General features: G+C 42.4%; 3 protein-coding genes and 1 long non-coding RNA gene across 9 annotated transcripts in view; all 4 read left to right on the forward strand.

Moving 5' to 3' along the window:
* The first annotated feature begins 12,334 nt into the window (after positions 1 to 12,334).
* LOC133970456 (uncharacterized) lies at positions 12,335 to 14,192 on the forward strand. Its single transcript, XR_009924307.1, has 3 exons — positions 12,335 to 12,608; positions 13,257 to 13,332; positions 14,026 to 14,192. It is a non-coding gene; the product is annotated as an uncharacterized LOC133970456 (long non-coding RNA).
* A 10,273-nt stretch (positions 14,193 to 24,465) lies between these two features.
* scn4ab (sodium channel, voltage-gated, type IV, alpha, b) lies at positions 24,466 to 52,800 on the forward strand. 3 transcript variants are annotated; one of them, XM_062408414.1, is made up of 31 exons: positions 24,466 to 24,603; positions 32,969 to 33,157; positions 33,344 to 33,481; positions 33,614 to 33,732; positions 33,976 to 34,065; positions 34,200 to 34,328; positions 34,471 to 34,562; positions 35,315 to 35,599; positions 35,680 to 35,743; positions 35,857 to 35,998; positions 36,086 to 36,283; positions 36,426 to 36,510; positions 36,805 to 37,043; positions 37,165 to 37,236; positions 37,325 to 37,426; positions 37,511 to 37,867; positions 37,960 to 38,155; positions 38,293 to 38,501; positions 43,569 to 43,677; positions 43,768 to 43,922; positions 45,090 to 45,263; positions 45,347 to 45,469; positions 46,056 to 46,340; positions 46,534 to 46,587; positions 49,718 to 49,855; positions 49,985 to 50,089; positions 50,190 to 50,460; positions 50,761 to 51,382; positions 51,611 to 51,755; positions 51,860 to 51,937; positions 52,182 to 52,800. In XM_062408414.1, exons 2-31 carry the CDS (start codon positions 33,026 to 33,028, stop codon positions 52,521 to 52,523), a joined length of 5,250 nt encoding a protein of 1,749 aa, XP_062264398.1. In that variant the 5' UTR covers positions 24,466 to 24,603; positions 32,969 to 33,025; the 3' UTR covers positions 52,524 to 52,800. The 3 variants fall into 3 exon arrangements, with proteins under 3 accessions (XP_062264398.1, XP_062264397.1, XP_062264396.1); XM_062408412.1 differs by lacking the exons at positions 24,466 to 24,603; positions 32,969 to 33,157; positions 33,344 to 33,481; positions 33,614 to 33,732 and having other exon boundaries at positions 33,956 to 34,065; XM_062408413.1 differs by lacking the exons at positions 24,466 to 24,603; positions 32,969 to 33,157; positions 33,344 to 33,481; ... (1 more) ...; positions 51,860 to 51,937; positions 52,182 to 52,800 and having other exon boundaries at positions 33,908 to 34,065; positions 50,761 to 51,395; positions 51,611 to 51,748.
* A 4,648-nt stretch (positions 52,801 to 57,448) lies between these two features.
* On the forward strand, positions 57,449 to 59,168 carry gh1 (growth hormone 1). Its single transcript, XM_062408982.1, has 6 exons — positions 57,449 to 57,600; positions 57,859 to 57,992; positions 58,123 to 58,239; positions 58,476 to 58,619; positions 58,694 to 58,840; positions 58,916 to 59,168. Exons 1-6 carry the CDS (start codon positions 57,591 to 57,593, stop codon positions 58,976 to 58,978), a joined length of 615 nt encoding a protein of 204 aa, XP_062264966.1. The 5' UTR covers positions 57,449 to 57,590; the 3' UTR covers positions 58,979 to 59,168.
* Positions 59,169 to 61,936: 2,768 nt separating this feature from the next.
* cdc27 (cell division cycle 27) overlaps positions 61,937 to 72,089 on the forward strand; it is a 12,332-nt gene continuing 2,179 nt past the window's right edge. Inside the window, exons 1-13 of one of the 4 annotated variants that reach the window (XM_062408444.1) lie at positions 61,937 to 62,139; positions 63,791 to 63,866; positions 63,949 to 64,096; positions 64,873 to 64,998; positions 65,099 to 65,196; positions 67,286 to 67,431; positions 68,388 to 68,608; positions 68,691 to 68,790; positions 69,125 to 69,234; positions 69,670 to 69,811; positions 69,895 to 70,072; positions 71,801 to 71,973; positions 72,057 to 72,089. The exon at positions 72,057 to 72,089 is cut by the window's right edge and continues 120 nt beyond it. In XM_062408444.1, the coding sequence (XP_062264428.1) occupies positions 62,113 to 62,139; positions 63,791 to 63,866; positions 63,949 to 64,096; positions 64,873 to 64,998; positions 65,099 to 65,196; positions 67,286 to 67,431; positions 68,388 to 68,608; positions 68,691 to 68,790; positions 69,125 to 69,234; positions 69,670 to 69,811; positions 69,895 to 70,072; positions 71,801 to 71,973; positions 72,057 to 72,089 (1,578 nt within the window). In that variant the 5' untranslated portion in view covers positions 61,937 to 62,112. The remainder of the gene's footprint in view (positions 62,140 to 63,790; positions 63,867 to 63,948; positions 64,097 to 64,872; positions 64,999 to 65,098; positions 65,197 to 67,285; positions 67,432 to 68,387; positions 68,609 to 68,690; positions 68,791 to 69,124; positions 69,235 to 69,669; positions 69,812 to 69,894; positions 70,073 to 71,800; positions 71,974 to 72,056) is intronic. The other 3 variants (XM_062408446.1, XM_062408443.1, XM_062408445.1) reach the window with 3 other exon arrangements.

The raw sequence follows: 72,089 nt of genomic DNA on the forward strand, positions 1-72,089 counted from the left end.
AAGCTAAATTTGACTTACCTGATACTTACCTGACTAAGCTACGAACCCTTCCTCGGACGAGTGGAGAGAAATAATCACAAAAATGTATATTTGTAAATAGTTCGTGTGCTTGTATAACCAATTGTCAGTGTGAAATGACTGTATTATATCCGAATTTCTGGAACACTTAACTCTAATTTGAGAAGACAGTCATGACCCCCTAACTGAGGACTCTCCTTATTTCTAACCCTAACCAGGGACCCTCTATCCTAACCCTAACCACAGGGCCCCTTACCTAAACCTAACCTTGGACCCCTGAGCAAGGCAAAAAATCCTGGAAATACTTTACCCAACTACTCGAAGCAGGGATCTAAATGACGAACGGTCTAAAGTCGATGGACACAGTGTATGCAATCTAGACACAATTGAATACTCCACACCAGTTGGTTTCGTCAGTTTTAATTTGGAAGAGCATAAACAGACAGGAAGAAAGACCTCAAAAGAAGGCAAATTATTCCCTGCAATACCCCACCCAACTAGGATAAAAATGGTTACAGTAGAGGACAAGGCATCCCAAAAAAATACGTACCTGGAGCTTGTGATCTGGATTCATATAATATTGCTATTGTAGTTGGTTGAAAAATAAATTGGACCAGGTAGCACCCTGGAGTGAAGGACCGTGCACTTCCCCGCCACCTTTTTAAAGGAGGCGGGTTCATTTTCCCCTCACCTAACCCGCCAGTGCCTCCTCCAGGTTCTTGCTGCCTGGTTCCACAGTCCAGTTGATGGCAAAAAACTCAGCAATGGGGAGGAGCTAGAGTGGATATAAAAAGGTGTGCGATGCCCCATCCCTTCTCAGACAGACAAAATGATCCACCAGAGAAGGAGCATGGAAAAACCAGCTCCCACAGAGACCCACCATGGGGATAAACAGATGACTTAATTCAAACCGACTTACTTACCTGCCCTTGCCTGAAGAAGGAACAAAATATTCCGAAACGTCGCGACAGGGCCAGACGAAAGCTAAATTTGACTTACCTGATACTTACCTGACTAAGCTACGAACCCTTCCTCGGACGAGTGGAGAGAAATAATCACAAAAATGTATATTTGTAAATAGTTCGTGTGCTTGTATAACCAATTGTCAGTGTGAAATGACTGTATTATATCCGAATTTCTGGAACACTTAACTCTAATTTGAGAAGACAGTCATGACCCCCTAACTGAGGACTCTCCTTATTTCTAACCCTAACCAGGGACCCTCTATCCTAACCCTAACCACAGGGCCCCTTACCTAAACCTAACCTTGGACCCCTGAGCAAGGCAAAAAATCCTGGAAATACTTTACCCAACTACTCGAAGCAGGGATCTAAATGACGAACGGTCTAAAGTCGATGGACACAGTGTATGCAATCTAGACACAATTGAATACTCCACACCAGTTGGTTTCGTCAGTTTTAATTTGGAAGAGCATAAACAGACAGGAAGAAAGACCTCAAAAGAAGGCAAATTATTCCCTGCAATACCCCACCCAACTAGGATAAAAATGGTTACAGTAGAGGACAAGGCATCCCAAAAAAATACGTACCTGGAGCTTGTGATCTGGATTCATATAATATTGCTATTGTAGTTGGTTGAAAAATAAATTGGACCAGGTAGCACCCTGGAGTGAAGGACCGTGCACTTCCCCGCCACCTTTTTAAAGGAGGCGGGTTCATTTTCCCCTCACCTAACCCGCCAGTGCCTCCTCCAGGTTCTTGCTGCCTGGTTCCACAGTCCAGTTGATGGCAAAAAACTCAGCAATGGGGAGGAGCTAGAGTGGATATAAAAAGGTGTGCGATGCCCCATCCCTTCTCAGACAGACAAAATGATCCACCAGAGAAGGAGCATGGAAAAACCAGCTCCCACAGAGACCCACCATGGGGATAAACAGATGACTTAATTCAAACCGACTTACTTACCTGCCCTTGCCTGAAGAAGGAACAAAATATTCCGAAACGTCGCGACAGGGCCAGACGAAAGCTAAATTTGACTTACCTGATACTTACCTGACTAAGCTACGAACCCTTCCTCGGACGAGTGGAGAGAAATAATCACAAAAATGTATATTTGTAAATAGTTCGTGTGCTTGTATAACCAATTGTCAGTGTGAAATGACTGTATTATATCCGAATTTCTGGAACACTTAACTCTAATTTGAGAAGACAGTCATGACCCCCTAACTGAGGACTCTCCTTATTTCTAACCCTAACCAGGGACCCTCTATCCTAACCCTAACCACAGGGCCCCTTACCTAAACCTAACCTTGGACCCCTGAGCAAGGCAAAAAATCCTGGAAATACTTTACCCAACTACTCGAAGCAGGGATCTAAATGACGAACGGTCTAAAGTCGATGGACACAGTGTATGCAATCTAGACACAATTGAATACTCCACACCAGTTGGTTTCGTCAGTTTTAATTTGGAAGAGCATAAACAGACAGGAAGAAAGACCTCAAAAGAAGGCAAATTATTCCCTGCAATACCCCACCCAACTAGGATAAAAATGGTTACAGTAGAGGACAAGGCATCCCAAAAAAATACGTACCTGGAGCTTGTGATCTGGATTCATATAATATTGCTATTGTAGTTGGTTGAAAAATAAATTGGACCAGGTAGCACCCTGGAGTGAAGGACCGTGCACTTCCCCGCCACCTTTTTAAAGGAGGCGGGTTCATTTTCCCCTCACCTAACCCGCCAGTGCCTCCTCCAGGTTCTTGCTGCCTGGTTCCACAGTCCAGTTGATGGCAAAAAACTCAGCAATGGGGAGGAGCTAGAGTGGATATAAAAAGGTGTGCGATGCCCCATCCCTTCTCAGACAGACAAAATGATCCACCAGAGAAGGAGCATGGAAAAACCAGCTCCCACAGAGACCCACCATGGGGATAAACAGATGACTTAATTCAAACCGACTTACTTACCTGCCCTTGCCTGAAGAAGGAACAAAATATTCCGAAACGTCGCGACAGGGCCAGACGAAAGCTAAATTTGACTTACCTGATACTTACCTGACTAAGCTACGAACCCTTCCTCGGACGAGTGGAGAGAAATAATCACAAAAATGTATATTTGTAAATAGTTCGTGTGCTTGTATAACCAATTGTCAGTGTGAAATGACTGTATTATATCCGAATTTCTGGAACACTTAACTCTAATTTGAGAAGACAGTCATGACCCCCTAACTGAGGACTCTCCTTATTTCTAACCCTAACCAGGGACCCTCTATCCTAACCCTAACCACAGGGCCCCTTACCTAAACCTAACCTTGGACCCCTGAGCAAGGCAAAAAATCCTGGAAATACTTTACCCAACTACTCGAAGCAGGGATCTAAATGACGAACGGTCTAAAGTCGATGGACACAGTGTATGCAATCTAGACACAATTGAATACTCCACACCAGTTGGTTTCGTCAGTTTTAATTTGGAAGAGCATAAACAGACAGGAAGAAAGACCTCAAAAGAAGGCAAATTATTCCCTGCAATACCCCACCCAACTAGGATAAAAATGGTTACAGTAGAGGACAAGGCATCCCAAAAAAATACGTACCTGGAGCTTGTGATCTGGATTCATATAATATTGCTATTGTAGTTGGTTGAAAAATAAATTGGACCAGGTAGCACCCTGGAGTGAAGGACCGTGCACTTCCCCGCCACCTTTTTAAAGGAGGCGGGTTCATTTTCCCCTCACCTAACCCGCCAGTGCCTCCTCCAGGTTCTTGCTGCCTGGTTCCACAGTCCAGTTGATGGCAAAAAACTCAGCAATGGGGAGGAGCTAGAGTGGATATAAAAAGGTGTGCGATGCCCCATCCCTTCTCAGACAGACAAAATGATCCACCAGAGAAGGAGCATGGAAAAACCAGCTCCCACAGAGACCCACCATGGGGATAAACAGATGACTTAATTCAAACCGACTTACTTACCTGCCCTTGCCTGAAGAAGGAACAAAATATTCCGAAACGTCGCGACAGGGCCAGACGAAAGCTAAATTTGACTTACCTGATACTTACCTGACTAAGCTACGAACCCTTCCTCGGACGAGTGGAGAGAAATAATCACAAAAATGTATATTTGTAAATAGTTCGTGTGCTTGTATAACCAATTGTCAGTGTGAAATGACTGTATTATATCCGAATTTCTGGAACACTTAACTCTAATTTGAGAAGACAGTCATGACCCCCTAACTGAGGACTCTCCTTATTTCTAACCCTAACCAGGGACCCTCTATCCTAACCCTAACCACAGGGCCCCTTACCTAAACCTAACCTTGGACCCCTGAGCAAGGCAAAAAATCCTGGAAATACTTTACCCAACTACTCGAAGCAGGGATCTAAATGACGAACGGTCTAAAGTCGATGGACACAGTGTATGCAATCTAGACACAATTGAATACTCCACACCAGTTGGTTTCGTCAGTTTTAATTTGGAAGAGCATAAACAGACAGGAAGAAAGACCTCAAAAGAAGGCAAATTATTCCCTGCAATACCCCACCCAACTAGGATAAAAATGGTTACAGTAGAGGACAAGGCATCCCAAAAAAATACGTACCTGGAGCTTGTGATCTGGATTCATATAATATTGCTATTGTAGTTGGTTGAAAAATAAATTGGACCAGGTAGCACCCTGGAGTGAAGGACCGTGCACTTCCCCGCCACCTTTTTAAAGGAGGCGGGTTCATTTTCCCCTCACCTAACCCGCCAGTGCCTCCTCCAGGTTCTTGCTGCCTGGTTCCACAGTCCAGTTGATGGCAAAAAACTCAGCAATGGGGAGGAGCTAGAGTGGATATAAAAAGGTGTGCGATGCCCCATCCCTTCTCAGACAGACAAAATGATCCACCAGAGAAGGAGCATGGAAAAACCAGCTCCCACAGAGACCCACCATGGGGATAAACAGATGACTTAATTCAAACCGACTTACTTACCTGCCCTTGCCTGAAGAAGGAACAAAATATTCCGAAACGTCGCGACAGGGCCAGACGAAAGCTAAATTTGACTTACCTGATACTTACCTGACTAAGCTACGAACCCTTCCTCGGACGAGTGGAGAGAAATAATCACAAAAATGTATATTTGTAAATAGTTCGTGTGCTTGTATAACCAATTGTCAGTGTGAAATGACTGTATTATATCCGAATTTCTGGAACACTTAACTCTAATTTGAGAAGACAGTCATGACCCCCTAACTGAGGACTCTCCTTATTTCTAACCCTAACCAGGGACCCTCTATCCTAACCCTAACCACAGGGCCCCTTACCTAAACCTAACCTTGGACCCCTGAGCAAGGCAAAAAATCCTGGAAATACTTTACCCAACTACTCGAAGCAGGGATCTAAATGACGAACGGTCTAAAGTCGATGGACACAGTGTATGCAATCTAGACACAATTGAATACTCCACACCAGTTGGTTTCGTCAGTTTTAATTTGGAAGAGCATAAACAGACAGGAAGAAAGACCTCAAAAGAAGGCAAATTATTCCCTGCAATACCCCACCCAACTAGGATAAAAATGGTTACAGTAGAGGACAAGGCATCCCAAAAAAATACGTACCTGGAGCTTGTGATCTGGATTCATATAATATTGCTATTGTAGTTGGTTGAAAAATAAATTGGACCAGGTAGCACCCTGGAGTGAAGGACCGTGCACTTCCCCGCCACCTTTTTAAAGGAGGCGGGTTCATTTTCCCCTCACCTAACCCGCCAGTGCCTCCTCCAGGTTCTTGCTGCCTGGTTCCACAGTCCAGTTGATGGCAAAAAACTCAGCAATGGGGAGGAGCTAGAGTGGATATAAAACGGTGTGCGATGCCCCATCCCTTCTCAGACAGACAAAATGATCCACCAGAGAAGGAGCATGGAAAAACCAGCTCCCACAGAGACCCACCATGGGGATAAACAGATGACTTAATTCAAACCGACTTACTTACCTGCCCTTGCCTGAAGAAGGAACAAAATATTCCGAAACGTCGCGACAGGGCCAGACGAAAGCTAAATTTGACTTACCTGATACTTACCTGACTAAGCTACGAACCCTTCCTCGGACGAGTGGAGAGAAATAATCACAAAAATGTATATTTGTAAATAGTTCGTGTGCTTGTATAACCAATTGTCAGTGTGAAATGACTGTATTATATCCGAATTTCTGGAACACTTAACTCTAATTTGAGAAGACAGTCATGACCCCCTAACTGAGGACTCTCCTTATTTCTAACCCTAACCAGGGACCCTCTATCCTAACCCTAACCACAGGGCCCCTTACCTAAACCTAACCTTGGACCCCTGAGCAAGGCAAAAAATCCTGGAAATACTTTACCCAACTACTCGAAGCAGGGATCTAAATGACGAACGGTCTAAAGTCGATGGACACAGTGTATGCAATCTAGACACAATTGAATACTCCACACCAGTTGGTTTCGTCAGTTTTAATTTGGAAGAGCATAAACAGACAGGAAGAAAGACCTCAAAAGAAGGCAAATTATTCCCTGCAATACCCCACCCAACTAGGATAAAAATGGTTACAGTAGAGGACAAGGCATCCCAAAACAATACGTACCTGGAGCTTGTGATCTGGATTCATATAATATTGCTATTGTAGTTGGTTGAAAAATAAATTGGACCAGGTAGCACCCTGGAGTGAAGGACCGTGCACTTCCCCGCCACCTTTTTAAAGGAGGCGGGTTCATTTTCCCCTCACCTAACCCGCCAGTGCCTCCTCCAGGTTCTTGCTGCCTGGTTCCACAGTCCAGTTGATGGCAAAAAACTCAGCAATGGGGAGGAGCTAGAGTGGATATAAAAAGGTGTGCGATGCCCCATCCCTTCTCAGACAGACAAAATGATCCACCAGAGAAGGAGCATGGAAAAACCGGCTCCCACAGAGACCCACCATGGGGATAAACAGATGACTTAATTCAAACCGACTTACTTACCTGCCCTTGCCTGAAGAAGGAACAAAATATTCCGAAACGTCGCGACAGGGCCAGACGAAAGCTAAATTTGACTTACCTGATACTTACCTGACTAAGCTACGAACCCTTCCTCGGACGAGTGGAGAGAAATAATCACAAAAATGTATATTTGTAAATAGTTCGTGTGCTTGTATAACCAATTGTCAGTGTGAAATGACTGTATTATATCCGAATTTCTGGAACACTTAACTCTAATTTGAGAAGACAGTCATGACCCCCTAACTGAGGACTCTCCTTATTTCTAACCCTAACCAGGGACCCTCTATCCTAACCCTAACCACAGGGCCCCTTACCTAAACCTAACCTTGGACCCCTGAGCAAGGCAAAAAATCCTGGAAATACTTTACCCAACTACTCGAAGCAGGGATCTAAATGACGAACGGTCTAAAGTCGATGGACACAGTGTATGCAATCTAGACACAATTGAATACTCCACACCAGTTGGTTTCGTCAGTTTTAATTTGGAAGAGCATAAACAGACAGGAAGAAAGACCTCAAAAGAAGGCAAATTATTCCCTGCAATACCCCACCCAACTAGGATAAAAATGGTTACAGTAGAGGACAAGGCATCCCAAAAAAATACGTACCTGGAGCTTGTGATCTGGATTCATATAATATTGCTATTGTAGTTGGTTGAAAAATAAATTGGACCAGGTAGCACCCTGGAGTGAAGGACCGTGCACTTCCCCGCCACCTTTTTAAAGGAGGCGGGTTCATTTTCCCCTCACCTAACCCTAACCCTAAACCCTAACCCTAACCCTAACCCTAACCCTAACCCTAACCCTAACCCTAACCCTAACCCTGTTAAAATTGTCGTCCTCTCAATTGGTATTAATAACAAAGATCAGGACCCCAGGCAGACCTCTTGCAAACAGCTCAAAGCACTATACAAACAGGCCCAACTTGCCTTCCCCAATGCTGACATTTACTTCCCCATTATTAATTTTTCTGCCAACCTCACTAGTAAACAGCAACACAACCTTAAATATATTAACAATACCATAGCCACTTACTTTCCATTTTTAGCCGAAATACCTCACGACACTTTTTTTACAGAGCAAGATAATATACACTGGAAACCGGCCACTGCCACACGCATTTTTGAATACTGGTTGCAACAATTAAATTTACAATCACATCAAAACCCAAACCGGGCTTAAATACAGTCCCATCCAACTTACATCTTAACATAACGCCCCTTACTGACCCCGCACCTGATTTGGGGTGGAGCTCCACATCAAATATCCTCAATCTATCTACACTATTCACCCCAACCGCAGAACAAATTCAGATATTGGAAAGGGGTCTTTCATTCATTCCACGCCCTACACATTTTGACTGGGAGGAACTTCATAGGGACCTACATCAATACAATAGACGCCTCAAAATTATCAGCCACTTTTTCAATAAACCACAACACATACAGATACCCTTCACCAATAAATCCAGCTGGGAACCCACTATAGAACAGTCACACAAAAATACCATAACCCTGTTGCAAAAGAACAAACAGGCCCTGCGTCAGTACCGGCCCCCTGGGGACGTGGCAGACAACCTCTCGGGGCCGGAGCGCAGGGCCTTAGAACAACTCATCAAAAATCCAAATATAATTATAAAACCAGCTGACAAAGGATCAAAAACAGTTATAATGGACAGACAGCAATATTTACTGGAGGCAAATAGATTATTATCCAACACTACACATTACAAACTCATCCAATCTGACCAACAAAATCAAACTCAACCCCTCCTCAGAAATATTATCCAAAATCTATATGACCAAAAAATCATCACACACAAACAAAAACACTATCTATTTGGCCCCGATCACCCACGACCTAGACTTTTTTATCTACTTCCAAAAGTACATAAAGAACCCCAAACCTGGACCATACCCTATGAAGTTCCCCCCGGTAGACCAATAGTTTCCGACTGCAACAGCACATCTTACCATATATCAGAATATATAGAATACTTCCTTGGACCCCTTTCCAACAAACACCCGGCCTACATAAAAGATACATATCACTTCATAGACCTCATCCGACCCATGGTTGTTCCAAATCAGTCATTTTTATTTACAATAGATATAGACAGCTTATACACTAACATTAACACAAACATAGGCATTAAAGCGATTACATCCATCTTTAATAAATATCCCGACATTAATAGACCGGACAAACAGATAATTGAACTCCTCAACATTTGCCTCAACAATAATGATTTTACATTTAATAACAAACAATACCTCCAAATTCACGGAACAGCCATGGGTCAGAGATACGCGCCATCATATGCGAACATTTATATGAGCGAGTGGGAGCGAGAGGCATTGGCCAAATGCACCCGACAACCACTTCTTTATCTCCGTTTTTTAGACGACATATTTGGCATTTGGCACCACGACATCACTTTATTTTCTGATTTTATCAACACACTCAATAACCACCACCCATCTATAAAAGTAAAATACACCATAGACCCCTCTCATGTTAATTTCCTGGACACTACAGTTTTTTTTGATAATTCCATTAATTCGGCTCCTCACAAACTTCTCACTAAAGTCTTTTTCAAAACTACTGATACACACGCACTACTACATAAAAAAAGTTACCATCCGAAACATACATTTAAAGGCTTAATAAAATCACAAATCATCCGTTTCTATAGACTATCTTCGACACCCTCAGATCTTCACGAATCAATTGCAATTCTATTCTCCGCACTCAGACACAGGGGCTACTCTAAACGATTCCTCCGCCACATTAAAAATAATACTTTGGCCTCCCTCGCCCTCACTCGCTCCAACAACACAGATGCTCCACCCCAGCCTCCGGTCTCGGAGGGACTCCCAACCACAGGGCCCCCAACAATAAAATCCACCTATCTCCCTAGTTTAAGCCCTAACCCTAACCCTACTAACCCTACTAACCCTAACCTAGGCCCCAATCCTAATCCTAACCCAACCCAGAACCTAAACCCTAACCCTAACCTAGGCCCCAATCCTAACCCTAACCCAACCCAGTTCCTAAACCCTAACCCTAACCCTATTAACCCTACTAACCCTAACCTAGGCCCCAATCCTAAACCTAACTCAACCCAGTACCTAAACCCTAACCCTAACCCTAACCTAGGCCCTAACCCTAACCATAACCCTAACCCTCTCTCCGAGACCACAACCAATCATCCTCCCAATAACCTGGAAATCAAACCCATATTAATTCCATTCATATCTACATTCTCTCATCAAACAACCAGACTCCATAACCTCATTAAACAAAACTTCTCCCACACCCAAACAATACATCCGGCCTTCCATAACCACAACACAATTTCAGCATATAGAAAAAATCAAAGTCTCCATAGCCTCCTCATAAAATCCAAATTTACAGACAATAGACCCCCCATTCAAATACAATATATTACACATTACAAAAATAGAAAATTTATATCCAACCCCCACAGCACCACAGCATTTCCAACACTCGGCACATTCTCCCTTAACACTACTAACGTAATATACATTATCACATGCACCACTTGCCATAAACACTATATAGGAGAGACGAAACATACAATACTTACACGCCTCAAACAACATATGTATAGCATTGGGGAAGGCAAATTAACCACCCACCTGGTCAAACATTTCCAGCAACACCCCACCAATAAACTAATAATCTCAGGTTTGGAGAGCAACGACCAATGGACTGTTGGGCAGAGAAAGAGGGCAGAAAAATTATGGATCCATAAAATGAACACCATTGTGCCTACGGGCCTGAATGATGACACCATCCAGTTGCGACAGGCCCGTAGAGTATCCTGACCTGCCCCTTTCTCTGCCCCATGGTCCTGACTGTTGTGCTCTGCCTGGGGATTGAACCCTGGTCCCCGGGATGGTGGAGCTGTACTCTACCAACCTGACTATCACCACATTGTCAAATTTCCAACCGGTTTGAACGAAATAGGTCAGTAGGCCAGTGCCACAAAAATCAAACCCCTGAATCCTAAACCCCAACCCTAACCCAAACCTAACCCCGCCCGTGCCACTGACCTATGAATAACAATCCGGTTGGAACATACGTTTAATACAATAACCATATAAATAATAACACACACACTTACATCTTCACACACACACACACACACATACATATCTACACACACACACTCACACACACGCACATGTACACACACAGACTTTCCACCCAGTGATGGATAGACCTTCCAATCACAAGAGCTTCTTACCTTAAACAAAAAATCGATAACAACTATATACGGAGGGACAGCTTCCCTCACGTGTAACCCCAACAACAGCGACCCCTGTTTGATGTCCTGGGGCAGTCTTGAACTTGGATCCCCCACGCCAAAGTCCTGAGCCCATCCCTGTAAACTTCTGTTTAGGTGCCCCGGGGCGGTCCTTGAACCCGGATCCCCCACGCCAAAGTCCTGGGTCCATCCCCGTTGCCACAGTGATTGTAGAAAATAGACAATCAGTTCAAATCTTGTGAGCTTCAATCCGGCTGGAAGGTAACCTAGTGTAGAATAACATACGAAAAACACAACAAAATCCCCCCCACATCTGGTTAAACAGCCTATACAACAAAGATATTTTCACGTTGTAGAAGGAACAATGATTTCCTTCATGGGGAATTCCATAAATTTCATTCCCCCTGGGGATTCGAACCCAGGTCCTCCACGTTAAGAACCTAGACCTTAACCCTGAGGCCATAGTTATTGTTAAACAGCACACACCAGATAAAATTACCTGGATATTTTCTAGCCACCGCCCCCCAAAGCAACCAATCAGATGGGACCCTAATTTTCCCTCCAAAATTCAAACAGGATCTGCCCTTCTAGCCCAATCACAAACGACCAATTTGCAAATACAACCAACTGATAGGTGGTTTGAGCCTTGGAGGAGGGACACACTTTCCCTCCTTCAACACTTTTAAACCACCAGAGCTACCAGTCTGAACAGCCTCCTCTGAAGAAGCAACAACCACTGCGAAACGTCAGGGATTTTAAAACCACTCTACGGTACGTCACCTTAGACTCTTTTTATCTTTTATCTTTTATCTCTTGTTTTAAAGCAGCTTTTTGCTTTTTAACTATTGAGATTGTTTGTTTTTAATTATTTAAAAGTTAGAATTTTTGATCATCCTGGGGGGCTTCTGCCCGAGGCCTTGTCTTCCTCCAAAAAACAGTTTTATATCGCAAAAAGGACCTCCTCTCCTCCTTTTTTGCTTTTGAGATGGAGATTACTTGTTCCTCTCAAAAACTTTTTTGAGATCTCCTCCCCCTTTTTTTAAGAAACTGTGACAGGGGACTATATCTGGACCCATGCTTTTTGGTGCATTTTTTCTGTGGGTTAAACACTTTTAATAACATTCTGGAGACCTCCCGGACAAACTCTATCTCGCACTGGGACGAGCACACCGGAGCTCCTCTTTTTTGTATCAGTGTCCCCACCAGGCACCAGGGCACCAGAGGCCAAAGACCATCTCGCTGGAGCACAGCTGGTAAAACCTCACCGAACAATCCAGCACCCCAGCTCGGCAAAGGACGGCCAGGAGCAGATCAACCAGACCACTGTTGGACCTCCATGAGACCTTCACCGACGCTGCCAGGGTAAGAACCCCCACCAGTGATTATCAAAATATGTTTTTTAACAGAGCTAAGACCGTAGCGTCGAGTGGCCAAGGGCTCAGACCACAGCTCATGCACACAACACTACCACCACTGATGTCAATTAACACGCATTCAACACCACAAAACAAATACAACATTACACCCAGGACCACATACACAGACACAACACCCACCCACATACTCAATCATGCACCTGACCCGGAAACTCGAGCCGCTGCCAAAAAACTATTCCGTTTAATTCAGGCCATACACCATAAACATACAACCGATCACTCACTTGCAACTAACACCTTTCCACCAGGAATGATGAGGCAGGTCAACAGACTATCAGAATTCATCAAACCAGCCACACCCTCTGACACCACACGACACAAAATACAAAACAATACAACACACTGGATGAAAACAAACATGACTATATTACAAGAACACTACGCCAACACCATACATACTCTCAGCCAGACAACACATAACACTACAGCACTACAGATAGCCATTGGTTGGGCTAGAAGGAGATACGGGCAACGCTTCAGGCCAGACACAATTACAGCCACCGAACATGCATTGAACAGACACACACAACACCGCAACATGATTAACAAACAAAAACCTCTTTCCACACACAAGAGCAGGTTGGGGAGTTCCCTCTCCACCATCCCGGAATTATCCGACGAGGACGAATTTCCACCACTGCCAGCCTCCAGTAAGTTCCCACTGACATCCCAGCCACACAGGACTCGACAATATCGTGCACCCCTCCTCCCCACCCCTACCCAACCCCGGACAGTACCTGCCATGGACACTCAACAACCACAACCTTCTCGACGTACTCAATATGGCCCACACCCGACTTTCAGACACATGACTTTCCCCCTCCCCCAAACCAGGACCCCATTACACCAACACACACGACTTGCTTTACCTACATCAAGATCACAGAATAACACCCCCCCGAACGTACTACCCCACCCGCCCATACTCAAGAAGAGCCCTCTACAGACACAGAGGGCTCACCCACAACTGACTCCCCCCAGTCTCACCAGGGAGCTTAAACTAGCCCCTGAAGAATCAAACATCCCCACCCCCTCCCTATCAAAGGTAAAAACAGTCTCCTGGGGACCCAAACAGGTCCCTCAGGAGACGGGAGGAATAACATCCGATCCCCACCCTTCCCCCGTCCGACAGAAATTCACCAGACCCAACACTTCAGTGACACTACCATCCCCAAACACCCCAGACTTACCGACTACTAATATACAATCAAGGCCAAACAGACACACACAACAGATAGAGGCCCAAATCCACCAGCTACCGGACCCGCTCAACAACATCACAGAATCTGATGCGTTTTCCTTGGTTCCTGACATCATTTCTTCTCCCCCTTCCTCTCCCCTAGGTGTTGCCGGTGCCCGGACTGGCACGATTGGACAAGAAGGAGCCCCGACCGCATTAGCAGGAGGGTCATCACACATGATGAGCGGCGTAATAAAGGCTAATGTAGCCCACAACACCGTATCTGAGACCTCCTCTCAACAACTGCGCCCGGGGACTCCGCCTCCCGGTTGTGCCACTCCGGACTCCGACACACCTTCACCCCCCGACGACAGCTCCCCAGGACCCTGTGCCACCTCCTCTCCATTCAGTCCTCTGCAGTCCGACTCCAACGCAGCAGGTAAATTTAAGACCACATATCACATCTCCAGACCCAACCGCAAAATCCAGGACTGGTTCATCAAAGGCCGCAAACCAGTCCTGGTACTGGGGGATTCCAACATAAATCGAATCCCCCCTCACAACCATCCCACAATACAACTTGACAGTTACCCGGGGGCCAATATGTACCATTTTCTTAAACTGTGTGAGAAAGCCATCCCCATTCCAGATGTTAAAATTGTCGTCCTCTCAATTGGTATTAATAACAAAGATCAGGACCCCAGGCAGACCTCTTGCAAACAGCTCAAAGCACTATACAAACAGGCCCAACTTGCCTTCCCCAATGCTGACATTTACTTCCCCATTATTAATTTTTCTGCCAACCTCACTAGTAAACAGCAACACAACCTTAAATATATTAACAATACCATAGCCACTTACTTTCCATTTTTAGCCGAAATACCTCACGACACTTTTTTTACAGAGCAAGATAATATACACTGGAAACCGGCCACTGCCACACGCATTTTTGAATACTGGTTGCAACAATTAAATTTACAATCACATCAAAACCCAAACCGGGCTTAAATACAGTCCCATCCAACTTACATCTTAACATAACGCCCCTTACTGACCCCGCACCTGATTTGGGGTGGAGCTCCACATCAAATATCCTCAATCTATCTACACTATTCACCCCAACCGCAGAACAAATTCAGATATTGGAAAGGGGTCTTTCATTCATTCCACGCCCTACACATTTTGACTGGGAGGAACTTCATAGGGACCTACATCAATACAATAGACGCCTCAAAATTATCAGCCACTTTTTCAATAAACCACAACACATACAGATACCCTTCACCAATAAATCCAGCTGGGAACCCACTATAGAACAGTCACACAAAAATACCATAACCCTGTTGCAAAAGAACAAACAGGCCCTGCGTCAGTACCGGCCCCCTGGGGACGTGGCAGACAACCTCTCGGGGCCGGAGCGCAGGGCCTTAGAACAACTCATCAAAAATCCAAATATAATTATAAAACCAGCTGACAAAGGATCAAAAACAGTTATAATGGACAGACAGCAATATTTACTGGAGGCAAATAGATTATTATCCAACACTACACATTACAAACTCATCCAATCTGACCAACAAAATCAAACTCAACCCCTCCTCAGAAATATTATCCAAAATCTATATGACCAAAAAATCATCACACACAAACAAAAACACTATCTATTTGGCCCCGATCACCCACGACCTAGACTTTTTTATCTACTTCCAAAAGTACATAAAGAACCCCAAACCTGGACCATACCCTATGAAGTTCCCCCCGGTAGACCAATAGTTTCCGACTGCAACAGCACATCTTACCATATATCAGAATATATAGAATATTTCCTTGGACCCCTTTCCAACAAACACCCGGCCTACATAAAAGATACATATCACTTCATAGACCTCATCCGACCCATGGTTGTTCCAAATCAGTCATTTTTATTTACAATAGATATAGACAGCTTATACACTAACATTAACACAAACATAGGCATTAAAGCGATTACATCCATCTTTAATAAATATCCCGACATTAATAGACCGGACAAACAGATAATTGAACTCCTCAACATTTGCCTCAACAATAATGATTTTACATTTAATAACAAACAATACCTCCAAATTCACGGAACAGCCATGGGTCAGAGATACGCGCCATCATATGCGAACATTTATATGAGCGAGTGGGAGCGAGAGGCATTGGCCAAATGCACCCGACAACCACTTCTTTATCTCCGTTTTTTAGACGACATATTTGGCATTTGGCACCACGACATCACTTTATTTTCTGATTTTATCAACACACTCAATAACCACCACCCATCTATAAAAGTAAAATACACCATAGACCCCTCTCATGTTAATTTCCTGGACACTACAGTTTTTTTTGATAATTCCATTAATTCGGCTCCTCACAAACTTCTCACTAAAGTCTTTTTCAAAACTACTGATACACACGCACTACTACATAAAAAAAGTTACCATCCGAAACATACATTTAAAGGCTTAATAAAATCACAAATCATCCGTTTCTATAGACTATCTTCGACACCCTCAGATCTTCACGAATCAATTGCAATTCTATTCTCCGCACTCAGACACAGGGGCTACTCTAAACGATTCCTCCGCCACATTAAAAATAATACTTTGGCCTCCCTCGCCCTCACTCGCTCCAACAACACAGATGCTCCACCCCAGCCTCCGGTCTCGGAGGGACTCCCAACCACAGGGCCCCCAACAATAAAATCCACCTATCTCCCTAGTTTAAGCCCTAACCCTAACCCTACTAACCCTACTAACCCTAACCTAGGCCCCAATCCTAATCCTAACCCAACCCAGAACCTAAACCCTAACCCTAACCTAGGCCCCAATCCTAACCCTAACCCAACCCAGTTCCTAAACCCTAACCCTAACCCTATTAACCCTACTAACCCTAACCTAGGCCCCAATCCTAAACCTAACTCAACCCAGTACCTAAACCCTAACCCTAACCCTAACCTAGGCCCTAACCCTAACCATAACCCTAACCCTCTCTCCGAGACCACAACCAATCATCCTCCCAATAACCTGGAAATCAAACCCATATTAATTCCATTCATATCTACATTCTCTCATCAAACAACCAGACTCCATAACCTCATTAAACAAAACTTCTCCCACACCCAAACAATACATCCGGCCTTCCATAACCACAACACAATTTCAGCATATAGAAAAAATCAAAGTCTCCATAGCCTCCTCATAAAATCCAAATTTACAGACAATAGACCCCCCATTCAAATACAATATATTACACATTACAAAAATAGAAAATTTATATCCAACCCCCACAGCACCACAGCATTTCCAACACTCGGCACATTCTCCCTTAACACTACTAACGTAATATACATTATCACATGCACCACTTGCCATAAACACTATATAGGAGAGACGAAACATACAATACTTACACGCCTCAAACAACATATGTATAGCATTGGGGAAGGCAAATTAACCACCCACCTGGTCAAACATTTCCAGCAACACCCCACCAATAAACTAATAATCTCAGGTTTGGAGAGCAACGACCAATGGACTGTTGGGCAGAGAAAGAGGGCAGAAAAATTATGGATCCATAAAATGAACACCATTGTGCCTACGGGCCTGAATGATGACACCATCCAGTTGCGACAGGCCCGTAGAGTATCCTGACCTGCCCCTTTCTCTGCCCCATGGTCCTGACTGTTGTGCTCTGCCTGGGGATTGAACCCTGGTCCCCGGGATGGTGGAGCTGTACTCTACCAACCTGACTATCACCACATTGTCAAATTTCCAACCGGTTTGAACGAAATAGGTCAGTAGGCCAGTGCCACAAAAATCAAACCCCTGAATCCTAAACCCCAACCCTAACCCAAACCTAACCCTAACCCTAACCCTAACCCTAACCCTAACCCTAACCCTAACCCTAACCCTAACCCTAACCTTTAAGGATGTTAACTCCTGAGTCTCTACCAGGACTGGAGCTCAAGGCCAGAGCACGGTGAGTTTCACAAAGCTGAGTTTTACCACACTGTCCTTTCAAAGTCGTGACGAGCCAGAGACCTAAACCTTAATCCGAATTAAAACCTTAACCAATACCTTAACTCTAACCCTAACCATTAAACCCGATGCCTAAACCTAAGGCTTGAAGCCGAGGCCTAAACCTAACCCTAAACCTTAAAAACGTAACCTTAACCTTAGCCTTAACCTTAACCCTAAACCTAACCATTTAAATCTATTGCCTAAACTTAACCAGTTGATCCTAATAAAACCGTGAATCCTTTTTAAAATTACCTTACAGTTAGATTACTATAAACTTAGTTGGACACACCCTGGGGTCCGATCAACCCTGGCGGGGCCTTCCTTGGGAGAGGGTGTCTGGTGGTAATGGCCGAAACATCCAATGACCCTGAGGTCCACTACTGATGATGTGTTTCATAAAACTAGGAAATCAAAATAGTGCCTATAGATAAAAATAGCCCAACCAACTCCGTTAAAATTCAACAACCTTCAAATCAAGTTTAAAAAAACAATTCGGCAAAAGGGGATATGTGAGACTGTGAGAGTGCTGACAACGTGCGTCGGCCAGTGCATTGCCTTTGGCTCCCCAGACCAAACTGCCCAGTCGTCGGACGAAGCGGGGGGAGTCATCGAGATAGATCTTCTAAACCTAACCCTAACCCTAACCCTAACCCTAACCCTAACCCTAACCCTAACCCTAACTCAACCCAGAACCTAAACCCTAATCCTAACCCTAACCCTAACCTAGGCCCTAACCCTAACCCTAACCCCAACCCTCTCTCCGAGACCACAACCAATCATCCTCCCAATAACCCTGAAATCAAACCCATATTAATTCCATTCATATCTACATTCTCTCATCAAACAACCAGACTCCATAACCTCATTAAACAAAACTTCTCCCATACCAAAACAATACATCCGGCCTTCCATAACCACCAGACAATTTCCGCGTATAGAAAAAATCAAAGTCTCCATAGCCTTCTCATCAAATCCAAATATACAGACAATAGACCCCCCATTCAAATACAATATAATACACATTACAAAAATAGAAAATTCATATCCAACCCCCACAGCACAACAGCATTTCCGACACTCGGCACATTCTCCCTTAATACTAGTAACGTAATATACATTATCACATGCACCACCTGCCATAAACATTATATAGGAGAGACTAAACATTCAATACTTACACGCCTCAAGCAACATATGTATAACATTGGGGAAGGCAAATTAACCACCCACCTGGTAAAACATTTCCAGCAACACCCCACCAATAAACTAATAATCTCAGGTTTGGAGACCAGCGACCAATGGACTGTTGGGCAGAGAAAGAGGGCAGAAAAATTATGGATCCATAAAATGAACACCATTGTGCCTACGGGCCTGAATGATGACACCATCCAGTCACGACAGGCCCGGGCAGTATCCTGACTTGCCCCTTTCTCTGCCCCATGGTCCTGACTGTTATGCTCTGCCTGGGGATTGAACCCTGGTCCCCGGGATGGTGGAGCTGTACTCTACCAACCTGACTATCACCACACTGTCAAATTCCCAACCGGTTTGAACAAAATAGGTCAGTAGGCCAGTGCCACAAAAATCAAAACCCTGAACCCTAAACCCTAACCCTAACCCTAACCCTAACCCTAACCCTTATCGTTACAAATTAAACCTATTCCTAAAACATTAACCACTAACCTTAACCCAACCTTAAACAGCTTTCATTTAGACGTAGACATGACCTTAAATACTAACCCTAACCATTTAAAACCCAGACCTAAACCTAAATCTCTAACCCTAGCCCTAAACCTAACCCTAAACCACTTAAACTCTAGATCTGGACAGGATCCTAAACCCTAACCCTAACCACTCAACCCTACGCCTAAACCTAACCACTTGTCCCCAATCCTAAACCTAACCCTAAATCTAACCACTTTATATGACCTTAATCCCTAAAAAGCGACAAACAAGAATCCTTTCTAAAAATACCTTAGATTTAGATTACTCTAAACTTAGTGGGACACACCCTGGGGTTTGATCAACCTCAGCGGGGCCTTCCTTGGGAGAGGGTGTCTGGTGGTAATGGCCGAAACATCCAATGACCCTGAGGTACACTACTGATGATGTGTCACCTAATATATAGATTTAGAAAAACACAAAATAGCTAAAAATAGTCCAAATTGTTTTTTACAAACAAAACAATACAAAGACATGGAGTCAAAACAACTCCTTAATAAACTTTAATACAGGACAAAAAAGAAAAACCAAAGCCTATCAAATAAATAAAAAATCACTTTCATCTAAAGACCAAACCTAACTTACATTAAAAAAAACAATACAAAAGCAAGTACACTGAAACTACGGTTTAAAACCAATTCGGTAAAGGGGATATGTGAAGAAAGGAGAGTATTGATGACGTGCGTGGGCCAGTGCATTGCCTTTGGCTCCCTATTCCAAACCGCCCAGTCGTTGGATGAAGCGGGGGGAGTCATCGAGATAACTTCAAAAACCTAACCCTAACCCTAACCCCTAACCCCTAACCCCTAACCCCTAACCCCTAACCCTAACCCTCCAAACCCTATGCCCCATACTGACCCTGCAGTCGACTTGGGGTGGAGCTCTACAGCAAACATACTTAACTTATCCACACTATTTACTCCAACTTCAGATCAGATCCGGTTATTGGAAAGGGGTCTTTCATTCATCCCACGCCCATTACAGTTTGACTGGGAGGAATTTCATAGGGATTTACACCAATACAACAGAAGGTTAAAGATCATCAGTTATTTCTATAATAAACCGGACCACATTCAGACCCCCCTCATTCACAGGTCTAATTGGGAACCCACCACGGCTCAATCACACACAGCCACAATAAACCTGGTGCAAAAGAACAAACAGGCCCTGCGTTATTACCGGCCCCCAGGGGACGTTGTTGACAAACCTCTCGGGGCCTGAACGCAGGGCCTTAGAAGAACTTACCCAAAATCCTAATATTATCATTAAACTCGCGGACAAAGGTTCAAAAATAGTCATTATGGATAGACAGCAGTATTTACTGGAGGCAAACAGACAACTCTCAAACACCACACATTATAAACCCATTCCGTCAGACCTACAAAGTCAAACCCAACCACTCCTCCGTAGTATTATACAAACTTTATATGACAATAAAACCATTAACCACAAGCAAAAAATCTACCTGTTTGGCCCCGACCAACCCCGCCCCCGCCAGTTCTATCTATTACCCAAAATCCACAAGGAACCCCCATCATGGACCGTACCCTATGAGGTTCCTCCCGGCAGACCAATAGTCTCAGATTGCAATAGTACATCATACCATATCTCAGAATACATCGAACATTTCCTTGGACCCCTTTCCAATAAACACCCAAGTTACATCAAGGACACTTATCATTTTATAGATACCATCCGGCCCATGGTTGTTCCAAATCAGTCATACTTATTTACAATCGACATAGACAGTCTATACACAAATATCAATACACAAATCGGTATCAAGGCTGTAATATCCAACTTCAATAACAACCCCGACAACAATAGACCGGACAAAGAAATTATTCAACTCCTTACCATCTGCCTCAACAATAACGACTTTTCATTCAATAACAAACAATTCCTGCAAATCCACGGAACGGCCATGGGTCAGCGATACGCCCCGTCATATGCAAACATTTACCTGAGCGAGTGGGAGCGAGAGGCATTGGCCAAGTGCACCCACAAACCCCTCACCTACCTCAGATTTTTAGATGACATTTTTGGAATATGGCAACATGACATTTCTTTATTTTCTGATTTCATTGACACATTAAATAGCCACCATCAGTCTATTAAAGTTAAGTACATCATAGATCCACTACAAGTTAATTTTTTAGATACAACTTTTTTTTGACCGGTCAAAAAACTTGTCATACTCACAACTACTTACCAAAGTTTACTTTAAAACAACAGACACACACGCCCTTCTCCATAAAACTAGCTATCATCCGAAACACACATTTAAAGGCATTATTAAATCTCAAATCATCCGTTTTCACAGAATATCATCCCGTGTAATGGACCTGCATTCTTCCATCTCCATCCTATTTTGTAGTCTCAGGTCTAGGGGCTACTCCAAACGCTTCCTCCGCCATATCAAGACCAGCACTTTGGCGTCTCTCGCTCCCACTCGCTCCATTCCCCGGATTGCTCCACCCCGTGTCCCGGTACCATTCATATCTACCTTCTCACATAGAATCAAAGGTTTACATAACATCATCAAACAGAACTTCATTCATACTCAAACCCTACAGCCGGCTTTCCAAAATCACGTCATCATATCAGCTTACAGGAAAAACAAAAACCTCCACAGTTTACTAATAAGGTCAAAATACTCTGATAACAAACCACCAACACAAACACAATACCACACACACTATAAAAACAGAAAATTTATTTCAAACCCTCACAGCAATACAGCATTCCCCACATTAGGTACATTTACACTCCACACCACCAACGTCATTTACATCATTACATGCACCACCTGCAATAAACATTATATCGGGGAAACAAAACACTCCATACTCACCCGATTAAAACAACACATATATAACATTGGGGAAGGCAAGTTAACCACCCCCCTCATTAACCATTTTCAGCTCCACTCCGTCAATAATCTTATAATCTCTGGTCTAGAATCAGAAGACCATTGGACCATTGGGCAGAGAAAGAGGACAGAAAAATTATGGATTTTTAAATTAGGTACAATCACGCCAACAGGCCTCAATGACAATTAAGTACACTCACAGGACACCCACCCGACAATCAGTTTAAATTTCCCTCTCATGTAGTCTTTCTTATCAGCTCCCCCGTGTTTTCCCCTTTCCCCCTCCCCCCTTTTGTTTTTTTTCCCTCTACAACCAGCCGTGCTGCCTGGGTCCACTCAGGCCCCCCAAGGCACCACTTTAACACACATGCCTCGGGGGGAATCGAACTAGGATTCTCTGAGCCAGGGGCGTCATCTCTGCCACTACACCATTATTCATTTTACAATTTTGTTTCCATAAATCCCCATTTTTCATTAGTCTATGTTACTCCAGTATTAAAATACCACCTTCATAGATAAAATTAATGCCCAACCAGGTCTACTTAGTTTTTTAATTTAATTTTCCTCCATAAAATTTAGACAGAATGACGCCCAACAAATACTCCAACCCAGGCAGCAACCGTATTCATCCTTTCTCTGTCCCATGGTCCTTGCAGACGTGCTCTGCCTGGGGATCATACCCTGGTCCCCCGTTAGAGGGAGCGGAGCTCCTCCAACCTTGCCACCACTTTAAGATCAATAGGCCAGTGCAAATAAACCATACTCATGAACCCTGAACTCTAACCCTAACCCTAACCCTAACCCTAACCCTTTGACTCCCTAGTCCAAACTTCCCAGTCGTCGGGTGAAGCGGGGGGGAGTCATCGAGATAGATGTTCTAAACCTAACTCTACTCCAATGTGCTTTCATTCCTTATCCTAACCCTAACCTTGAAGGAAGGCAATAAATACCCTGAAATACCCCACCCAACTTGGTATAAAATGGTATATGTAGAGGACAGGAAATCCCCAAAACATACGTTACTGGAGCTTGTGATCTGGATCCAATAAAATATAAATGCTATAGTAGTTGGTTGCACACTTAAATTGGAGAGTATAATGGGAATCTGTGATGGAGCCAAGGAACCAGGAAATTCAGCAAAGGGGAGGAGCTAGAGTGGATATAAAAATGAGTGCGATGCCTTATCCAGTCTCAGACAGGCACAATGGTCTACCGGAGAAGGATCAGGGAAACAAGCTCTCACAGAGACCCACCGTGGCTGTTACATGACTAATTGACATACTTACCTGCCCTCGCCTGAAGAAGAAACAAACGTTTCGAAACGTCGCGACAGGGCTTCCAGACTAAATCAAAATTGACTTATACTTACCTGACTAAGCCACGAACCCTCCCTCGGACGAGTGGAGTGAAATAGCATAATACATGCGTTATTACTGTTCGATATCTTTATATTCAGCTTCTTTATTGTAAATAGTCCACGTATCTGTATTTTCAGCGTGTTATAACCGTATTATTATCAGCTTAGGAGCACCACCAGAGGTCCTTGGAAGATCCGTGCACTACAGTGGTCCTGTTAAGTCAAGTCCTGGATATTATCGTCTTCACCTAACCCTAACCCTTATTGGGGATATGTGAAAATGGAGAGTATAGAGGATGTGCGTGGGCCATTGCATTGCCTTTGGCTAAGATTTCAACTGCCCAGTCGTCAGATGTTATCCTATCTTTCCCTATTTTGATTTTATATAATTGTGCATATACCACTTATTTTGCTTGTTCTGTATCACTCTCCTATAATATAAATTCTAACTGCTTATATTTACCATTTACGAGTCAACTTGGTTTTCCAATACCCACTTAACTTAGGTATAAGGGAGTTTAATGAATAGTACTGGTGGGAACAAGTGTGTGTGAATGTGTGCGGGTTTGAGATGACACTCTATCTGACCTCTCATGTTTCAGTCCAGCAGGCAACGAAGGCGAGGCCAGCAAACACGAGTGGAATAGAGACAGACACTTATAGTGAGAGACAGACAGGTGGACAGACAGGTTTCTTACACTCTGATGTTTATGTGAATATTTTGGGAAGATACAACAGAAACAGGTCAGTGTGAACCATCAAATGTTCCTGTGATTGATTAACTGTGTGAATCTGTAATGATGTAGCTAACTATTTTTTATTATATGTGAGTTTACATGACAATATACCGCTATATATATATATATATATATATATATAAATGGGAATGCATATGAGTAAGTGTGAGTGTCAATATGTAATTAAGGAAATGATTATCACATTGCTACCTTCAGCTTAGCTTGGCAGGTATTTTATGATGTGATGGGTCGTGACCCAGGAAGATTGGTGGATTATCACATATATGTGACTACTGAATATATATGTGTTACAGCAGTGATGACAGTGAAGCTAACAGTTAGCTTAGCATCTGCAAAAAGATCTTAACTAAAATTTGTCAGCTGGCATTCAATTAATCGACAGGCAACTCCCGTTGTTTGCTTTATTTTACAACAAGGGACTTTACCTCATTAAAAAAATACGTCTGATTAAATGTTTCGTGTTTTTAATAATTTAGTCAAATGACAAGTACTTTTTCATTTTAAAACTGTTTAGAAGACGATCAGTTTCATCACTTCGGTTTCTTAAAAGATGACTGTCTGAAAATTATATATTTTTATCGACATCAAATAAATATTTTATAAACATTAAGTCATCAGATGGTGATAAACATTGATCTATATACTGATCAGTCACACTGATTCTGGAGAAACTTTGCTGACCATTTGATGGTTGAAGCTGAAGTTTGTTTCCATAAGTAAAAAATATAATATGGTTATTTGAATAAATGTTTATGAAGCAGTTGAAGTGTTTGTTCAATGATCAACCTTTTCAAGTGTTGATTAATCAAAGTGTATGTAGAATGATTTCAGGCATCAGGATTTTATCTGGACAGTCACAATGTGACTAATCCTTACCCAGATTGAGCTGATTGGACGAAAGCTCAGGATGAGACACTACTCAGACTCTCGACTGTCACAGAATTTAATTTCACACAGTCATCATATGAAACTTGATCAAACTGGAATCCAGTTGAGCTTTACCCCATCTCAGTTTAATCTGTCTTTCGATTTAGGAAACTGTTTTCACTGCACACAAACAGACAAATGATTTAATGATTTGAAAAGTCATCACTCCCTGTTAAAGCCCTATGAGACGAATTGTAATTTGTGAATATGGGCTATACAAATCAAATTTGATTGATTGATTTGATCATGGTTTTCAGTAATATTTAGAGGAACACTGGCATAACAGTGAAAATAGATTCCACTAAAATGAATTTTCAGGAAAAAAGAACCTGATGTTTCATCTTAGAAAGTATAGATGAAGTTTTTCATTTATTACTAAGACATTTTCAGATCAGAGCAGGTTCACACTAAGCACATGTTACCGGTGTGAAAGAGTCCAGTCCGCTCTGCATCTGCCAATCGACTGGTTACTCCTCACTGCGAGGGACAGCTGCCACTCTAAATCACAACTGTTTGCTGTCCTGACTCCTACATGGTTGAACACACTACACATTGAATTCAGAACAGAAAGTCTACACATCTTCCACTGCAGACTAAAGACACATCTCTTCAGACTAAACCCTGAATAAAAAAATACATAATAATAAAAAAATACATATTTAGTAGCACTTATAAGTCACTTATATGTAGTACTTTGGAGTTTGTTTTTTTCGAAGATAATTGTACTTTCTAGATTCTTGTTCTGGGTTTCTTCCCTCATAGTTGATGCACTTATTGTAAGTCGCTTTGGATAAAAGCAGCAACTAAATGAAATGTTATGTAATGTCTGGAGAAGTCATAATGAACGTGATGCTGCTGTAACATCAGCTATCACCACTTTGGTGGTGGGTCGGTGATGGTGTGAGGAGGCAGATTCTGCAAGGGTCACACAGACCTCCATGTCATAGCCAACCGTTCCCTGACTGCTGTTACATTACATTACATTATTACATTACATTGCATTTAGCTGATGCTTTTATCCAAAGCGACTTACAATAGGTGCAATCAACCCCGAGGGTACAGACCCACGACGTCAAGAATCAAGAAAGTACAATTTCTTCAAAATTAAGCAAAACTGCAAAGTGCTATAAGTAAGTTAGGTACCAGGATGAAATCTTCAGAGAAATTGTCAGACATTATCCTTGTGCCGTGGCCCCTGGCTTCCTCACAGTGCCCTTGTCACTGTGGTAGCCATGGCACAGCTCCTTACAGGGGCGGTTAACAATGCAAATCACATCGGACAGGCTTTGGGTTATTCTATCCATCAGATGTATCCACCACAGAAATCTGATTGATTTAAAAAAAAACTGAGCTCAGGTTAAATTTTCATATACCCTCAGTACAGGTGTGAACCTCTTTCATAATTTGATTTATCAATTATTGATTTTTAAAATGATACATATTTCACAACAGGTTCAGTCGCTGCCGTTAAAAAATCCAGGACCATCTGAGAGCATGGTTAGGTTAATTTAGGTAGTTTAACTTAGGTTTGGTTAGGGTGGTTAAGTGTTTTGTAATGTTTTGGTATGTTTGTGGTTGAAAATATTGAGCCTAATTAATATACTCTTACTGAATTAATTAACAAATTTCATACAAACAGATGAATTGTGTTATGGTGCATCACAAAACTTTTCTTTTGAGTTTTTCACTCATGGATATTGTATTTTATTAGTTTGCATTAAATGTAGATAAACAAACAATATATCGATCAGAATCATATCAGTATAATTCTACACACACGCACACACATATATATAGTTTTATTTTAGTCCAGCTGACAGAGAGGGAGAGGAAATGCCGATCATCTCTGCATGACTCCAACAACATTCTGCCATCTAGAGTTACACACACACACACACACACACATACAATCACACTGATACACAAACACACAGATGCACATTCACACACACACATGATCAGAGTGCCAGCTGTGGCTCAGGAGGTAGAGAGCGGCTCATCCACTAACCAGAGGGTTGGCGATTTGATCACCGTCTATCCCATTCTGCGGGCTGGAGTGTCCTTGGACAAGAAACTGAAACCCAACTTGCCCCTGACGGCTGTGCTGGCAGTGTATGACTGGTATATGATGGAGATAATGCTACACATAGACGCACTTTATGAATGTGAGGATGACTGGAAGGGAAAGCCAAACTGTGAAGTGTATAAATAATAGCTATATAAATACTGTCATGGAAATTTCAAGGACAAAGTTATACAATTATCTCTCAGTAAGTTTAAGGGTTAGGGTTAGGGTTCTGCAGATGGGCCCAAGATGCAAACCATGAGAAAGCTATTACACAATGAGCAAAAAGCTCTGGAGAATCAATTCATTTATACATGACAAGCTCCCCCTCCAAGATAGCAAAAGGTATCCAACCAGCTTCCTTGGTGCCTGACAGAGTGGTCAGAAATCCTGTCTCCATCTCTGTCCCAGACCCCTGGCGTGAGACTTCTGTCTCAGCGATCCTCTATCTACGTTTACAACACACAAAAGTTTCCCAACACACAAACCCCGCCCTGTGAACCCTTTGTGAAGTGACACTGTAGGAGAGATGCCATTAGATCAGTTCCCTGAGCATCACCTTGAAACTCACAGGAACCCATTTGTTCCTACTTCTACACATCTTGTTTGTTCTTCTATTAATCATTACCCAAATACTGAAATTCCTATTACAACACATGCCATTCACCATTTATGCATCTGCACAAAAATACACAGGCACTCAAAGATACACATGGATGTGTGTTGCTGAGACTTTTCTCTCAGTATCAGTAGTATGTGATCCGTTCCATGACTCTGGCTTTCGTTAATTCCTGCTCAGTCACCATGGTAACTTGTGTTTCAGAGCTAGCCTGCTCCATACCAGAAATGACAATTCATTTATTTAATTAACGGCTTAAGCTATCATGTCCCGTATTTTCGGGCCATGATACACCCGCCAGGTGTGCTTTTAATCGATCAGCGTCAAACATATTTCTGTAAAGTACTGCGTTGTACAGCTAAGTACTAATGCAACATATCGTTAGAAAGCTAAGATTCTTTTGATTCCACTGATGTAAACCATTTCAAGATCCGATCACCACAGCCGGTACAATCAACGTCTCAGTTCAGCGTCAGTCAGACCAGAAATTAGAAAAAAGTTGAGGTCACTTACCTAATGACCAGTTTTGTCTCCTTTATATAAAAGTATGATTTTAATTGTTAAATTAGCCTTTTTAGCCTGGTTGGTTACCATGGTTACAAAGGGTCCGTTGGAGTCTCCAAATGGCCTTTGTGGAAAACGCCTAGACATGGCCTCAGGAAAAAATCTGTCAAACATTAATTTTCGTTGGTATTGTTATCAAATTTGAACTTGGGCTAGTCAAGGCTTCATGCTAGGGTCCCATTGTGTTTTCCAGCTCATAGTCCCAGCTATAGTCATCAGCAGGCATCTGTTTACCAAAAATATTCAGGCGAAAATAAAAACCTTCTACTTCACTGTGTGCCAACTGCTATTACTCATGCCAGTAGTACTTTGAGTGATTCTGACTGTTAAGGGGGAAAATTCAGAATGTTACCTTTTAAAAGAGACCAAGACCATGCATGTACTACAAATGGTTCAAGAACAGCTTTCAATTTAATTTGGGTGTCCTCAAACAGGCGTTTTAGGCGAATTTCACTCGCCTCTGTCGGCTGCTGAGAAAGATTAACAGCACGTGAATAAAATTAGTTTGTAATAAATTCTGCAGGCTCTGATACTAATCCTGACATTGAACTGACTTTGTAGATCAGTGCTAAGAATCTTCTCTGCTCTGTCTGTGGGTTCCCTCGCTCCTCATCAGCCTCATCTGTTTAATAAACTCTCACATTCATGGAGTTCAATGATGATCTGTTGATCTGCTGCAGAAAACCAGACCATATATATATATATAGCTTTGTTAGTGTTGTAGTGATTCCTGTGGCCTCTATGAGGTACTGAGACATCAGGGTTTACAGTGTATATGTGTCAATGGCATCACCTTCATCATCATGATGTAAACCAGATGTCCTCACATTCACTTTATCTCTACACATTCCTCCTCCTCTTCCTAATAGTCTTCCTCGACATCACCATCACAAATATCTGATCTAATCATGTGAGTGGCAATCAGTAAAATTGAAAAAAAAAAATTCTGTTGCATTTAACACATGACCACCCGCCTCTTGTTTTGCCTCACCCTTTTTTATTTACCCTGCCCCCTGACCTCAGGTCAAAACATCAGTAAGGAATCAGATTCAATCAACAAGAAAACTAAACAATCAATAATTACTCATAGTTACTGTCTTTTCCAAAAACTGAACTTAGAATAAACAAATTTTAGAACTTTTAAACACCACCTGACCTCATCACACACACTCACATACACACACACACACACACACACCTCCTCCTGGAGAGGATATAGATCTGGACCTGATCAGGAGAAGATGAGTCTGAAAAACATCATCAGGGAAAACAGACAGGAATCAAGTGTGAGTTTGTGTGTGTGTGAACTTTTACGTATCGTATTCGATTTGTGAGGACCATTTTGAGCATAGACCTAATGGAACAACGCATTTTTGGAAAGTGAGGAACTTTGTCAAGGGGCTGTGTGAGGGTTAAGACTCTGTTATTAGGTTAGGGTTAGGTTTACATTTGGGTTAGGGTCAGGCATTTGGTTGTGATTGTTAAGTATAACCCATACTGGCAAATGCATTGGGACTGTCCTCACTAAGATAGGGTTAGTAAAAGAGTCTGTGTGTGGGGGGGAGGGGGGGTGGAATGAGCTGGATCATCGTACTCTGTAACTTTACACTGGAGGGTCAAACTGAAGACCTGCAACAGCTGCTGCCATAGTGACGGATAGGGTGGGGTCAAATCTGGCACCATACACAAGTGTGTGTGTGTGTGTGTGTGTGTGTGTGTGTGCACACTGCTGGGAACTTTTCAGGAAACTTCTCAGACTTGTGAATCTGAATTTGTATGTTTGTCATTACAGTTACACTTTTACACATTTAATGTACAAAACGTTAATGTGTTGTACTTTTAAAGGTTCAATATGTAGAATGTAGTGACACCTAGTGGTGAAGGGTCAAGTTGCAGCTGAATACCCCCCGCCCCACCCCCCCCCCCCTTCCAAACATGACAGAGAACCTGTGATAGCTTCAGTCGTCATAGAAACTCAAAAGATTTAATTTGTCCATTCTGGGCTACTGAAAAAACATGGCTGCCTCCATATATAGGAACTGCTTCTGATGTAAATATATAGTATGTTGATATAAAGTAAGTAAATATACAGGATTTAAATATAAAGTTTGTAAATATTGAATTGGATTGGATTCAAATTTGTTGTCATTACACAGAGTACAAGTACAGAGGCATCGAAATGGAAAGAAGGTTGAAAGATTACAGCATAACATGAGGGGAGGGAGGAGAGAAAAACAGTCCCCAGACTATGCTCCTACAGGAGTACAGTGTGGGAACAGGAAAAAAACACCTCAGCACATAAGCACATACATTTTAAACATGACTTGCAATGGGGAGGGGGGATGGAGGTATGCCAGTGACTGGGTGTTCTGAGCCCAGCCAGTTGGAGGATGGAGGTAAACCAGCACAGACAAGCAGCTATCTGGTCCTGCAGCCGCGAGGCGCTGGTCACAGACCTGCCTGTCAAACTGGGGGTACGAAGCAGGCGAAGGCGTGGGATGGGGGGTGTGGGGGATTCATATCTGTGTGTTATATGTTTGTGTGTATTTGTGTAAGGTTTGTGTATAAGTAGGCCTGGGTTGTTGCCTTCCCCTAGGCCACAATCAGACAGATTCTCAGTTCGCAAGATTGTCATTGCCATGGAGACAGCCTTGATAGGGTCCGAGACAGGGACAACAATCCACAGGTGTCTGTGGGAAGGGGGGGGGGGGGTGCAAGAGAGTCTCACTCTTCAGGGCAGTTGTTGTTCCAGCAACGGCCTGGGCCAGGCCCGTGCTGGTTGGGGGGGCCGAAAACAGATAAGATTGGGATTGTTTGGACTTGCAAGTAGCCGCATTCCAATTTGCGCGTCTACTCTATCTCCACTTTCACCGATTTTTCCAACAGATCTCCGAATCGATCATCAATCATGAGGGGCAGCCTTAGGGGGCTTTTGACAGCTGTCCCCGTTTAATTTATTTTCCGATAAAGCAGGTCAACGCCTGATCCAATCAGCAGAAAGCCTGTTATCATGGTTCCGAACAGGTAGATGTCTTCAACGTCCTCCACGGAAAGGGCCGCTAGGCACACAACACGCCACTTCTTCCACGCGTATATCGAGTAACCAGCTGCGAAAGTCCCGGCAGGACAGACAGGTTCCCCCGAACCCAAGTTCCTCGTCGAGAAGATGGTGTCAATTGCGCTGAGAGACCAACTGATCAAATCCATGATTTTAACTTCGTAGAGCGGTGCGGAGAGCGTCTCAAGTATAGGACAAAAAAAGACAAGACGAAAGTAGCCAAGCAGGGAAGGTTAGGGGGAGGAGAGGGAGAGAAAAAATGCGACCGCCTTCGAAGAGAGCCAAGAGAGAATAAGTATGAAGTATTTATGTATAAAGGGCCAATTCTTGGGAAAAGAAAACAACAATTTGAACAATTAAATTGAAACACACTGATGTTCTCTGTTATACATGGCATCTGTTGCACTAGTGTCCGTCCTGGGAGACGGATCCTCACGTGTCTCTGAGGTTTCTACCTTCTTTACCTGTTAAAAGTTTTTTTGCATTATTTCATGACTTATGTTGAGGGTGAAGAACAGAAGATGTTTCACCTTGTTAAAGCCTTCTGAGACAAATTGTGATTTTTGAATATGGGCTATACAAAAAAAATCTATGGATGATGATTTGAAAAAATCACTGGGATTATTTTATATTCTGCCAAAATATCCTTTCACCTAAATCTTCACACTCTAAACTTTAATGTTTTAAACTTTTAATGTTTAAGTTTTATTGTTCTACACTTGTTATGTTAAACTTTTAATTAATCTTCACATTTATTGTTGAAAATGTGTATTTTTTTCCACTTAAAGTTTAAATATTTGAATGTTTTATACTATTAATGCAGATTTATTTTGTGAAACTTTGCAAATTTGGAAAAATTTTGATATTCAGGTTTTTTCTTTTTGTAGCTATATATATTTGTTCAGGTGTGTTATATCTTCATTGGTTTTATATTTTCTGCATTGATTGATTTTATTTTCATTTCTGTTTTATTCATTTGTTTTATAGCTATTTGTTTGTGAAACCTTTTTTTCACCTTGTTCACTAATATCCTAGTTGGTTACACTTTTATTTCTTTGTTTCAATTTAAATATATATATTTTTTTGTGTCTCATATTTAACTTCCTGTCTTTATGTAGTTTCCTGTCCAGTCGCTCTCCGAAGGTGGGGTTCAGGCAGTGCTGCATAATGTCAGGATGGCACCTATGCTGCCCCCTCTTGGCGTGGAAGTCTTTAAACGCTTTACACCTGCTTCACTAGAGGAAATCCAACAGCGACATGAAGCTGAAGAGAAAGAGGATCAGAAAAGGAAGGAAAAAAACATTGAGGTATGATAAATAAATAAATACACTTACTTAACATTATACTGTAAATTGATATGTGAATAATTGAACAAATGTGACTGCTGGATGACATTAACCCTCTTGGACCTGACACATGATGCGATTAGGAAAAACAGAAGAGCCTCAGAATTAGCTGAAATGTTTCTGATATGCAGCCTCTCTCACTGACAGGTAGCGGAGGAAGATCTTCCTAAACCAGCAAGTGACCTTGAGGCTGGGAAAACCCTACCATTCATCTATGGAGAACCCCCCGCTGGGCTCCTCAACAGCCCATTGGAGGATCTGGATCCCTTCTATCAATCACACAAGGTTTCTGTTGAGATAGATCATGTGATGAGGTCATAAAGGTTACAGTCATAGCTGTTGTTTTTTCTTTAGTCATTCACAGTGCTTTTGTTTTGTTGATTTAATAAAGTTCTTTTGTATGTTCTCTGTCTGCAGACGTTCATCGTGCTCAGTAGAGGAAACATCATCTACAGGTTTAATGCTGAACCCGCCTGTTTCCTACTTAGTCCATTCAGTCGTTTGAGAACCTTCGCCATTAGGATCCTCATCCATTCATATCCTTTGTGGTGTCACACATCTGTGTTCTTCATTTTAACAAAAAAAGTGAATTTTTTTTTTAAAGAATCAAAAGCTATTCACCATCAGCCAACCAGGAAGCAGTGCCGGGGGATTTCATTGTTGCACCTGAAGAATATACAGATAACTTTGATTGTATCTGGATCGATAGCTGTGCCACGAATTGATCAAACAGGATATTGATCAATTATCATCTGATCATGTTCCTTAAAATAGAAAACTTTATTCAGCTTATTCATCATGATGACGATTATGACAAACTGTGCTTTCATGACGATGAGTGATCCGCCGCCTTGGAGCAAGACTGTGGAGTGAGATACACACCTACACACACACACACACACAACCCCCCCCCCCCCACACACACACACACACACGCACACACACACACACACAGGCAAACACAGTATATTTTGACATTTTAAGTTTTTGTTTTGTGTAACAGATACGTGTTTACATTCATCTACACGTTTGAGGCAACAATCAAAGTTTTGTCACGAGGATTCTGCGTCGGAGACTTCACCTTCCTCAGAGACCCCTGGAACTGGCTCGACTTCATGGTCATCAGCATGGCGTAAGCAAGAATAACATTCCTGATCGGAAGCACACCCATGATGATGATGGTTATGTGATAATGAGGAAGATGATGGTGGTGTTGGTGATGATGATGGTGATGATGAAGATGATGATGTCTTGATGACGTGTCTGTGTTTCAGATATCTGACAGAGTTCGTAGATTTGGGAAACGTTTCTGCGTTGCGAACGTTCAGAGTTCTTCGAGCACTGAAGACCATCACAGTCATCCCTGGTTAGTTAGTGATTAACATTTTATGGTGAATTTAACAACTTCTGACTTCCTTAAAGAGCTTGTTCACACAAAAGTGAAAATTCACTGATTCTCTACTCTGTGCTATGATGGAGGGGGGGTGAAGTGTTCCACAAAACACTTTGGAGTATCAGGGATAAACATCATTGCAGCAGTACTCAATACAATTGAAGTAAATGTTTCAAGTTCAGCTCAAGGTGTCTTTGACTTGATGCAGCGCTGACTTAACGTGATGCATGGTGGTTAGAATTTTTGTCTGACTTCATTCAGCACGTCACCAGGTCATGTGACTTTAAAACATGGCAGGAGCAAGCCAGCTGCAGTCAGACCGTCTCTTTCAGCTACAGCTTGGAGTTGCTTCTCTCTCACAACTCTGCTCTGTTTGCCTGAAGGCTTCACTGACATGCAATTTTCAGCAGAAACAAAGTTTCAGTCAACTTTGATGTTCATTGATATTTGTTCAGAAACACAAGGATTTCCAAAACATCTGTTTTATTTGCATTGAAAAAAGCAAGCACTGCAAAATCACTGATGTTACAAGAAGAACAAAAAGTCAGACTTGACATCTGCATCGTTTCACTCTCCCTTACAGCCGCTGACAGGTCATGTCGGTAATATCAGGTCAGACACAGCCAGACCAAGTCCGAGTCAAACACACCTTCAGTCTCTTTTGATTAGTTGTTGATTTTTCATTATCTGATTGGTCGGTGAGTATTATCCTGCCCCCTCCTCAGGTCTAAAGACGATTGTCGGAGCTCTCATCCAATCAGTGAAGAAGCTTGCTGATGTCATGATCCTGACGGTGTTCTGCCTCAGTGTCTTTGCTCTGATCGGTCTTCAGCTCTTCATGGGAAACCTGAGACAGAAATGTGTCCTGATACCTCCGTTGCTTAGGAGCAACTCTTCTGATGTTGATCCTAAAACCTTTTACCTTGGTAACATCACCCTCAGCAACCAAACCTGTGGCAATGACACAGGAACCAGCTACTTTGATTTCTATGAGTATATCAACAACCCAGGTCTGAATTATTGACTTGACAAAAAACCTTTTTCATCAAAAATTTTTTGTACTTCATGTTTGTCTTTTTATTTCGGACAGAAAATCATTACTTCCTTCCTGGAAACATGGATGCTCTGCTCTGTGGAAACAGTTCTGATGCAGGGTACGTTACCATGATGATGATAGTGATGGTGGTGACACTGATAATATTGATGAGGAAGATTTTTAGGATATGAATGAGGTGATGATGATAGTCATTCATGATGATGTGATCAGGGTCTGTCCCGAGGGTTTCATGTGTCTGAAAACGGGTAGAAATCCAAACTACGGTTACACCAGCTATGACTCGTTTGGTTGGGCATTTCTGGCTCTGTTCAGACTCATGACCCAGGACTTCTGGGAAAATCTCTTCATGCTGGTAAGTAAGCAGTGCAGATTAGAGAGTCGTCATCCCTGGTTACAACTCTCACCTGTTGCTCTATCTCAACTGTCTCTCTCTCTTCAGACATTGAGAGCAGCAGGTAAAATCTACATGATCTTCTTTGTGTTCGTCATCTTCCTGGGCTCGTTTTACCTCATTAACCTGATCCTGGCGGTGGTTGCAATGGCGTACGCTGAGCAGAATAAGGCCACGCTTTCTGAGGCAAAACGCAAAGAGGAGGAGTACGCTGAGATCGTGGAAGCGCTGAAGAAGAGAGACGAGGTCGTCAGAGCTGACGGACTAACACAAACAACATGAATGAAGAGTGAAACACATTGAAACATAAAAAGACTCAACATAGATACAACATTGATACAACAGAGATACAATGTAAATATCACTTTTATTAACACTGTTGTTGCAGGAGGCGGCCTGCATTGCGGTGCTTTCAGAATCACACAACCCAAATGCAACGCAGAGTCATGATCAAGACCACACTGCCATAGAAGGTACCGCACACACAAACACACACTGTCTGTTAGATCCTTGAATCAAACTCTTTAGAACTCTAGATCTTTGTTTGTGTTTTTTTTGTTTTTTTCTTTGTTGCTTGTTTGGTTGTAATTGTTGACTTTTATTTTCCCATCAGTCACCACAGTGTAGATTATGATGGAGGGAATGTAGCACAGAACCCTGAGTGATGGTGGGAACAAAGATAATTGATGAACCTCATGTTTCATCAAGTCCGGAGGTCAAGTTACTCTTGAGTTAGGATAAGACTTTCAAACGTTATCATATTTCAGATTTTGAGGATGACCAGAGGCCGTGTCCCGTGTGTTGGTATGCCTTCGCTGATGTCTTCTTGAAGTGGAACTGCTGCAGCTGCTGGAGGTGGCTGAAACAGCGGCTCCACACCATCGTCATGGACCCGTTTGTTGACCTCGGCATCACCATGTGCATCGTTCTCAACACGGTCTTCATGGCCTTGGAGCATTATCCAATGACGGAGGAGTTTGAGGAGCTGCTGAGCATCGGGAACCTGGTGAGTGAAGAAAAGTCCTGACATTGCGCATCACATAACCACAGCTGTTTGAAGGCAGCAGGTTTCATCAGTCACCAGAGTCATGATATCAGAGTCACCCTGTTGACCTCTGATGCTACAGGTTTTCACAGGGATCTTCACAGCTGAGATGGTCTTCAAACTTCTGGCCATGGACCCATATTACTACTTTCAGGTCAGACTTCCTGTCTGTTCGGCTTAGTGATGCTGAGTGGCAACTGTTAACATGTTCATGAGTGTCTTCTCTGCTGTCATGGAAACAGGTGGGCTGGAACATCTTTGACAGCATCATTGTCACAATGAGTCTGGCGGAGCTCGGACTGGCTGATGTTCAGGGCCTGTCTGTGCTGCGCTCATTCCGATTGGTCAGTGGGATTTCATCGTTACCTGTCTTTGTTCTTATCTCCTCACCCTGCTCTCACTTGTTTTGCTCCCTGTCTTGTGTCCAGATGCGAGTCTTTAAGCTGGCCAAGTCGTGGCCAACCCTCAACATGCTGATTAAGATCATCGGGAACTCTGTGGGGGCTCTGGGGAACCTGACCCTGGTTCTAGCGATCATTGTTTTCATCTTTGCCGTCGTCGGTATGCAGCTGTTTGGGAAGAACTACAAAGATTGTGTCTGTCGCATCGCGGAGGACTGTGAACTTCCTCGTTGGCACATGAACGACTTTTTCCACGCATTCCTCATCATCTTTAGAGTCCTGTGTGGAGAGTGGATCGAGACCATGTGGGACTGCATGGAGGTCTCAGGTCAGGCCATGTGTCTGATTGTCTTTATGATGGTCATGGTCCTCGGAAACCTAGTGGTGAGTCACTGCAAGCGGTAAGTTAACCTGAGGTACTGAATTGCTTCCAGGTCTGGTTTCAGGGCCTGAATATTTTCCTGGTCTGGTTTCAGGTCCTGAATCTGTTCCTGGCCCTGCTGCTTAGCTCTTTCAGTGGAGATAATCTGGCAGCTCCAGAAGATGAAGGAGAAAACAATTTGCAGATTGCAATGAATCGGATTAACAGGGCTGTGTCCTGGACAAGGTCTAGGATTGTGGAGCATATCAGGACTCTGATGGGGAAGAAGAACCATGAACAAGAACAAATCGGTAGGGTTAAGTTTACCAGACCAGGAACTTTTATGAATTTTTCATCCATTTATGTTTGTTGTAGTTTAACATTAACGTTTATTTTTTGGTCCAGGTGTTTAAAAAAATGACGTAGACTTTTTATAATTACTTTACAGGAGTTGATGGTGAAGATGATAACAAGATCTCAAAGGAGATTTTACCTTTAACCTCTGTGACTTCAGACCAACAACTGTCAGAGATAAACAGCCTCAGCTGTAATCATGACAATGTGAGGGTGCCCATTGCCAAGGCAGAGTCGGAATCTGAGACATCTGAAAGTGAAGATGAGGAGGGTGACGAGGAAGAGAAAGAAAACCATTCCCAAGTAAATTTATGTTTGCTCAATGTTCTATAGGAAATCCGCAAATAACACCAGAAAGTTGTATTGTATATTTGATGCAGCCGAGAGGTTGATGATGTTGTAGAAGTTGTTGATGATGAAGGAAGGATTCCGAGGACCCAGTACTTTCAGTGTAACACACAGCCAATAGTGAAATCTCACTTGCAGTGGTCGAAAGCACACATATTACGGGAGTTTGGTTCCACCCATGACTTCAGGTTAAACACATCCCACATGGGATTTCTGACTATAACGGCACATTTTTGTGTCTGAGGACTAAGATAAGTTTAATCAAAAGTCATTCCATCTGAATCCATTCATCAGCTGGTCAGAAACAATCCCCTAGGTCAAAGGTCATACCCAAAAGGTAGTGAGTAAATAAAATAACCGTTTTGAGGACTCTCTGAGAATGTCTGAGAGTCCAAAAGACAGGCATCATCAATCTAAGCCTGTCATTATGTTTTAAGCACACATACCAACATGTTTTAGTCCAATCAATACATGACAGTTGCAGTGCAAGGGGAAATATGGATATAGAAATAAAAATAGAAATATTATATACAATAATGTAGAACTAATGGTATACATACACAAGTCTGTATAAACATTGTTTTGCAATATAGAGAGGGGGATACGGTTATGTTATTGTGCAATTTGTTCATTCTTTGTAATATACAGAGGGCAAAATGTGCAGCATTTCTTTCCTGAAATATAGTTGTCAGTATTTTGACTGAAGGTGATGTCTGATGGCACAGAGGAGCAGGTGCTTTGAGGCTGGATGAGTCGGAGCTGCCTCAGCTCAGCAGAGAGGAGAAGAGAGGGCTCGGCCATGATGGCTTTTAGTTTTCCACTCTTCTCAGTCATGGCCTCCACACAGATCCATCTCCCCCTCAGAGCTGTTTGTTGGTGCCACAGCTCGTGATGCCAACTCCCGAACACCAGAGCAAAGAATATGACACAGGCCACTACTGACCCTAACCATAACATTACATCCATAGCAGCCTAATGCACCCGTTCAAATACCTGAGCCTCAGAAAAACACTCCTGCCCTGTCCCTTCCTGTTCAGGTACACAGTGTTTTCTGACCAGTGAAGTTTGTTATTTGAATGCGTCCCCAGATGAAGCGATGGGAGGATGGGAAGGTGAGAGGAGTGTGGTGGGGTACGATGAGGGGATGGGAGGGGAGGTACACCTGTTCAATAAAAATGAAGTGTCAGCTAAATTGCAGTCATGGTATGGACACATCATGTCCCCGATAAAGAATGTGTCTCTGGGCTGGAAGTCTCCGCTGCTCAAACATGTGGTGTGTCACCGCAGGCATGTTTACATGGAGCTCGGAGACACAGGAGACTTGAACCGGTTTAAATATGTGTTGTTTCTACAACGGAAACTATCAAGTTTTCTGTGTAGGACATTTAATCCGATGAGGAGCGACGAGGTTTTTCAAAACTTTTGAATATTGCTGTTGTAGGGGAGAGCAGGGTAATGTGGGACATTTTTTACATTTGCTCCCCTCTAGGCGAGCTCAAATGATATATCAGTCAAATTTACACATTTCCTATTAATTCAGGATGTTTTCTAGAAATAGAAATGATCAGAATGTCTTCAGGACAAAGGGCAGTGAAAATATGATTGTTTAAAAAAAAGTGGTCTTGTGTCTCACACTACCCCAGCTACAGGGTAAAGTGGTCCACTTACTTTTTCCACTTTAAAACTACCATAACAACACATGTTGTAATAGTTAAAATCCTGACAGCTAGATTGACAACCACACATTCCAAAACTAATATCAGACTAGTAACAGAATCATGGGGATTGGTCAATTAAGCACATTTATGATTATTATGATTCATGTGATCTCTAGCTTACCTGCACATTGTGTCTCTGTCCAATTGGCAGGGACAGGGATATTGTTTTTCTCTGCATATTCAAATGCCAGTTCACGGTAACTGGAGCAAGACCATGGAACTGGTCAGCTAGTTGAGGGTTGTCTTATCAATATTTCTATCCCTTTCAGCTTTTCTTAAGGACTTCTTTCCTTCATGACCTCAGCGGCTGCACTCTCCATCTCTGTGAGGAGTGTTTGGCCCCAGGTCGTCTTCCTGGTGTATAGTTTCCTGGCATGATTGCATTTCTACAATGTTTATGACATTAAAAATAAACATATATAATGTAATATAACACTAAAATATGTTTAAGACTAAACTTAACTTGTGCTTCACAGCCACCATTTTAGAAAAAACATCTCTTAGCAATTCAGGCTAATCTTCAGCTAGCATCAATCACATGGTTTTATATGTTGGAAGTTCACCAACATGTATGACCAGAGGTGTAAAAATTACTGAAATTTTACTCAAGTACAAGTAAAAAGTAGTTAATTTAAAATGTACTTTAAGAAAAAGTTACTTAGTTACTTCCAACAACTTGATAGGGGCTGCTCCTATACAGTGCAAAAAGGGACAAGGGTCATAAATCAAATCCAATAACAGTAATTTTTAATTTTTTATTAAAGGAGAAGCTTTACAAATATAAGTGCAATGACATTAAACATGTCAAACATTAAACATGGCAAAACAGCATTTAAGAACATTTGGGAGGACATGTCAAGACATGAACCACGACAGCTAAAATAAAAAGTTAAGATGCCGCTGTCCCACTGTATATTTGAACTTTTGGTTAAACTCTGGTCCACCTCCAGAGCACTAGTCTACAAACTTCTTGTTGAGTTTGAGCAGCAGCTGATTTTCAAGGTGAGTAGAGCTCATCCGGCCTCTGCAGTGAACAGCATCCAGCACAGAGGCAGAGGCAGGTAGGCCAGTGTTGAGTTTCAGGCAGTGTTCTGCATGAACGTGTTCAATGAACACGTTCATTTTTATGAGAACGCTGAACTGAAGGAAACTTAATGACAAATAATGAATTTGGACGTTGAACACGTTCATATTATCTGAGGTCTAGCTAAAACGTTACGGAATGTTTTCCTTCTCCTGAGAGACGCTGTCTAAATCAAATGCTTGCACCAGGTCGTTGTGATCGTTGTTGTGTTTATTTGAAAAGAAATGCAGTCTTGCATTACTGTGTAATGCAGTGCTTCCCAAACTGCGTGGGGGCATAACATGTGCATGCGACCGGGAGGGGAAAATGCGAGGCGGAACTAATATCCTAGCTGAACTAATGCTTTGACGTCTGCATGTCTTTAACTGCAGAGCAGTAAACAAATCGCTCTTTCGGCGTAGCCAGGGGTCGGAACCCGCCGCTCTGCAGCCGCTCTGCAGTGGCTCCCTGTGCAGTGTTGTGCATGTCGGGCATATTTTTCGCGAACAGTGAACTTTACGATCAGTTTTCATATGTTGAACGTGCACGTGAGGGAACGTCACCCACTCTATGCAGCATCTACCACTGCAGTGAGAATTGCCTTGCGTGTTGAACTATTTGTTTTTTTTACTCAGTAACGGATGTAATTTCCAATGTAGCGAAGTACAGTACTTCAGTCAAAATCTACTTAAGTAAAAGTTAAATTACACATTTCAAAAGCTACTCAAAAAATTACAAATTACACAAAAAAACTGTTCAATTACAGTAACATGAGTAAATGTAATTCATTACTTTACACCTCTGTGTATGACATAAGTTTTTCTACCTGATTCAATTTGGTTTGACACAACAATTGATTAAGTCCAACGCAAGAAAATTTACTTTTACTTGCAAAAATCAAATCTTTGTGAAAAAACATACTTTCCACAGCACCAGCACCAACTTCTCCTTCATGGCAAGGGGGGGATGGGAGGGGCTTGAAAACATAATTGTTACATGACCACAAATGTGTTCCGTTGCCTAGATACAGGGGGTGTCTCACATTACCCCGCTCTCCCCTAATCAACACCTGTGTCCAACAGTGGTGGGTGTTTGGCAAGACTCAGATTAAACAGACGAGTTTACTCGTAATGTCACTAGAAATATAATAATAATAATAATAATAATTCTTAACTTTAGGAATGATGTGATCACAGGAGCGGGAGTGAGTGATGAGGCGAGGTTTTTTTGTGGCATAAGGTTTAGGTCATGAGCCTTCTGCCCGAGGGAAATGGTTTGAAGAGTCCATGTCCAGGGTGGGAGGGGTCGGCCACAATCTTACCTGCACGCCTCAGAGTCCTGGAGAGATAGCAGGTTGCAGCCGAGCACCTTCTCTGCTGCAGTCTTGCCCGGTCCTTGGCTGTAGCTGCAGTGAACCATATGATGATGAATGAGGTGAGGATAGACTCAATGATGGCAGTGTTGAAGTTCGCATTCATCGACTTCGGCAGGGTGAGTCTCTCAGCTGCTGCAGGTGGTACATCCTCTGCTGGATGTGGTGACGGAGACTAAATGTTCAGCTCCCACTTCAGGTCTTGGTCTTGACTCCACCGTGTCCGCTGGAGAGTCTCACAGGTTGATGGAGGGACTTGGCTGTTTCTGAACTCGGCACACCAGGTTGTTTTTGGCGCATCAGGTCACAGGTTGGTCGATCTCCCAGCTGTAAGCAGACTCGTCCCAGCCATAGATAAGTCTGATGGAGTGATATTGTGTGGAACTTCAGGAGCTTGACGTACTGGTGACTGGAGGTGTCTGTGTACAGGGAGAAGAACAAAGGAAAAATGACAAAACATTTGGGGTGATCTGGTGCTGATGGTTCTGGGGGTCAGAGACCTGTTTCCTCATGAGGTCTAGCAGGGGGTTGGCAATGTCTTTGAGGTGGGACAGGACCAAGTGCTCAAAACACTTAATTACCACTGAAGTCAGGACAACAGTTCTGTAGTCAATCAATCAATCAAATTGCATTTGTATAGCCCATATTTAATAAGTAATTAAGTTGTGTGGCCCAAATGATTACAGACTTGTGAATATTATAAGTCATAATGACTATTATGGTGGGGTGGACAGCTTGTTCTTAGCCAAGAGACAAATTGAAGAACAGGAGTGGCTCTTTTATTTTGAGATAACAACGATTATAATTTTTATTATGATTCATTTCTTTATGTTATTGTATTGGGTATAACATGTATTTAATCTGTTCAGTGTGACGAGTCATCGTTCTGCAGCACAGTAAAGACAGTTCCGGATATCAAAGAGGATGAAGATGATCAAGATCATGAGTCAAACACACCTGAGGACTGTTGTACCACCAGTATGAACACACACACACACACACAGACACACACACACACATGCCCTGTGATTGACTGATTCAGATAAATCATGTGTTTTTATATTTCAGAGTGCTATCATAGATGTCCGTTCCTAGAAATAGACCCTTCCCAGGGCAGAGGTAGGGTTTGGTCTAACTTCAGGAGAACATGTTTCTCCATCGTAGAACACAACTACTTTGAGACTTTCATCATCTTCATGATTCTGCTGAGCAGTGGAGCGCTGGTAAATATAATTATTGATCACTAATTGTGTGAATTCATGTGTTTTTTTTATTGTATCTGTTCAAAAGAATGTTAAAATATATATATATTTTTAAATACTCTTAACTTCTCCTGGAGTTGGTTGGTCTCTTCGATCTGGTCACGTGACTGATCTTGTTGGTTCTCAGGAATGTGTACAGTGTGATTACTAACTTGTGAAGACAACATGGCTTCAATAGCTAACAGTCGACTACAAACTGACTACTAACATGGCTGCCATGCGTTACCAAGGTGAGATGTTTTTCAACAATTCAACTCTGAAATAAGCTTGATAAATCTTCAATAAACACAAAGACGACAATGTGGATATAATAACACAAAATCTAAAAAAACGACATTTCAAACAAAAAAAACCTGAGTGGAAAAAACCTACACAGTTTAAATCTTTATTCAAAGTTTTTCAGGCATCATGTCATCTTAAAACAAAGAAAATAAAATCACAAAGAAAAAGAGGCCAGGTGATGAGGGTGCAGCCTCTGTAGTTTGGAGCAGGTCTCTTCAGGAAGTCAAGGTAGGTCACCTCACACGGTGACGTTACAGGTATGTTCCAGTGTGAGAAGGAAGCTGGTGAAATAGTCAAAGCCTGTTGGGAAGATGAGTTCCTACCCCTCGATACCTCCCAGGTCAAATTCTGAGAGGATAACGTCATCGTCCAATTAAATAAAGTATTCAGTTTGTACTGACATGATGAATACAGGACACATGAATGCAGGTAGATGCAGTGAAGATACTTTAATGTCAACAATGAAAGGCTGAAAGAAGCAATGACCAAAAATGTATGGAACATAAAGAAAATGACAAAATAAAAACCACATGCTCAGAGAATGAGAAAAACACTGTTATTCAAAACTCATACATACAACTACCAAGAGCAGGAAGTAAAACAAAAACCTTTAAGGAATGTCATGACAAATACGACAGGAAATACCACATAATATTACTGGAGCATGAAAACATTCATGCTCACATCTTTTCCCCTAGCAACAGTCAGCTGTTTTTTTTTGTAACTGTCAAGTTACATAAAGACAGATTTTTTTTAGTTGAACGATAATCAATGATCTTTGTTTCCATGTGACCTAACCCCGACCCTGAGAATTAAGGGCGATAACCGTTGTCTCATCGTGAACAGGCATTCGAGGACATTTACTTGGAGCAGCGTCGGGTGATAAAGATGGTCCTGGAATATGCAGACCAGGTGTTCACCTACGTGTTTGTAATCGAGATGTTTCTCAAGTGGATCGCATATGGATTCAAGACCTACTTTACCAACGCATGGTGTTGGCTGGACTTCGTAATCGTAGATGTAAGAACAGGATCAATAAACATACTGATGCAATTATCAAGTGGTCATCTGCGGTATGTCACCAGGTGTGTTATGTCTTGCAGGTATCTCTGGTATCACTGACAGCAAACATCCTGGGATACTCAGACCTGGGAGCCATTAAGTCTCTCAGGACTCTTAGAGCTCTGAGGCCCTTGAGGGCCCTGTCCCGCTTTGAGGGGATGAGGGTGAGACAGGCACTTTAAACCTTGACATAAAGACAGACACAGGCATCAGAGGTGGACCTGTCACTCTGCTCAACATTTCATTAACATCGTTGAGCTACAACGTTTGAGGTTCAAACATCATCTGGTTCAGATTTACTTTCTTTAACTGATTTTTTTCGTGTTATCCGTCTGTCCCATTCTCGGGAATGCGATATCTCAAGAATGCCTCAAATGAATTTCCTCAAATGTGGTACAAATATTCACTTGGACATAAGGTTGACTCGAATGGAATTCGGTGGCTACAGGTCAAAGTCACTATGACCTCACAAGGGAACATTTCTTTCCTCGTTTATGCGATATCTTCGAAACGACTTAAGAGAATTCTTTTGAATACAGAAATTGCACTGGTTGGTGGAGGCTAACAACCAAAGTGCTGTAATTCTAGTTTTTTCTAAAGACTGTCTTTTTAGTTTTTTTTTTAATTTTGAATTAGTTTCAATAATGTTTAAACCTTTTCATTTCATTTTATTATTATATTTATTTTTAATCCAGTTTCGTATTGTTTGTCTTCACGTAACAACTTGTTTATTTACCTCTCTGTCTCTAGGTGGTGGTGAATGCTCTGGTCGGAGCGATCCCGTCGATCTTTAATGTTCTTCTCGTCTGTTTGATCTTCTGGTTAATCTTCAGCATCATGGGAGTAAATATGTTTGCAGGAAAGTTTTATTACTGTTTCAACGAAACTTCATCAGAGAGGTTTCATCCTGATGACGTCAATAACAAGACTGAGTGTCTCGCACTGATCAACGCAAACTTCAATGACGCGCGCTGGAAGAACTTAAAGGTCAACTACGACAATGTGGGAATGGGCTACCTGTCGCTGCTGCAAGTGGTCAGCCAACACGTTATGTCACATAAACACTACGAGTTCCTTGTATGAAATCAACTCAGATTATCAATATTTATACTCAAATAATCAAAAATTTAAACCAGATAGTCAATGATCTCAGAAGATTAACAATCAGTATATATATAATCAAATAATAAATTCATAAATTGTTCTGAATAAAATCTGTCTCTTTCAGGCCACATTCAAAGGCTGGATGGAGATCATGTACGCAGCAGTGGACTCCAGAGACGTTAGTATAAACTAACACACACTGTTCAACAAATTAAGGGAACACATAAAACACACATCAGACCATGATTAACAAATTATTCAAGTTGAAAATCTTTACTGATAAACATTGTATAATTGGTTGAGAACAAAATGACGTAACAACAAACAATGGAAACTAAAACCATCCACCGACTGAGGACTGGATTCAAAACCACACTTAACATCCCAGTAACAAACTGAAACCACAGGCTGATTCAACTGGTGTGAATTTCATCAAGTCATCATGTGACTCAGTGGGTGTGGCCTCCTCCTGCCGGCATGTTCTCCTGACGACATCTGGACATGATGCCTCTGAGGTTTCGCAGGATGGAGTCCTGGGGGTTCTCCTCCCAGACCTGGATCATCACCTCCTGGACCTGGATCATCACCTCCTGGACTGTGGACGGACTTGGTGGCGTCCGATGCAGCGAAACAAGACGACCAATGGGTGCTCTTAGGTCAGAGGAACGTGAGGGTCAGTCAATGTAACAGGAGGAACCAAGGGGCCACTGACCCGGAGGAGTCCAGGGCCCAGTGCACAATGGCTATGACATGAAGGTGTGACCCTCCCAGGATCTGCCTCCTCAGACCTGAACTGATCCACCAAACTGGTCATAGATGATGTTACAGCAGCATCACGTTCACCACGGCATCTCCAGGCTCGTTCACACCTGTCACATGTGCTCAGTGTAACCATCTGTGAGGAGAACAAGGCTCCAGTGGTCAAACTGCTGGTCCTGGTGTTCTCTGGTGAATGGAGCTGTGGGCTCAGGTCCCAGTAGAGGACCTCGGCCCCTCTGCCTCCTCATGGAGTCAAGGAGGAGATACTGGTCCTGCTGCTGGGTTGATGCTCTTCTTCTGTCCAGCTCCAATGGTGTCTCCTCCAGGCTCTTGAGACACAAACCTTCTTGTGACCAAAGGTATGGATGTGTCCTCCTGGAGGAGCTGGACTATCTGTGCTGCCTGATGGAGAAGCAGGTAGCTCCTCATGCTACCATCAGTGAGGAGGAGCAGAACCCAGAACTAGAAGGAGTCAGGGAGGAGGAGCAGAGAGCAGCTGTCTGTGGACACCACGTTAAGAACTCGTCCTGCTTCTGCCTCCATTTCACCTGGTGTTACTTTGATTTGCACCAGATCAGAGAAACTGGTTCAGAACCACTGGTTCAGAACTACTGGTTCAGAACCACTGGTTCTTCTAAGTTGAACTTTACACTGTGATGTGTTCCCTTCATTGTTTTAAGCAGCACATATATACTATACAATAAGTACATGTTGACAATATGTTAACTTGATAATATTCATAATTTATATTTATATGAAAACTATATACTAACTTTATGTTACTTTAAAAATAACTAATAACTATAAACAATATTATAATAACTATTTAATAACTGATGTAATGTTTTGTCAGTGGAACTAAGTGGGTGGGTGTTATCAACACTGGAAACAACTGATTCTTCGGTTGTTTCAGGTTCTGGGGTCTATGAAGCAGGATTTGTTTTTACTCATATTTTTATTATTCAACAGTTTGATTCTCGTTGTTGCTGTCAGTCAAACTTGTCCCTGTCTGTGATTGGTCAAATTTAAATGGTAAATGGTTTTGTATTTATATAGTGATTTTCTAGTCTTGATGACCACTCAAAACTCCTTACAGTACAGTTTTACATTCACCCAATCACACAAACAATCATACAGTGCATCTATTAGCAAATTTTGCAGCAGTTATGGACTGAGTCCAGGGATCTCATTTATAAAACAGTGCGTAGGATATATACTAAAAGTAGACCTGTTTACAAAGGCAGAAAATGGAATTCATAAAACCTTGCGCTTGCAAACCTGTTGCTTGACAACTCACACTTCACCTGCAGTCATCTGTTCTGTTGCCTTTTGGTAATTCTATTTACGTTTTAAGCAAAAAGTAACAAACATGTCCATGTTCAAGCGTAATGTCAGAGGAGGTACCGATGCCCCATTCTACATTTCCACTAGTTCTGTCAGACAACTCACGTTTGATCATGTAATATATTTATTTCAACAGATTTAGTGTTTGGCGTCTAGGCTCCAACTTAATCACTCCCCCATATGATTATTACCGGAATGATGGGAGTGATGAGCAAATACTTGTAACCCCCCGTTGGAGCCTACAGGTGGATGCTGGGCCTACAGGTGGATGCTGGGGTGGTGGAGGGACTGAAGCAACAGGTAGCAATACTGCAGCAGCAGTGCGAGCAAGAGGGGTTGATGGGAAATGTGTCTCTGGTTAAATAGACCACCTGATAAGGTGGGTGTGTATTATAGATGGTTGTGGAGATTGAGGTATGTCACATGATGTATGTCACGTGATTGGCGCAGCGCAGCTCGAGTTGCCTGCCAGAACTAGCTCGCAGGCGTCGCCATATTTTCGTGAGAAAAGAACGAGCCTCAGTGGACTCAGTTCGACAAAAAGAACTAAACTCGGAGATCTATAGAATCAATATGAGTCTTCAGGTGCTCTGGAGTAAAAGTATCTATATAAAAAATACAGTTGTACTCGTGATACAGGCGCAGTGTTTTAGAAGATATTATGAAAAACAGTTCTTATTTTTTCTTATTTAACTGTAATTTGCTTTAAGTTGTTTTACCTTTTTTTTCAATGAAAGGTTCTCATGGAACAGATTTGTCCTGCAAGAACAAATAATTGATGATTTTAAAGTTAATAATGAAGTGGATCAATAATCTGCTTCAGTTCACCTCCTCGCGTCGGCATTGTTATTTTCACGTTTCCAAAATGTTCTGGTGCATGGGTGAGAGTTTGGGTAGAAGTGCATAGGTTCTCCCGTCAAGTTTGTTTTTATAGGTCCCAACGTTTGCGGGAGAAGTGGTTTACGCACAAATAAAAAATATATTAAAGATGGAATGGTTATAAATGAGGCCCCAGGTCTTCACTTCAGGTTCTGAGGACATTACCACAGGCCCAGCAAACAGGGTTAGAATGAGCACTGATCTGGTTATTTATTATTACTTATTGATCCTCGTTCAGTGGTCATGAAACTAGCACTGGCAAAAAGTTTATTTATTTTAAAATAAAACTGACTTGATCATTGTCGTGATGGTGACCTTCTGTGTAGGTGGAGTCACAGCCGATGTACGAGGACAACCTGTACATGTACCTGTACTTTGTCTGTTTCATCATCTTCGGCTCCTTCTTCACTCTCAACCTCTTCATTGGAGTCATCATTGACAATTTCAACCAGCAGAAAGCAAAGATAAGTTTCTATTCACTGAAATAAAATGATTAACAATTTGAACGCTGGATGATGAGACGCACCTTCGTCTCAAGGACGTTGCGATGACAAACATTCTGTTTCTGTCAGTTCATGTTTTTGTTTCTGTACATGGGAGGAACAGATCTTTTCATGACGGAAGAGCAGAAGAAATATTATAATGCCATGAAGAAACTGGGCTCCAAGAAACCTCAAAAGCCTGTACCACGCCCCCAGGTCAGGACAGCTACTTCCTGTTTGAACTACTTCAATTTTGTTCGACTCCGACCATGAACACAGGTGTGAAGTGAAATGTTGTATGTTCTATGTCTCGTAGAACAAGTTCCAGGGTTTGGTCTTTGACCTTGTGACAAAACAGTTTTTCGACATCTTCATCATGGTGCTGATCTGCCTCAACATGGTGACGATGATGGTGGAGACGGATGAACAGAGCGCAGGGAAAGAGATGGTCCTGTATTGGGTCAACCTCGTCTTCATCATCATTTTCTCGACAGAGTGTTCTCTGAAGATCATCGCGCTCAGGCAGCACTACTTCGCTGTAGGATGGAATATCTTTGACTTTGTGGTCGTCATCTTGTCCATCGGAGGTGAGTCAGGGTCTGCTGATGTTCCGTCTCATCATCCAATTAAATTTTTTAGTTAGAGACAAGATCTTAAAATGTTTTTTACATTGTACAAAAAGTAATGTAGTAAATTTTAGGAAATTGATTTTAATACTGAGAAAAAGTCAAAGTCTATGTGTCCTCTTCATCCCTCCCTCTAATCTCTCCTTCATCCCTCCTTCTATTCTCTCTTTAATCCTTCCATTCTCACATTCATCCCTCCCTCCTCTCTTACCTTCATTCCTACATCTTCACCATCATCCCTCTCTCACTGCAATCCTTCAGGTCTCCTCCTCGCTGACATCATAGAGAAGTACTTTGTCTCGCCAACGCTCTTTCGTGTCATTCGATTGGCTCGTATCGGTCGAATTCTTCGTCTCATTCGTGGAGCGAAGGGAATCAGGACCCTGCTCTTCGCCCTGATGATGTCACTTCCTGCCCTCTTCAACATCGGTCTCCTCCTCTTCCTCATCATGTTCATCTTCTCCATATTTGGGATGTCCAACTTTGCATACGTGAAGAAGGAGGGCATGATAGATGACATGTTTAACTTTGAGAACTTTGGGAACAGTATGATCTGTTTGTTCATGATCACCACGTCAGCGGGATGGGATGGTCTGCTGAGTCCCATCATGAACACACCACCGGACTGCGACCCAGACATTGAGAACCCAGGATCCTTGGTCCGAGGGAACTGTGGCAGCCCAGCGTTGGGTATTGTCTTCTTCACCACATATATCATCATGTCCTTCCTCGTGGTGGTCAACATGTATATCGCCATCATCCTGGAGAACTTCAACGTGGCCACAGAGGAGAGCAGCGATCCGCTGTGTGAGGACGACTTCGAGATGTTTTATGAAACCTGGGAGAAGTTTGATCCCAACGCGTCACAGTTTATTCAGTACAGGTGAGTCCAACAGGTGAGTCCAACCTGCAGCTCAACAATCACAGTCTGTTTCTTATCTGGAGGATTATCATCCTTTAGCTTGATCTAATTTAATCTTATCTGATACGGTCAGCTGTTCAAAAAATCGAGCAATGTCTCATGTGTGTAATTGTCTGTAATGGAATCTTATGGACTCTAATGATGTGTAATCGTCAAACCTTCTCTCATGGACCCTCCTGGTTCCTACAGTCAGCTGTCGGACTTCTGCGACATTCTGCAGGATCCTCTGAGGATTCCCAAACCTAACACTGTCAAACTGATCCGCATGGATCTTCCTCTGGTTCCTGGCGATAAGATTCACTGTCTGGATGTCCTGCTCGCTCTCACTGCACAGGTAAAATCATATTATATTATATTATATTATATAATATTATATTATATTATATTATGTTATATTATATTATGTTATATTTTATTTTATTTTAATATATGTTTCAGGTGTTGGGTGATTCAGGAGCGATGGATTCCCTCAAAGCAAACATGGAGGAGAAATTCATGGCCAACAACCCATCCAAGGTTTATTCTATTTTCTCAACCTCAAGTTTAACTAACCATTTATTTTACACCGAATAAACAGACATTTTATTCGAAAATTAAATCAAGTGATTCAATTTTACTTTGCACAATTCTTTTGTTTTTAATATTCTTTCAAATTGTTGAATGATAAACATTCAAATGGAAGTTTGTTTTATGAAATGTTTCTGAGGGGCTTTGACTGTTTAACAAACGGATGTATTAACAGCATAATTGTTTCTGACAGGTGTCATATGAACCAATCAGCAGCACCCTGAGGAGGAAGCATGAAGAGGTGGCGGCGATGGTTATCCAGAGAGCGTACAGGAAACACCTCCTGCGGCGGACAGTCAAAGTGGCGTCCTACAAATATCGCAAGAAGACGAGGGGGCGACAAGATGAGGATTTGTCTCTGGAGACAAAAGGACTTGTGTTTAAACGGATCAGTCAGCTGTACGGAGACAACCAGGACTCTGCTGAGTCATTGGCTCAGGTGGAGCTTCAGAGTGAGTTTCTCCTTCACGCTGCTCCTCCAGTCACCGCCCCTAAGCTACTGCAAGATGAGAACCTGAGAGAGTCGACCGTGTGATGAGGCCTTGTGTTTAATGTCTCTTCTCTTTTCTGCATTGTGTGAACTCACCTGTTTCCTGTTGGCAGACCCACAACTATTTAGCTTCAGAATCAGGAGACTAAAGCTCATCAGGCTGAATATGCATCAGTTCTGTTCCTCTTATCAAAAATGTTTTATAACTTTGTCCTCATTTTCATCTGATACTTTTTAATCATTTTTCTTAACCTCTGTGTTTGATTATAGACTAGTAATCTGTGGGTGTTGGCTTAATGATCATATTAAAGGGTTCTTATTGGTTCATGTTCAGAAGCTTCATCTTTTAATGGACATTTGTGTTGACCAATCATATGATGTTATTTGTATTAAAGAAACCAATCTGTACCAACAATAGATAATAACAAATTATAATTCAAATTATTATTATAATAATAATTATTCTTATTCTTATTCAAATAGAAGTTCAGAAGACATTTGTTTCCAATAGTAAAACAAGTTAAACATGTGATAAGCTCAGTGTGAAAAATTTAACTAGTTCTCAACCTTTTCGTTTTGTGACCTTTGACCTCAGATCCAAACAGAAAGTAGAAACGTGACTTTATTAACCAATCAATGAGACAGATTTATGTGTTAATTTTTAAATGAGCTGTTCAGTAACATCCATCACTTTGTTTAATTAAGAGTAGTTTAGTCTAGTTTAGATCAAACTAACAGCATTCCCATCCCATTTCTTTGCGTCACTTCACTGTTGTTGTGAATATGTCTGAGACACTTGATGCCGCATCACATCCTCAAGTCCACCCTTAAAAAATACAGAGCTCTACTGCTACCTTCTGGTGAGTGATCTCACATTCACATTGATCACAAGTCAAGTGAGCTCATTCAATCAAAAGCCGATGCATAACAGGCCAGTTTTATTTGTATTATTAACACAAAATATCCATAGAAGAAGAATGCACTTATATAAAGGTAATACATTATTGTAAATTGATCATAAAGATGAGAAGTTGCAGTTTCTTCATCTCTTGTCATCTCGCGTACCTCGGCTGGCAGTGGAGCCTCGGTACCGGGGGATCCGCAGAGGACAACCATCAGGAAGACGAGGTCCTAGAAAGTTCAATGAGTCAAACACAAAATGAGTTTAAAGTGAATGTTGGTCACACAGCCACTGGAGTGGCAGAGTCAGTGCTAATTGATGAGGAAGTTTCCAAACTGTCAATTAAAAGAAAGATCCAGAAAACTAATTTTATAAGTATAGCCCATATTCACAAATTATAGTTTGTTTCATAGATCTTAAAAAGCGGCAACATCCTCTGTTCTTAACCCTAAACAAGATTTAAACTACTGATTGTGTAACGGGCACAATCAGAAAATGAAAACCTTGCTCAACTTTGTGGCCAGAATATAAAATAGGGATGCCGACTGAGTACTTAGTTTCAACAAAATGACAAAGTTTATTTACAAAAATTGGAAACAATAATCAACCAAAACTATGGGAGTCTGAAGGTATGGCCAAAAATAACAAAACATAAGGAAGTCTGGGCCAGCCCACTTGATCCGAAGGACCCAGAGCTTCCTGCACTAAACTAATAAACCTGAAGGTCTGAGTAAAGTAGAAATAAGCCCGAAATCTGGACGACCAGACGTCCGGCCTCAAACTATAAGAAACCTACACAACGATGAAAAACATCATCATCATGATTACATTACATGTCATTTAGCTGGCGCTTTTGTCCAAAGCGACTTACAATTAGCACACTCAACATTCATGAGGGGCCATTTGGGGGTTCAGTATCTTGCCAAGGAAACTTCGGCATGCAGATGGGAGAGAGTGGAGTTTGAACTGGCAACCTTCTTGTTGAAGAACCACCACTCTAACCAGTAGGCCACACCGCCCCGATCAAGCTGCTGCTGCTGAGAGAGCCTCTTCTACACCCTCCCTTAAATACTGGGCCGGGCCACATCAGCTCACCGTCACATCTGTGAGGAGAGGAGAGCAAAGAGATAAATACGATACCGGATGTTCTATTTCATCAGTAGCCTCCTGAAGTAGAACAGCTCCTTCTACAGTTCGCTCGCATCAATGGCAAATTGGAATGGCGTCTCAAAATTTGGTTCTGCACGCATGGGGGTGTCAGTCATTAGGGGTTGATGATGCTGAAAAGCATTTTGACACTTGTCAGACCAGATAAAACACGCTAAGTGGTTCCCTAAGAGACGATGAATCCCCTTTGTGGGGAAATCTGGGCGAACCCCCATAATTACCAGTCCGGTAACCAATTCTGACTCAAGGTACACAGTATGCAAAAATCTTGCACCAGCACATTTGAGTCAACAGCCGACAGAGGGAGGCAACAGCTCACTTAAAATGGAGGACTGTGATGCTGCAGTTTCCCTCCAAATAGTAATCAGGAATATATCACTTTCCCTGGTTAGGGATACAGTGCCATCTGTAGATCTCCAGCTCCAACTGACCCTTCACAGGACACAGCTCAGACACTGGACTGGAAGTTTTTACAAAAGCAACAGATTTAGCACTTTTTTTTCTTCTTCTCCAAAGTGAAAAAAAGTGTGTCCCCTCTTCTTACACCTGGACTGGGATGATCATTAAACCAAGTGCACTTAATGGATGAGTACATTATCATCAGCAAGAATCGCAGCGATAGACTTTACAGCCTTCTGTTCGTTCAGTTCAGTGGCAACTTGCTCAAGTAAACAGTTTTTAAAATCCTCGATAAGCACCAAGGATTTAAGATCCTCAAACGTTTTAACCTGCTACAATCAACACCTCCAATGATGTCTCTTTTTCACATGTTTCACATGTTTGAGACTCGTGTTTTTTATACTTTCTAAATTGTTGCCGCTATGCCTCTGGTACGAGCTTGTATGCCCACAAAATAAAGGCTTTGACAAACTCATAATTAAGGCTGTCTTTGGGGTTAGTTTGCGATAGTGTTCTTCATGCACACTCAGTGCTATACCAGGAAAACTGGTATAGCACTGAGTCACACACAAATTCCACCTGCTTCCACATAAACCAAAGCTAAAGTAATCTAAAGTATTTACAATTGAGAGCATATTTTACATACATAAGTCAAAATGCTGCTTAAACGTCCTGAGCTTTACCAGTGAGTACGCACCACAGCAGAAGAGTCCATAACTCTTTACACTCAAAGACTGTAAATTATCTATCCACATCTTTCTCTTGGAAAACTGGAACAAGGCGAATGTACTAACTCACATTGGAATATGGTGCCTGCTCTGACAAGAGCTGCTGACTCAGTGGAACCGTGATTGGGAAACTGATCAAATCATCCACAAACAGTTCCATTACGCACAACGAAATTTGAGAAATGAAAAACACTAGCAACTCCCACAATCAAGAAAAACACTCGGGAAGCGTCCACACACTTAGCACTGCCAAACACTCTCTGTTTGGATTATTCCGAATAATAAGCAACAGAATTATGCACTCGCAAACTCTGTGCAACCACAGTGTTACAGCCAAAGCAAAATAGCATGCACGGATTCAAAAATTCTGTCAGGGGCCTTTTATGTCAACCAAAGTGAAACAGTGAAACAACGTAACAATTAATAACGGCTACAAAGTTCAAGGACAAACACTATTGAAGCTGTTGGAGTAGTTTTTTGGCGTTGCTGTTGTTGCTGTTGTTAGGGAAAGGCTGTCAGTCAGATTGTTGTGTTCACCTTCTCTGTTGCCTGGGTGTTGGTCAGTCATTAATTTATTCAGGTTCCTGCGGTAAAACTCAACGTTTGACCTCGGATCATTGACAGTTATGAATTTATTCAATTTCCTGTGATGTAACTCTGGATAACGTCTGACCTCGGATCAGTTTCAGTTCTGAATAAATTCAAACCTTTGAGAAGAAAAACATCAGTTTTTAAAAACAGTTTCACCCCCTCTACATGTTAACATCAGTAAATCTGATCTGCCTCACGTACAGACTTTTAATTTGAAAATCATTTATTCCTCAGCTCGGACATTTAAATAAGATTTAAAAAAAGCTGCTGCTTCATTTCACAAACAAACCAACATGGTGTTTTTATGTTTGTGTTTTTCAGATTGTCTGATCTCCTCTGCATGAAAACATATTAATCCATGAAGAAAAACCTTTAAATCTGAGCTTAAATGTTCTGAGTCAAAGTTCCGCTCCGACTGTTTGATTCTAAAAAATTCAACAGTTAAGGATGAAGGGTCATGAATGACATAAATAAAAACCCAGTTTTTAAATTACTAATTCAGGTTCGGGTTAGGGTTTGGTTAGAGGGTTAGGTTCTATATATATATATTGTTTCAAAACATGATCAGCTGATGAATTATATTGGATTAAATATCTAAACACTACCCTCTACTGGTAGAAAAACGTATTATTCTATCATTCATAAATTCTACTGTTATATGATAACTTGTACAAAAAATAAATTAGTTCTACATTTAAAAGAACAAATCTACTGTTATATGATAAATGCTGCTGTCAAACACGTGTCATTGGGCAAGATACTGAACCCCTAAATGAGTAGATGTTTAATATTCTAATTCTATGTCGCTTTGGTTTTGTTAGCCAAAATGACATAAAGTAAGTTACAAGAGTTAAAAGATTAAATTTGAGATTCAAAATAAATTCCAGTGATAAGAATACACTCTACTGTAAAAATGTTTACAAATTATTAATTATTAATTCTACATTAGAAAATATTTCTAATGATTAAATAATAATATCTTGTTGAGTAAGTTATCTTAAGTAAAATCTTAATTATAATTCATTTAAACGAAAACCTGGATTCATTTCTGTTCTGACGTCACATTTTAATGTTGTATACATGTTATTGTGAAGGTAAAACACACACACACAGGTTGTTTGTCCGTTTCATGTTTCTGTTGATGAATTTAATGAATTTAAATGAGTTTTCTGCTTTAAAAGACTGAACTGAAAACATCACAGCACACTGAAGAACTGATCCTGAACCTGAACTGAACCAGATCCTGAACCAGATCCTGAACCTGAACCTGGACACGAACCTGGAGCAGAAACAGAACCAGAACTAAAACCTGAACTAGAACCAGCCATGAACAGAGGTGAGATCAGTGATTCAAAATTTTTTTTAGAAACTGTTTCATGTTCAGTTTATTTATTATGATTTTATATTTGTTCCATCAATATTTGATTTGGGGGGGCAGTGGCTGAGGGGTAGAGGGACCAGAAGGTTTGCGGTTCAAACCTCAATCCTCAGCCTTTATCTTCATCATTAATATATTATATTTATTATATTTATGATATATATATATATATTATGTGTCTCACCTGTCTGTCTCTGTCTCACCTGTCTGTGTCAGTCATCCTCCTGCTGTCAGTCATGTGTGTGGGCGTGTCCTCTCAGCCAATCACAGAAAACCAGCGTCTGTTCTCGATCGCAGTTGGTCGAGTTCAGTATCTTCACCTGGTTGCTAAGAAACTCTTCAGTGACTTCGTAAGTGTGTGTGTGTGTGTGTGTGTGTTTTGTATAATTGTGTGTCGGTGTTGTGTAGGAGAACTCTCTACAGTTGGAGGATCACAGTGTGTGTGTATGTTGTGTATAATTGTGTGTCTATGTTGTGTAGGAGAACTCTCTACAGTTGGAGGATCAACGTCAACTCAACAAAATCTTTTTACAAGATTTTTGTCATTCTGATTATTTCTTGAGTCCGATCGACAAACATGAGACACAACGCAGCTCAGTGAGTACTACACAGTGCAACACAGTACTGCACAGTAGCTCACAAAGTAATACACACAGTACTGCACAGTACTAGATAATACTTCACAAAGTAATAAAGACATTACTACACAGTACTAGATAATACTGCACAAAGTAATACACAGTACAGTAAATTGAATTGAATTGCGACCCACATTAGAGTGAGTATCAGCCACGGTTTGATTGATTGGTGGTTAATTGATGACTCTGGTCCAGGTTTTGAAGCTGTTATCGATCTCTTATCGATTGATTGAGTCCTGGGAGTTTTCCAGTCGCTTCCTGGTCGCAGGTTTCGCTGTGAGGACCCAGGTTACGTCCAAACTGTCGGAGCTGAAGACAGGACTCATGAAGCTGATTGAGGTGAGAACACATCTACACTAAGGTCTGATCTGACGAATCAGATTGGATGTCTGACTGAGCACCTCACCCATCAGGCCAATCAGGACGGAGCGAGTGGATTCTCTGAGAGCTCGGTGATCCAGCTCACGCCGTACGGAAACTACTACCAGAGCGTCGGAGTCGATGAGTCATTCAGACGAAACTACGAACTGTTCGCCTGCTTTAAAAAGGATATGCACAAGGTGGGGGTACTGAAAATGTAATGATGATGTTAGGATGTAATAATGATGTAATAATGACGCCATCTGTGTTTACAGGTGGAGACGTATCTGACCGTGGCCAAATGCCGACTCTCTCCAGAAGCTAACTGCACCCTGTAGCCCCGCCTCTCCACCACGAAGCACCTCCCCGCAGATGACATCATAGGCATTCTGTAGGCCCCCCCCCCCCCCCCCATGGTTGCCGAGCTAACTAGCATAAATGTTAGCCTATGTTGGTTGTGCATTCCAAACAGATGATGTCATTGTGATATTGTCATACTGTCAGCAAATAAAGGGTTCATTCAATCAATCAATCAATCAAATGTTATTTGTATAGCCCATGATCGATCATCAGCTGCCACCGCGGTCGTGGTCCACCACCATTTTCCAGGTGGCAACGATAAAGGATCTGCCATTATTATTAGGATCAGCCCGCACGATATAGAATCCACCAAACTGGATCCACCATTGCGACGTCTTAAACGCGATCCAGAAATCAGCTGTGGCCCTGGATCTGCAGGCAATAAGGGACAGGGACTCCGGGGAAGGGGTCAAGTCAGAAACATGTATTGATGAGATATGAATTACTTTGATGTGATAAGTATGGAGAAGAGGAAGGAGAAGATGAAAAGAGAAGCTCTGTGTGTCATGTGTCCCCCAACATTCTAGACTTATAGCAGCATAACTGCACTGACCTGATTCAGTTTCCTATTGGTCCTGAATCAGGTCCTGGTCTGATCACGGTCTAGTCCCATTTCTGGTCTGAGGTCCTGGTCTGTCATCCAAGTCTGACCCTGGGCCTTGTCTAAACATAGTCATTGGTCCTGAGCTCTGTATTATGAAGCCGGATAACTTCAGGTTTAATTCAAAGTTTTCAGTCCACTTGTTGGTAAATCACCATGGTAACTTATGCTGAACAACTAACCTGCTCCAAGTTAAGTTATAAAGATCAAAGAGTATAAAGCTCCGCCCACTGAACAATCCCTTCCTTTGAACCATGACGTCATGTTCTTAGAGGATCCGTGGAGCTGGTGTGGATTCGAGACCCTCAAGACCCTTTCAGCTCCTCTGCTGTGTTTCTGAAGAATCTAGATTCTCCTCAGAGGATCCGAACAGAACCAACCGGACCTGTAGGAGGAAAGTGCTCCCAGAACCACAGACTGCAGCTACTTCACTCGTTTCCTGATCACTGGGGCTGATGCAGAGAAGCTCATCACAATCTATTACACATAAACAAAGTGTTTCCTTTAGTTTCTATTGTTCTTGTTTTCTATTTATTTTGATCTGAATTGGTGGGTTAGCCCTAACCTAACCCACCCCCTTACCCTTCTCTTGATATCAATATACAAAAGAAATAGAATCACAGTGTTGAAACAAAATTATAAAATAGATAATAATATGAATAAGTACAAGTATATCAAAGTAAAATTTGGAATATGGCCAAAATGGCAACTAAATCAAAATAGCAGGCTTCCTGTAACGTTTTTCCAATTGCACCTTAAGAATTTTTTGTTTTTCTGGTCATGATACACCTGTGTATAGATTTTTGTGAAGATTGGTCAATGTGAACACGAATTCATTCCTTCAGAATACGAAAATTGTCACCACTTTCTAACTTTCTGCAAATTTTGGTAAGAATTTGAGCATGTTAAAGCCCTCAAAAAGCCAATTCATTTGCCTGAATAATAATCATTACAATTTCAATAGGGTCTCACCTGACCTTTCATGTCAGTGCTTGGGCCCTAATAATAATATGAAAATCGGTCTACTTCCTTCTCTACAGTTTATTGGGGCCTGTTGAGGCTCTAATAACATTATCAAATTCTTACCAAAATTTGCAGAAAATGTGAAAGTGGTGAAAATGTACTCATTTTAAATGGGCATAACAAAATGGCTCAACGGCGTCTTTCGAGACCCCCGGAGTGCGTTCACATTGACCGATCTTCACAAAAATTGATACACAGGGTTAGGGGTATCAGATCTACAATTGTTAATGAACAGTTTTACTATAAAAACAATCCCAGATGTTTTACCAGCTTCCTGCATTTAGCAGATGGAACTCTTTATTTCATCCTGGATGTTTGTTCTGCTCAGATTGTTATTAAACAACAGTTTGATCCTCGGCTGTTATAAGAAGTAAAACCCACCCCTTTCATGTGCACAAGCTCAGATCGTGATGAGAAAAACCTGGTTTGACTTAAGGAATTAATATCCACACAATGTCTGCACTGACTCTGAACACACACAAAGTGACAGAGGAAACACACTGTGACTCTGAGGACACACACTGACTGAAGACACACACACACTGACTCAGAGTACTCACTGTGGTGAAACCTTTGACATCACTTCTCAATAAAAATACATGGACCTATTTTCAGGAAGCTGACTGAGGTCATCTGGTGTTTTGGGGACAGGATGAGTCTGGAGAGATTGAGATGTTCTGGGTGAGTTAGAGATCAACTGAACCAACCAGACCTTGATTTAAACTTCCCTTTAAGGAGAGTGTTCACCACACAACAGTGTAGAGGAAACTATTTGTACCCCAAATAAATATTTATGACACAGGATGAAGCTACTTAATGGATCAGAGTATTAAAGTATGTGAGGTTCTCCTCCGCTAACACTTCCAGTACATCAGTACCAGTAAGTGAAGCAGCTGCAGTCTGTGGTACTGGGAGCACTTTACGGGTCAGGTAGGTTCTGTTGGGCACTTCAGGCAATTTGTAATTTATAATTAGTTATATTATTATTATTATTATTATTATTATTATTAATAGTAGTAGTAGTAGTATGGTGTTATTATTCATAAAGAAAGAATTATTCATGATACATTTCATTAGGCCAATGAGACAAATTGTGATATGTGAATATGGGCTAAACAAATAAAATTTGATTGATTGATTACTCCTTTTGGTTAAGGAGCTCCTGAACACCATAATATGATATTTTCGATCTATTTAAAAATACATGTAATATAATATTATTATTTCTAAATAAAGCCTTCGTCATTGTATTATTAACTCATTAACAACACGAGACAGACCACCAGGGGGCGCAGCCTCTTCGGCTCTCATCGTTGATGGTCGTTTTTCCTCCCCGGCCTTCAACCATCTTCGGCATTGTTCGGCTGAGTTCGGCCGCTAACGGTCGGTGTGTTCAAATGTTCGGCTGCAGCTCGTCCTGCAGACACCGTGAAGGAGCAGAAGAAAAGAACCGACGACAGGACGCGACAGACGGAGTCTCCCGGCGGAATGACGGTGCTGCAGGAACCGGTCCAGGTAAAATAGTAGCTTCGGCCCGTTGTCATCAGCCCAGAGCCGAGGATTGATCCTCTCCGTCCCGGCCTCAGCGGCGGCTCCAGTCCGCGGTGTGAGAGCTTCCCCCGCCGCAGGCCTGAGGTCGGTGCCGGGGACACCGAGCAAGTGATCGGTGTAAAAACAAAGAGGTCTGGTCCGTTCACACCTCAACACGAAGCTAGTTCGTTAGCTAATGTCAGTTTGCTTCCTGTCCACACCGGTCTCACCAGACTCCCTCTAAAAAACATCCAAAGTGAGGTTCGCCAAGCTGTCGCTTTACAAGGGGACAGGGCAGAGCGGGGGTTTGGGTCCGGGCCGAGCCGCTCGGTGCCGCTCGACACTTCGGCTCATATCAAATCACTAAATGATCCTTAAATGAGAAGATAATTCAACGGTAAGTTCACATGCTGCTGTTGTTGTGCTGGCGCAGGTCAACACGCGTCATTAGCGCTAAGTTACTAAAGTTTGCGATGCAGCGTAACGACTTCGTGTTTGCCGAGTTGATTATGCGACGATGTCGATTGTTTATTGGTCTGATAATAACTTTTTGTTTCTCTGATAAGACGTAGACAACGAAACTGATACAGTTATGATGGAGTCTTGTATCAGTAACATTGCTAAAGCTAAAATGCTAACAGTCGAGTTGTGCTAGCCGGCTAACTGTGTGTGTGACGCTCAGCTGAGCGGCTAATGACCTCACTAGTGAACACAGACAGCTTGTTGACTTTTATTTGAAAGTTCCAGTCGCCACCGACAGGTTAAAGTTAACCAGCAGCTAGTTAGCTTCTTGCTGCTAACGATAGCGAACGTCTGCCAGCTGCCGGTTAACGTGATCATTAGCCATCAGCTGATTGGCTGCCACGTTAACCAGAGTGAACCAGACTCGGTCTGATGGTTAGTTTTCGTCGCTGCTATGGTAGTGACGTCATGACTAGAAATAGCGTCAACACACTGAAGTAAACAGTGCTATTCAGTGACGTCATTCACCAGATGATCTAAACATAAACTTTAAACTCTGTAGAGTAACCAGGCTGACCGCTGACCAGCTGTTAACTCCGGTTCAACCTCAGGTTTAAGTCAGCTGGTAAAGCACCATGTAACTGACTATCGATAGTTACCATCGATACCAAACCATAAATCCCAAGTTCTTCCCCATGCACTGCTTGTATTATAATATTTTAACGTATAAATTAGAGTGAAAGGTAGAAATATTTTTGGAGATTTTAGTTGTCAGGTATAATGATTGTAAGAAAACAGAAGATGACGCAACGTACACACAAACACACACCTATATACTCGAGTGCAAGGCACACAAGCTGACAATCACATGTATTGAGTTATATGTATGGTGTGGTGTCATGAATTTCGTATCGTGCTGGTCGCTCTAACCCTGATTTCCTGTTCCTGTTTATTGTTCACGTGTAAAGTGAGCGCAGGTCAGCAGGGGAGGGAGGACATCCCGCAGGGTACAAGGCTACAGGACATGTAATGTGCATCTGCCCTGATCTGGATGCAGCGGCTGCGAGCACCTGATGTTCTTAGAATTTTGGCAGAGGCTTAATACAGAAATATTTGTTCTCCTGACATTCCAGAGTCCCGACTAGTTAATGATGGTTAATGTGTCTCTGTTCAGGCTGCTGTGTGGCAAGCTTTGAACCACTACGCCTACCTGGATGCTGTTTTCCTTGCGGAGAGACTCTACGCTGAAGGTAACGTCTGCCTGTCTGCCTGCCTTTCTGTCTGTTGGCCTTCCTGTTGACCTGTGTGTCTCTCCACCTGTCTGTCTTCCAGTGAGGTCAGAGGAGGCCCTCTACCTGTTGGCAACATGTTATTACCGCTCGGGGAAACCCTACAAGGCGTACCGGTTGCTGAAGGCACACAGCTGCTCCACACCGCAGGTTCGATTCCTTTTGGCGAAATGCTGCGTGGAACTGAGCAAGTAAGAACACAAACACACAAACACACACACACAAGCTGCCATCAGATATGTACTGAACTCTGGCGGCCCTCTGCAGTTTCTCTGGAGGACATGTATTTGTGAATGCAGATGTCAGAGTGAGAGCCTTCATATTTTCTTTGGACTTTCTCTCTCTGACCCCCTGGTAAAAACACTGTAGAAGTCGATGTGTGAACACAGCAGCAGATCCAGGATTCACGGCGGGGGTTGATGACAAACACGTGACAAATGCAACCAATTGAGTCTATCTGTGAATTTATTACAGAACTAAGACATGTCATTAGCAACATCTACATGGAATTTGAAATCACCTACTTTAATGACTTTATCTATGCTAAGTACTTGCTCAGAAGAAAAGTCAGACAGTTTCTATAGGTCATTTGATGGGTGACTGCTCTAATAGATGTGCAGAGAAGTGTGTCAGACTGAAGCTCTGCCTCCTGGTCTCAACTTAGGTCTGTCATTGGTCTAATCAACTCTGTCAAATCTCTAGATGTGAGAGCCGCTCCATCCAAATTGGAAGGAATGCCGTCTATCCTAATATAACCAGCCTCATAGGAAACAGTGTTTGTTATTGGCGAAAATGAAAATTACTGTGAAAATTAACCTCATCAGATAATTTACCATCATGTTAAAGTTGTGAAGGGTGTGGTCTTTTCATCTTAATTACATTCCCACCATCTGGTCAAATAGTTCTGACACAAAAGGTCCCACCTAATGACTGCGGCCACCTGTCTCTCTACCTGTCTGTCTCTCAGGCTCGCTGAAGGTGAGCAGGTTTTGATCGGGGGTGTGCTGAACAAACAGAAGAGTCAAGATGACATCATCACAGAATTTGGAGACTCCGCCTCCTTCACACTGTCGTTGCTGGGACATATTTACTGGTAAACTAACCTGTTAACATCCTTTAACTGGTTAATGATGTCAGACCTGTTCACCACTGACCTCTTTCTCTCACTCTGACCTGTCACTCTTTATGAGCAGTAAGACAGATCGTGTTGCTAAAGGTGCAGAGTGTTTCCAGAGAAGTTCAACTCTTAATCCGTTCCTCTGGTCGCCTTTCCAGAACCTCTGTCACCTAGGTAATTCACTTACACACTCGCACCCACACAACCCACCTCCACTGCTGATTATATGCTTACATATTTCACTTAAGAAGGCTGGTTTTAATAAAATTCACATTTACTTAAAGTAAAGTTGATGTTTTTTTTTTTTATTATGTTAGATGGTAACAGGAATTTGCACAATTATGAAGCCCCTTTGGTGACTTTTGGGGGGAAATATTGCGGTTAGAGTTGCTCGATTATGGAAAAAATCATAATCACGATTATTTTGGACAATATCAAAATCACGATTATTCAAACGATTATTAATATGTGCCATTATTCCGAAGTCTAGGCTTTATATTTTTTTAATCACTTCCGGTTCCGGTAAACACCGATGACGGCTGCGTGTCTTATTCTTCCGTGAAACCAGGATATCGGTGCCCGGTTATTCAAACCTGTAATGATGGCAACCCTTAAGCCTGAAACATGCTTCTGCGTTTTCACGGGCCCGTAAGCGCAAGAGCCCTTCCGGGTCCGTTACGTGCTTATGTATCCCTCCTTACGTGCTGACGGGTGTCGACCCCCTTTTCTAAAATTTACGGCAAAGCTCCGCAAGCTCACTCAGCCCGCAAGGCTGTGATTGGTCTGCTCTACATCCCTTCTGGAGCTGCATTTCCGGTTTCATGCCCCATAATACCGGCAGAAATCACGGAAGATTTAGAAGAACGAATATGGACCAAATAGAAGAGCACTTGGCAGAAGATATCCGATAGTATGATCACTTGTATAACCTGTCACTGACTGGCGGATTTGTCCGCCAGAAAAAGGCTACGAGGAGCCGCAGTGGCTATGTAAATAAACAATCGACGAAGAAGAAAGAAGGCGTCTCTAAGGTCGTCTCGACAAAAAGCATTACTCCGCCTAGTGTTCTGGCGCGGAATTGCTTTGTAAGACGCGCAACGGTTGGGGAAGCATGAATGAAAACGAGTCTTGCGCCACAGCGGCGTGAAAAGACGCAGACGCAGTCGCAGAAGCATGTTTCAGGCTTAACACTCTCTGACCGACTGACCGGAGAAATGCGGGTCCGGTCTGAACAGCCAGGCGGGAGCGCTCTTGAGAATAGCAGCGAGCGACACAACCGCTACATGGTCTGCTGCTGCCCCCCCTGCTTTTCCACTCGCGTTGTTTTTTTCACCGCCGGTCACCACACACAACTCGCCTCCTTCACTTTACTGCTGCTTGAGAGTGAGAGCCAGTCAGCTGGGCCGCTGAATGCTTTGGGGGAAGGACTGAATTGCGCATGCGCGTCTCTTTCGAAAAAAATTCCAAATAATCGTTTCAACTCGATTATAGTAGTTTGGAGATCGTTTGACCCCATAATCATAATCACGATTAAAATGCGATTAATCGAGCAGCCCTTATTGCGGTACACGATAAACTAACATGTGGGTACAACTTAGGCCTTGTCCCAATCTCACCACTTTGCCCCCCCCCCCCCCCCCCTTCGTTTTGTGCGTAGCTGTAAAGGTAGTGTTGTTCCATTTCTCTTTGATGTATGGGTAGTGGCCATCTAGCCCTTCAAACACTCCTTCACCCATAGTGTATTCAGGACTCCCCTTAAAGGGCAGATGGGGACATTTAATAATGAGAGGAAAATCTGGGAAATTGAAACTCCAGGACAACAGAAGGGAAATCCAAAGTATTGGATGCATATTTGATCATTATATAATATCAAATATGTCATTTATATCGTCATTCATAAGTCATTTTATGAATGACGATATGTGTTCCCTGCCGTGACTCTGTTACAAAGTGTTTTTTTGGAGAGAAATACTATATATGCATCGTGTTTTTCAAACTCAAAAGGACTCGTTTAGCTAACATTTTTGCATCAGAATTGCATCTATATTAACATTTTCAACATTAATGTTGTATGATGCCTTTCTTGACCCAACCGCTATTGATCAGAAATTTTCATTTTTACAACCCTACTCCTTGACCCACGTATCTACTGCACACACTCACACACACACACACACAGACACACACTCACACACACTCACACACACACACACACAGACACACACTCACACACACACGTGTTGATCCGTCTCTGTGTTTTCAGGAGAGAAACCAGATCCAGATCAGGTCTTCAGGTGGTCCTCTCTACAGAACTCTTCTATAGCCCCACCCCCTCCATCTGTTAGTCCCGCCCAGAACCCGTCCCACCGCCTAGACACCGCCCTAATGGAGACGCCACAGGACACACTGGTACACAATACAAACACACCTCAATACTTATGTAATCAGATTACTGTGGACTAGTATACACATTACAATTGCAGTATGGTAATCTGTAAAGGCTGAAATATGCTACTCCGAACTGCGTTACGGACGGACGGATACGACGGACTCTTTTTCATTTATGGTCCTCCGAAGGCTGTGGGTGCTGAAAACAATTCACCGCCAGAACAGTAGGTGGCGCAACGGTTTTTAGCCTCTGGTAGAAACCAACAGGCTGTAGCGACGAGCTTCAAACTGGCATCCTGCACAGTGTCCAGCATTGTGTCCAAGGTGTGCAAGGCGTTGTGGACAGCTCTACAGCCAGACTACCTACCCTGTCCCTCAACCAGCCGGTGGACAGGTCTACAGCCAGACTACCTACCCTGTCCCTCAACCAGCCGGTGGACAACTCTACAGCCAGACTACCTACCCTGTCCCTCAACCAGCCGGTGGACAGGTCTACAGCCAGACTACCTACCCTGTCCCTCAACCAGCCGGTGGACAGCTCTACAGCCAGACTACCTACCCTGTCTCTCAACCAGCCGGTGGACAGCGATAGCAGCGGACTTTTGGCGGCTCTGGATGAAACAGGAAATGTGATATTCCGGAAATGATGTCGTTAGAGGACCATTCACAGCCAAGGGGTATCTGTAGGCTCTCCGACATGCCGACGATTAGTTGGAAAAATCCGAGGTGTACGTAGAGCTCGGAGAGATTAGGGTTAGAGGGCGTGTTCATGTGTCCATCTCGTCAGAACGGAGTAGCATATATTGGCCTTAAGTAAAAAAGATTATGAATTAAGACCTTTTTAAGATGTTTATTTTGTTAATTTGATTCAGTCTCAGCAGGAATTCCTGCTTTAAATAAAGAGGGTTACATTTATGAGGATCACATGACCATGAAATATGACTTGTATTAATACCTAATTTCCCTTGTTTTTTCAGGAGTTGAATCGTTTGAATCTAGAATCTTCTAATGGAAAGATGACATCTGATATGTCAGTTTCTTACATTGACTCCTCCCTTATCTCCCCGGAAACTGGCTCCCTACTGGGTAATACGGTTTCTATGGCGTCAGCTGGCTCCTTATTGGCTAAACAGAACAAACCCAAGAGTGGGAGGAGTTTACTGGGAGGACCTGCTGCACTCAGCCCGCTGACGCCCAGGTGAGTGATACACCTACACAGAGGTGTTCACCCCTCCATAATGCATTAACCATATGTAACTGTGTGTGTTTGTGTGTGATAGTTTTGGAATCCTTCCCCTGGATCCCAGCCCAGGAGACCCCACATATCTACAAAACTATTCAGCTACCATGGAAACACAAACTACAGGTCCCAACAAGAAGGTACGAACACATCATCATGTAGCATGCTACATGTGTGTGGAGGCCCCTCCCCTCACCTGCATCACATCTTTCAAGTGATTGAACAGGAAACACGATAAAAGTTTTGTGGGTTGTTCTTTTCCTGTTGTTAACTGTATGAAGTTTAATGTCATGTGACAATAGAAAAAGGTCAAAGTCTTAACGACAACACATGACATTTGGACAACAACTTTTGATTTGTTTAATTCCACATGGAGATAAGTAAACATGGAACAGATGAGGAGAGGCCAATGCCCCGAGACACGCGTGTTCACCTGTCTGTCTCTCTGTTGACACGTCTTTCTCTTTCTCTCAGTCTGTGTCCCGAATCAGTCAATCAAAGTCTGTCTTCAGTCAGAGTGGCAACAGCAGAGACGTTCTTCCCATTCCCTTCAACCAATCCCAGACCTCTGCACCACACACCAGGTAACTATAATTACGAATCACAGAGCTCCAATCAGAAAACAACTAGTTTGACAGGCAGGCAAAGAGACGGACAGGTGATATTCATTAAGGTGTCTTTGAAGACACATCTGTCTCTGTGTTACCTGCACTGGTGGGATGTAGCGAAGTGGAAATACTTTGTTACAGTACTTAAGCAGATTTCAGGGTTGTTTTGTGTCTGTATAGGCCTGCTATAAAAAGCACTTAGCATATTACATTTTGGTACTTTTACTTTTGATACTTTTGATACTACATATAATAGGAGCTACTTTAAGACTTTTACTCAAGTCATTTTCGGACCTGTGACTTTTACTTTCACCAGAGTCACTTTCAGGTAATATATCTGTACTTTTACTCAAGTATGGCTTTCAAGTACTTTATACACCACTGGTTTTCTGTATGTCGTTAACTCTTCAGGTGCTCAGTCCCAGTATGTCTGACGACCTGTCTGTCTGTCAGTGGCTCTCCTCAGGTCCTCAGTCCCAGTATGTCTGGTCCTCCAAATGTTCAACCCAGGAGAAGCTCAAGACTCTTCACAAGTGCCAGCTCCACTGCCAAGGTACCAAACTACACCACTGGGTGGGGCAACAGTATTTATGTGCTACTTTTACTGCCATTCTAACACTGTATGTTTCTCTACAGGAGAACAGTAAGAAGTTAAAGATGAAGTTTCCAACAAAAATTCCCAACAGAAAAACTAAATGTAAATCAACCAAGACGTCAAACAGCAGCAACCTGAATGAGAGTCTGGACATCCTGAGACTGGATCCTGGTCTGAGTCTACCTGACACCAAGATCCAGCACCAAAGAGCTGCTGCAGGTGTGTGTTTGTGTGTATGTGTGTGTGTGTTTGTGTAAACAAATCTGACAAAAAATAAAGTATGCACTGAAAGACATATTTCCACAACAAATAATTGCTCGGTCTGAACTGCGAATCTACCTTTAAACCATATCTCTCCAAAATATAATTTGTTCCATTCAAGTAAAAGGATGATATCAATCTACATTATGCTGTGCAACAACAAAATAAATGTAAGCCCCCCAAAAATGTAAGGAATATCAAAACAGTGTGTAAATTGAAGTTTAGCAGTCTATAAGAAAATTCTCTTTAGTGGCCTGGAAGTTGTATCAAGTCAAGTCAAAAACTTACAAACTAACAAATAAAATATAGTAAAATTCAATAGTATTTCCACAGTGGTTATTAATTTGGAGGGAACTCTAATATAATAATAAAATACATTTTTCTCATTTCAAGTCAGAATGTTTGCATTTAAAAAAAAATGAAGACCTTAATGTTGGGGTTATCCCTAACCCAAAGTAAATGGAGTTTGAGTTTCCCCTTTCCTTTTCTTAAAGGGGACATATTAGGAAAATTCCACTTTTGTAGTGCTTCTTCACGTTAATTTGGGTACTGGCACTCAAACAGGTCAATCTGAGGAGGGCTGTTTTAGACTGTAAAATAGGCATACGAGGGGTTCTTTAATATATAACTACATTACACATATAAAACATCTCAACAAATAACAACTAAGCAGCTTACATTTTTCTCTTTGTTCCAACTTTCTCTTGTTCAAAGAAGTTCATGAAAATCTAATAACAGTGCAGTCCCCTCCGTCTGTTATTAACTAACCCTTGTAATTCTCTAGGCAATGCTTTAAATGGCGCTAACCCATTACATATTACTATTCTGTGGTGTATGTTGTTCTTATATTTCTTCCGTCTTTTTTTCGGCACGCTTCTCATCCCACAAATTGTCGCACAATCACAAGAGCTACAAATAAACCTGCGGAATTACGTTGAAAGTGTTTTTATAAGAACTTCGTCCCCCGGTTTGCACAAAAATCGCAATAACGTGACCAAAAACGACGAATGGGACTCAAGGTCTCTCGCCCTAAAGAGCGAGAGGCTGAAAATGAGTGTTTTTCTTTTTCCGTCACTAAAACTGCTCTCAAATCCCCAAACGAGTCCTCAGACATGATTTTTTGATATTTTAGGTGGTCAGACAATTTCCTTCGCAGACATGTCACTCTCAAATCTCTCGGACCTGTGCTTATATTTCTCTTTGTAATCCCAATAAAAAAAAGGTGATGCACTGAAAGGATCTGTCCCAAGTTCCCCGGAGCCGGTGTTTTTAATGACCTCGTAAGAGCCGAGACTGTTGCTTGGACATGAGCGCAGTTGCACAGCTGGGCCTGCAGCGGTGCTATAGTACACAGCTTAGGGGTCTTTTCTCCGAGCTTCAGGGCTTTAGCACAGACCAGGTCCGCTTCAGTTAAGGTCCACGGCTCCTTGGCATTCTTCCACACCTCAGTGGAGAGTAAGTAAGAACCATGGCAAGGTTTCGTTTTCGGCCGTCACAGCAATTGATGGCGTGTTGATACACTAGCATCAGCCACGAGGACGTTGCGATATATCGCATATGTATTTTTTAGCACAGCCCTAATATACATCACAGCTGATGACCTTAGTGACCCCTGCTGTCTCACCTGAGCGTCTACAGTGTGAACAGGAAGTCGTTAATGATGTTTGTCGTCTGTGCTGCACTCAGACAGCGTCATGGCGTTGCTACGGGAACTGGGGCGTGGTTACCAGGCGCTGTGCTCCTACAACTGCAAAGAGGCCATCAACATCCTGACGTCCCTCCCCCCCCAGCACTACAACACCGGCTGGGTCCTCACCCACATCGGCAGGGCTTACTTTGAGCTGGCTGAGTACACACAGGTAACACTCGCCTGACAAATGCACACAGCTAACTACTGACACGCACACAGGTAACAGGTTGTCATGGCGTTGTGTGTCCGCAGGCGGAGCGTGTGTTCAGCGAGGTTCGCAGGATC

The sequence above is a fragment of the Platichthys flesus genome, chromosome 16 (genome assembly GCF_949316205.1).
Source record: "Platichthys flesus chromosome 16, fPlaFle2.1, whole genome shotgun sequence".
NCBI classification, from domain to species: domain Eukaryota; kingdom Metazoa; phylum Chordata; class Actinopteri; order Pleuronectiformes; family Pleuronectidae; genus Platichthys; species Platichthys flesus.

What these genes read in the sequence shown, in the direction of transcription:
- gh1 (XM_062408982.1), top strand. An exon ending in ATGAGACACAACGCAGCTCA is followed by an intron (nt 58,240 to 58,475) that starts GTGAGTACTACA and finishes ACTCTGGTCCAG; the next exon opens with GTTTTGAAGCTGTTATCGAT. An exon ending in GACTCATGAAGCTGATTGAG is followed by an intron (nt 58,620 to 58,693) that starts GTGAGAACACAT and finishes CTCACCCATCAG; the next exon opens with GCCAATCAGGACGGAGCGAG.
- scn4ab (XM_062408414.1), top strand. Translation starts at nt 33,026, where the DNA reads ATGGCACCTATGCTGCCCCCTCTTGGCGTGGAAGTCTTTAAACGCTTT. An exon ending in ACCCATATTACTACTTTCAG is followed by an intron (nt 37,237 to 37,324) that starts GTCAGACTTCCT and finishes TCATGGAAACAG; the next exon opens with GTGGGCTGGAACATCTTTGA. An exon ending in AGAAAGAAAACCATTCCCAA is followed by an intron (nt 38,502 to 43,568) that starts GTAAATTTATGT and finishes TAATCTGTTCAG; the next exon opens with TGTGACGAGTCATCGTTCTG.